This window comes from Capra hircus, chromosome 11 (assembly GCF_001704415.2).
Source record: "Capra hircus breed San Clemente chromosome 11, ASM170441v1, whole genome shotgun sequence".
NCBI classification, from domain to species: Eukaryota; Metazoa; Chordata; class Mammalia; order Artiodactyla; family Bovidae; genus Capra; species Capra hircus.
In genome coordinates, this window is record NC_030818.1 from 19,934,809 (window position 1) to 20,006,897 (window position 72,089).

Below are 72,089 nucleotides of genomic sequence, written 5' to 3' on the forward strand. Positions count from 1 at the left end.
CTTAGGGAGTGTCTGCCTTGGGGTATCTTATTTCCTTTCCTATTAAGGTGCTGTTGCTTTTATTTGTAATTTCTCATATCTCTTTTAAGGTTTGTGTTTTCCTGCACATTTTCTGCTTACTTAAATTGCTCTTTCTTTGTTGTCTCTGTTTCAAAAATCAACTTATGTCTCATAATATTGTGTACCCCTCGACTTCTTTTCAGGCTGGTAAACTGCCACCCTTTCTCTTTATCTCTGATCATCTGCCTGTTTTACTCTGCCGTTCTCTTTCTGCGTCTCGCTCTCCCTCTCCCCACGCACACACCATACCACAAATACGCACACACAACTGATGAACGTATTGCTTTAATGAATAGGCAGCATGTTTGCATAGAACTTGTCCCTTGCGTTAGGGACTATGAAATTCATGAAACAAAGAGCCCCATATCTGATACAGAAAATAGAGTCCGGGGTTACTTACTGTCATTCTCAGATTTGGCATCCAAACAATCAAGTCCTCGTATGCTGAGAATGCCAAGATGTCCAGCATGGCACAAGTGGAAATTCTTCTAGATGTCTGTTGCGTACTCCTGTTTGTGGTTAGAACTTAGCTCTTGTAAATCTTAACTTGCCTGTGGATCAAGTGTCCTGTGACTTGTGACAGCTGCAGTCTTAGATGAAATAATGCGATGTTATGTGTAATTCAATGGCTAGGGGTCTATATTGTCAGTATGGAAAACTACTTAACTAAAATCACATTTTTATATCATTTTAAAATATTTGGATAGCCTAAGATTCAGTCTTTGCTTTCTACCAGGAGGCCATATAGTCAATTTTTACATGTTATTCCTCTTGGTTACTGTGAATAATTTATGTTTTTATTCCTGACACAATTTGGCTGTTCTAAAAATAGCCAGTGCTGCTGATTAGGACATGAAATCAGTTACTGCTGACTTCCTGTCCTATTACGTGTTTGTGCAGCAGTAGGGTAGGGTATTTGAATGCATTTGCTTGAGCACATTTAGATAATGTATGGTAAAGGTGACAGGCCTTTTTTTCTTTTTTGCCAACTTATACATTAGCATCTCTTAAGAGGCAGCTTAAAATTTTCATAAAGCACTAACGCTGATTAAAAATGTTTGTTTAGGCTTGTTCAGGACTCTGAGTGCTTATAGACTCCAAATTACATTCTTGTGCTTCTTTAAACCAACAATATTTAAAAGCATGCTGTAATGGCTTTGTCTTGTTGGAGCAAATAATAATAAATTTCTATAGAGCTATATTTTTCTTATAGAATAATGAAAATGTATAAACATGTAAAACAATCCGTGGAAACATTTGCATGTGTATATATTGGTATTTTTAAATGTTTCCATCCTATTTAGTCTCTACAGCCTCCTTTGAATATGTTGAAAACATGCATTGTACTTTGTTTTCTTTTCTTTAAAAGTGCTTTTTCAGTATTTGTGGCATTTTTCCATTCCGTTAAGGCTCCTGAGAAGTCTTAACTTCTTGTGGACTTTATATCTTGTGGACTAAAAAAAAGAATTCTTCTGGTGAGCTTCAATTTTATTATCTGCTTTATACCCATTTATTCATTTAAAGGATCAAAACCTTTAAAAAAAAGCACACTACCAACAAAATGAAACAAAATACATTGGCAGAGGTCATACTGAAGACAAGTTGTTATGAATCTATTGCCGTCATAGAAGCAAGGAATAATGAGGATCTGAAGGTTAGCGGCAGTGGGAATGAAGAAAAGAGGCTGAACATGAGGAATGTCAAGGGGGTAGAAGTCTAGGGTTGCTGGAGGTGGGATGGAGTCAATTCCCAGGTTTCATCTCAGGCAGCTGGCTGGTGGTATCATTCGTTGGGAGAGGGGGAGGAGAATGAAAGCGTATTATTGGTGATGGTGAACTCCATTTGGAATAAAGTGAGTTGGAGGTTCCTGGAGGACCAACAAGTAGAGAGGAGCAGTCCTTGGTTGCACATTCAAGTAAGAAGCTAGGAGTTGAGTTTGGGTAGGGAACACAGATTTGGGAGTCATAAGCAGCTGGTAGTTAAAGCTCTACAACCAAACTGAGGGACCAAGAGAAAGACAAGGATGACCGCGCAGGTGTGCAGTAGGGACAAGGCACACAGAGGAAGAGGAACCAGGAAGGACCCAGAGTGGGGTGGTCAGAGGGAGAGGAGGGTGTGAGAGGCTAAGCAGTGCCCAGTGGAGTCAAAGCCTGCAGAGAAGGAAGGAAGGTGGGATAGGAGACGTCTGTGACTTTACGAACAGAATCTATTGGTGACGCTGTTGAATGCAGCTTTGGTGGCATGGTGGTAGGGGTAGAAACCAGGGGCTCAGCGAGGTCACAAGCTGGGGACATGGGTGTCAGTTACCCTTTGAAGGTCATGAATGGGTCACAGCTTCAAGGCTGGCTGTTTGGTTTCCAGTGGGAGAGACTTGAATAGATTCTCTGCCCCGTGTTCTCCAGGAGTCTGTGACACTGAAAGGACAGTTTTGGCCACCGATGGTTAGAAGCCATCTCAGTTGGGCTTCTCCTATTGGATGGAAGACTTTGCTGTTTACTTTCCCAACTCACCAGATGTCTCCCCAGCTTCCCAGGCTCCCCGTCCTGCGTGTGCTTCCTGTCCACTGTCACAGGCAAGGGGCTCGCCGTGCCCCTGCTGCTGCCGCCTCCCCATCACTGCCTCCACTGCCACCTGGCAGTCAGGCCTCACCTATGCCTTATTCTGTGTCCCCTTTAGACCCGTACTTGCTCCTCACCACTTGTGCCCATGGGTCTCAGGAGTCTGAGTCATAGGAAGAGCCTGGCATGGTCCCATAAGTAGCCAGGTGGTCAGTATGATGATAGGTACCCTGGAACAGGATTTTCCACACCCCAACTTTTGGGTTTTGAATGCATTACAAGGGTGCTGAGGTGTTGACCCTGGAGCAGCTGGGGTAGGCGGGGGCAAGGCTGCCTCAGTCTAGCAGCCCTCTCATTCCCCCAGGGTGTCCTTTGAAAGAAAGTGAAAGTGTTAGTTGCTCAGTTGTGTCCAACTCATTGAGAACCCATGGACTGTAGCACACCAGGCTCCTCCATCCATGGAATTCTCCAAGCAAGAATACTGGAATGCGTAGCCATTCCCTTCTCCAGGGGATCTTCCCGACCCAGGGATCAAACCTGGGTCTCCTGCATTGCAGGCAGATGCTTTACCTTTAAACGTCTCTGTTTCCTTTGTGAGTAATGATGTGGGAAGCTCTGCCCTGCAGGGCTCCCCCCCACCTCCCCCCAACCCCCCGCCCCCTGTCCCTGGAAGATACGCTTTCTTCCTATTGATAACTCAGAGTCCCTCTGCTGTCTGTCTTTTCTGCTTCCCTTTCCCTGCTCTCTGGAGACAGGGACAGTCTGGCCCCTGCCCACATCAAATGCTGTCTGGGGCTGGGAACAAGCCTCAAAACACACTTTAAATCCCTTCTTTCTCTCCATCTTCCCCAAGTCTGCCCACCGTGCACACCCTTGACCTGTACACCAGCAGCAATCAACCGTGAGTGACAGTGACCTTCCTGAAGGCAGTTGACTCCACCTCCACGGGCCAAGGCATCACACCAGTGTCTGATGAGACTGTGTTACCCCGTGGAAGCACATGGTGCATGAAAGTAGCTTTCTCCTGTGCTCGTGTAGGTACACTTCCTGAAACTGTTATGGGGGGCTAGACTTTGCTCCTGCTGATCTCCTGCCTGGAGTATTTTCCCCTCCCTCCTCACCACTGACTCAGTGTAAATCTTGCCTTATAGGGGAGACTGACAACCAGGGAGGTGGGGTCATCCGGGCTTTATTTCCTTGAAGAGCCTAACTCTTAAAAGGGGTCTTTTTGCCAACTACTTGGGCTGCCAGAACAAAATACCACACACTGGATGGCTTAAACCACAGAGATTTATTTTCTCAGAGTTCCGAGGGTGCCAATGATATTGGTTTCTCCTGAGGGTCTCTCTTAGATGCCACCTTCTTGCTATGTCCTCACAGAGCATTTTCCGGGGTGGGGAAGGGGGAGACAGGAAGAGTGAGAGGGAGGAGGAGGAAGAGAGAGGGAGAGTTTCCTTTCTCTTAAGTCCGCAAATCCTGTTGGGTTAGGGTCTACTTTACCACCTCACTTAACCTTAATTACCTCTTTAAAGGTGTCATCTCTAAATACAGTTACATCAGGGGTTAGAACTTCGGCATATAGATCTTGAAAAAAGTTAAAGTTAGTTGCTCAGTCATATTCAACTCTATGATCCCATGGGCTGTAGCCCGCCAGGCTCTTCTGTCCATGGAATTCTCCAGGCAGGAATACTGGAGTGTGTTGTCATTTCCTTCTCCAGGGTATCTTCACCACCCAGGGATTGACCCTAGGTCTCCCACAATGCAGGCCGATGCTTTACCTTCTGAGCCACCAAGTAAAGGTATGTAAACTTTGGGGGAACACAATCTAGTTCATAACATTCTATCTTTAACACATTCTATTTTTCTGCATTTTCTCCAGTGCTTGGAGTGTGCATTAGTTTCCTATGACTGCTTCAACAAATTACTACAAACTTGGTGGCTTAAACCAACATTAGTTTGTTCTCTAACAGACCAAAAGGCCAGAAGTCCAAAATCAGTATCACTGAGTCGAAGTCAAGCTGTCAGCGGGGCCTCACTCCCTGTGGAAGTTCTAAGGTGGACTCTGTTCCTTGTCTTCCAGTTTTTGGTACTTAAGAGCATTCCATGAATTGAGGCCACATCATACCAATCTCTGCCCCTGCAGTGCTCACTTTCTTTCCTCCTCTTCTGTGTATCAAATTTTCCTTTACTGCTCTCTCATGAGGACAATTAAGATTGCATTTAGGGACCCCCTGAATAAACCAAGAAAACAACCTATCTCAAGATCCTTAACTTACCCATATCTGTAAAGATCTGTATTCCAAATGTTACACTTTCAGGTTCCAGGGATTTGGACCTGCTACTTTTGGTGGGGGGCATTATTCGGTCTACTACAGGTATATAACTCAGACACTATCATTTGGGGGTTTTCCTGGTGGCTCAGAGGTGAAGAATCCTCCTTCCAATGCTGGAGACGTGGGTTCAGTCCCTGGGTTGGGAAGATCCCCTGGAGGAGGAGGAATTGGCAACCCACTCCAGGATTCTTGCCAGGAAGCTTCCATGGACTGGAGGAGCCTGGTGGGCTACACTCCGTGGGGTCGCAGAGTCGGACACGACTGAACACACACGTGCACTATCATTTAGTGTTTCAGTAACGCAGTCAACCTATGAAAGACTTAAAGATGTCTTTCTTGGGTGTGTGCAGGCAGGATCACACCCCTCCAAACCATCCTGCTGGACAGGTTTGTCCATCCAAAGGACAGCTGGCCCTGTCCTTTGCTGTGGTCTACTCCTAAGACCTGAAGGGTGGTCTGGAGGCTGAAAAGCTGAGAAGTCTCCCTGGAGAGGGAATGCTTGGGTGATTAAGGATGGGAAGAAAGGAGAGCATCTTCCATGGATTCCTATTTCACGGCTGATTAGAGGGGTGGGTATCTCACTCTTATAAGCCATGTCACTTGCAATAATTTTACTTCTAGTTAGAGCAATCTCCAGGCTGAGTCTTGGACAGTAAGACTCTACTTTCCCCCTTCTTATATAACAGAGTCTGTCCCTAATCTGTCTTCTGTGTCATGAGGCTCTTTTTCCCCTTAATGGATTACTTAAAGCACCTGATCAATTTTCAATTCGCTTATGAAGCCCAAGAGCTTCCCTGATAGCTCAGTTGGTAAACTATCTGCCTGCAATGCAGGAGACCCTGGTTCAATTCCTGGGTCAGGAAGATCCTCTGGAGAAGGGATAGGCTACCCAATCCAGTATTCTGACCTGGAGAATTTCATGGACTGTATGTATAGTCCCTGGGGTCGTATGAAGTCCAAAGAGGCAACTGTGTTGAAAATTAGCAATTTTAATTAATGGTGAAAGCACCTCTTTTTTGTTGTTGTTTAACAAAGAGGGTTACTGCAGAATGAATCTTCACAAACAGTGCTTTATTTGGTCTCAGGATCCATGGTCCACTATGAGGATGGGAGAACTTTATTGGATGCTAATCTAACATCTAAAATTATATTTGTCTGCTCTTCTTTCTTGCCATTTATGGTGAAAAATCTGAAGCCAGAGCACCATAAATGTTTTGCTTCTCATTTCTAGTCCCATCTCAATTTCATTTTCTTGCAATGAGAGGAGGGGGTTGGAAGATAATTAGCCATGTTCTTCTCCCACGTTTAACAACATCTCTGCTTACTGTGCTCTATGTTTCTGCTTACTCTGAAAAATTCAATATGTAACTTGAATGTTGTTTCAGGCTTTTCTAAGTTTTGTGTGTTTCTGGGGCATTACTAATGGTTTACCTTAAAATGCAGAAAAGACTGTTATGAAAGAGACTTTAGGATAAAAGCATAATCCCCTCTAGGAAACCACTTCACTAAAATGCCGTTGTTAAGGGGTGGGGTGGAAGAAGCAGAAGGAAGGTTAGACAGTGACTTAGAAATATCAACATTTGGTGTCAAGGCATTAATCCCTTTATACCTGGTGATCTGTAGGGTGAATGGAACCATGTTAATCATTGGGAGCTTTATATTAATGTTCTCTTGCACTGTCTAATTTGTATCAGTTCAGTGCGTGCATGCGTGCTTAGTCACTTCAGTTGTGTCCAACTCTCTGTGACCCCATGGACTGCAGCCCACCAGGCTCCTCAGTCCGTGGGATTTTCCAAGCAAGAGTACTGGAGTGGGTTGCCATTTCCTTCTCCACATCAATTCAGTATTAGATTTAATCGCATTGTTTGCATTTATTCTTTCGACACCAGGGACATGAGTCAACTATAACCTTTGTTACCTCTTCTGGTGAAGTTAACCCCATTGGTAATGGGTAAATCTTTTGGAAAAGACTGTCTCCCCACTCCCTCTTTTTTGGGGTGCCAGGCAAAATATTGCATTACATGAACTCACTCTTCATGTTCTTCCTGTTCTCGCTTATTCTGTTTCCCTTGACCCAGGCCAGTTGCTAGAGGCTATGCTCCTAGAATAGACTCCTGATAAGTGAGTTCACATCCTGCTGTTGGTGGCTTTAAGATGCTGATATTCCTGGGAGTGTTTTAAGGAGACTCCATGCCTGGCATAACACCTTATCTAAAGGAACGAATTTCCAGTGCTAGATTTTCTGGCCCTAGGGCAGTTACACAGAGAAGGCAATGGCACCCCACTCCGGTACTCCTGCCTGGAAAACCCCATGGATGGAGGAGCCTGGTGGGCTGCAGTCCATGGGGTCGCTAAGAGTCAGACACAATTGAGCGACTTCACTTTCACTTTTCACTTTCATGTATTGGAGAAGGAAATGGCAACCCACTCCAGTGTTCTTGCCTGGAGAATCCCAGGGACGGGGGAGCCTGGTGGGCTGCCGTCTATGGGGTCGCACAGAGTTGGACACGACGGAAGCGGCTTAGCAGCAGCAGCAGCAGGGCAGTTACACCGAGAGAAATTTTTTGAGCAGTTTTGTCTTTCTAGGGTCCCTCAAGTTTTGCCAATTTGACTGACAAATAAGACTGCTCATGGATATGGGGACAACATCCTTTGGGGATTTTAATACATACTTCTTGTGACTCCTATTAAAGATGGAATTTTCCATGGAAGCAGTACCTCAAGGGTCTCTTTGTTTAAGACAAATGTAATGAAAGGATCTTTCCACTTCTCACTGTGGATATTTGTGGTGTAAATGTCGGGGACTTCCTGCTGTGCTGAGATGACCCTTTTCCTTATGTATCTCCTGGGTAAGGGCTCATGCTAGGAGAGAATCTGGACTTTGCTGAGGGGTGCACGGCCCACAAGTCACCCCTGGGAAGATGCAGGTCCTGAGGCAGGAAACCAGAGTTTGGAAGTCTGGCCTTTGGTCTCTCTGGGCCTCAGTTCTGTGAAACTGGGCTTGCAGGGACTGGAGAGCACCTCAGTCAGGGACTGCTTGCCTCTCCTCCATTTAGTCGGTTTTTGTACTCAGCCTAGACTCTTTGCTGATATTTAGACTTACCTGTTTTCTGAGGCGCTTTCTCCTTTAACCCTGGGCTGTTCAATCAGAAGTTACAACTACGATCTGGGAAAATGAGCCGGAAAGGAGGCTAGAGTAAACTCTGGAGTGCTGCTGGTGGGATAGCTGCCCATGTGTTCAGTCCTGGTGCCCGCACATGAACTTGTTTCACATGGTGCTGTTTCAGGAGAAACGTAGCCCCTCACTGCTTTCATCACGATGACTTTTCCTTGATACCCAGTAGTCTGTCTGCCTTTAGGTTGCAGCACAGGCAGACTGGCAGGAATTTTCACAAGGTGGTGGCTTATTATACAGATTCCTAACCCTGGGATCCACCTGTTCAGCACTCTCAGATTCCAGAGTATTTTCTTAGTCCACAGGGAAAGCGTTCCCAGGCTTGGACCCAATCCTTTCAAGCCTGGAACTGAACACTTTTTAATTTTAAAAAATGTATATATTTTTGACTGTGCCGCACAGCATGTGGGATCTTAGTTTCTTGATCAAGAATTGAACCCTCGCCCCTTGCATTGAAAGTGCAAAGTTTTTAACCACTGGACTGCCAGAAAAGTCCCTGGAACTGAACATTTTCTACATCAATCCCTTTTCTGATCCATTTTGAGTAGAAACTCTGCTAGAATATAGTGGATCCTTTCATTTGCTCAAAATCTTCCTCCTTGAATATGTCCCTCCGCCTAAAAAAAAAATCTCACCCGTCCCTTGAGGCCCCATTTGGGTCCTGCTCTTCCATGGAGCCATCCCAGGTCTTTCCCTCCCCAGAACTCAAAGTGCTGTTTTCCCAGTGATTTGGCAACGAATCACACACATGCCCGATGACTTTCTCCAATAATCGCTTAATGGTGAGCATGATACCCATTTCATGTTTTCAGCATCACTAATTTTGATGTATGGCAGACATCTCAGTCTTCGTGATGAGTCTCTGAAATATTAACTCTATTCTGCATAGTGGTCTTGATTTGGGCAGATTTTTAAAACCTATCACCCGCTTCAATCTGCTTCCCACAAAGGAAATTTGGCTAACCTTCAAAGGATGAAAATTATTGACCTCCCTTAAAAGCCAATGGAAGTAAATTCTCTATCAGAGTATCTGAAGTAAAGATGGAAGATAATTAAAAGCAGCGCATTAGTTGTAAAACAGATCTCTCTGTGTTGTATATCACTACATAAAATAAGCATACTTCTCATTCTTCCACACAATTTCCTTTACAGCACTTTACCACAGAATAATGAATGACTCCTGACAACTCAAGTAAGAAATGCTTAGGCCTACTTTTTGATAAGCACTTGCTCTAAGAATAAGGTGAAAATTAAACATTCTCAGGAAGGGAAGTCTGGCTGGATAAGATGGTATGCCATCAGAATAAAGCATGTGACATTCCAGGTATCGTTAGATGAAACAAACATGTCTTAAAAACCTGCAAGGGAAACCCTCTTTTTTAGGGAATAAACATATTGCTTTCTCAGAACCAACACGCTGAATATGTACAAGTATAATTTTGAGTTGCATGATGTTATTGAGTCCCATACAGTCAAATGAACCAGAAGGCTAACCATCTGGGTCAGTCGTAGCTTTTCACTTGGTATCTGCAAACAAAAAACTTTATTTTGCTGATTCTGATGCAAAAATATGGGTGGAGACACAGGGCAACACCCAGTAACCCTATTTATATGACTGACTGACTTGTGTAAGAAAAAACAAGTTCAGTCACTGATATTAATCTGATAGACTCATTCTAAAGTCTGAGAATCCTCTTTATTAGGCCTGCTAAATTTGGGACTAGGTTGGGAACGTCCTTTCCAAGGGAGAAACTCTTATTAGAGAGAAAGCATCATGTTAACTTGTTCTGCTGTATTGATATATTTTGTAGTAAAATTGAGTCTCATTAAGTGCCACATTAAGAGGATCAGAACCATCATCTAGAGTACAATTTTCTTTTCTGTTTCAAAATATTTATCAAGTTAACTCATGGACTCATGAAATTCCTCCTTGCCATGATTTCAAGTGTTTTCATGGGGAGATGAGAAAAAATGGTAACTTTCAGTGACATAAAAAAGGAATAGACCATGACTCTGGGAACTCTTTTTTATGTTCAACCAGTTTAGTCTTTTGTTTGTAACTCTGACTCACTGAAATGTGATACTTAATGACTTTACATTTGTGAAGACCTAAGTACCTTGATATTTTATCTTTTTCAGCTGGTAATTTTCGGTACAAATAATCTCTCTGGTTTTTTGTTAGACCTACTCAAAGGGAAGAACCTTGACTGCTACAACACCAAGGGTCTCTAACCTGTACAAATTGCATTGTCTTTTTTTCTGGTTGTTGGGTCACCAGGGGCTCACATTCTGGATCTGCAAATAAGTGTATCTTGGTAAATTAGTGTAAAAGTGGCAGAACGGTCACTGGCTGAGAACATCAATTCAGCTCTCAGCAGGTGCAAGTAGGAAGAGCCTTTTTGCAGGAGAAAACTTCCACCAGCCCTGCACCTGCTCCCTAGAGACCAAACCGAGTATTAGAAGGGCTGCCACCGGCAAAATGACTCAACAATACGGTTCAAAAGCCGGATGTGGCTGTTTCCTTTCTTACAGGGGTATGTTTGTTGCCATCTCAATGGTATCTAACCTAATGGGAGGGACCATATGATAAAGGGCTCAGAGAAAGTCTGCTGCTGCTGCTAAGTCGCTTCAGTCGTGGCCGACTCTTTGCGACCCCATAGACGGCAGCCTACCAGGCTCCTCTGTCCCTGGGATTCTCCAGGCAAGAATACTGGAGTGGGCTGCCATTTCCTTCTCCAGAGAAAGTCTAGCGGGTACATTATTGCTTAGATTCTATACACAAACCCAACCCCCACAGAGCTGTCCTCTCTACCTGTCACAGAGGGAGCAGAGGAAATGCACAGATGTTCCTTGTCATTTCACCTAAGAGTTTAATCTGCAGATGAAGAGTAAAATGAGAATATGATCAGTAAAAAAATTAAGATGTGTTCAAAGAGTGTGCTTAAAAATGATGAGATATATTGGACTCTTGCTCAGGCATAAGATTTAGAAGAGGCTGGGAAGTCTCTGTGTGGAACTTGAACCATGAGTGCGTGTGGTCTAGCAGAAAAAGAACACTGGAAAATCGTGAGGTAGAAATACAGCAGGGAAATTAAGGCAAGAACTCCGTGCACGGGGGGAGCTTGTTGCCTCTTCTACTGTGTTTTACCTCTAACTCAAAGATTATTTCAGCTAACCAGATGACAGAATTGCAACAGTTTCAGACATGGTGAGAGAATCGCTGAAGGGTTTGGAAGCAGTAGTCATTTCAGGGATACATTTCAAGGAGAAATAGAAGTTTTTGTGAGCGAGTGTTTGTCTTGGAGGGGGAAAGGGTGGTTGACAAGGACAGGAATTGACGTGCACGTTTCCTGTTCCTGTTTCTTAACCAACATTCTCAGAGCATCTCTGTCTCTTTGGGGGCCAAGTGCTTTCTACCGCCCTCTTTTTGGCCTCCTTAATCTTGTCTGTATGGTACCCACAGCAAGGAGGCATCCATCTGGTAGGGACAGGGTTAGGCCTGCATGAGTTTACTGTGTTAAATTTAGGTTGGAGATTCACGGAAATGAGTTTTTTGAGAGGTTGGCATCAGTGTTGCCTGAAAAAAAAAAAAAAAAATCATCTCACATGTTCAGTTTTCCTAAAATTGAAGGGCCTTGTTTCTGGATAATAATCAAAATAATAATTACTGAGTGAGTGGAATACACCTCTTACCTCATTTAAAGTCTTGTGTACACTTTACAGAAGCAATTTTTTCTAGCCCTGGATGTCAGGAAAATATAACTCTTGTCTTATGTTTTTGTTTAGTACTATAACCAAGCAAGCTGATTTTAACATTTACTCTTTATTGTGTTGTATGAAGTACCTATGTAATGCAAGTATGTACTGCACTAAAATACCCATATTTCCAAAGAACATCAGGTGGTATAGCCCACAGTCTCTGCAGAAGCATTGTGAGTAACCTGTGCCTTTACACTTTACAATCCACTGTTGGCTGCTGTGAAAAGTATAATAGATGAAGAAAAAATAATAATAAAGCTAAGTATGAGTACACTTTTCCAAACATACACATACACAGCTTACAATGGAACCCAATGGAAAAAGTCAAATGACCACATTTGATGTAGTATCTATAAAATGTAGACTTTGCAATAAAAAGCCAAAGGCACATAAAAATATATTTTAACTTTAAAAATAACTTAGTTACAGTAATACTTCGCTTGTGTCTTACCAACATGTAGCTGACAGTCAAAATTTCGCAATATAGATATAACATATAGGGATATATAAGAGCTACAAGCAAATCCCCAAAACCCATAATGTTGTTCAAATGTGGAAACAAGAGAAAAGTTTTAACACTGAAGAATTTGCTACGGTGAGCCCAAACCATATAATATAGAAAAGAGTCTAGAAAAAAAGGCGTGGGTGTTAAATAAATTTTGACTTCCTCTTGCTCAGAAAATGCCAGAGTCCTGTAAAGGTCCTTAATGTGACTGGCACAGCCCTTCATAGCTAAGTAATGCCAGTCCTGGCCAAGCCAGATTTCTCACGTGTCTGGAAACAAAAAATGTGAGCTGCACTTCAGCATGGCCCACTGAAAATGGGTTCTGACTCACTTCCTGTCTTTTGCCAGGACAAGTTTTTTTTTTTTTTTTTCTTTATACTGTTTTTGCAAACAGGGTACACCAGGTAAAAAAATATTTTGTAGGAAGGTTATTTTAGAAAACCCATCCCATGACAGCAAGTAAAGTGAAGCTCTCCTCTTTGTGGTTAGCTTTCTTCCACTCTGTCTTTTGGTATCTTTTACACCAAAGGAAAAGGGCCCGGCGGTGTCCTATTACTTATTTTTATCCATGACATTCAGCACCTCATCCAGAAAGGAGGGCCCGAGATCAAGCTGCAGGGACAGGAGGGAACCCGTGAGGTCAGAGAGGGACTCCTCTGATTTAGTCTTTTCCTTGACGAGCTCGCACGGGGCGGGATGGTCAAACATGTCCTCCGCTGCCCAGTCGGGGTACTGTTCGGAGAGGCTGGAGGAGTGGCTGTCCCTCCCCTGGCTGGACTGTGATGCGGACCCGCTCGACCCCCACGAGACGTCCCCCTGGTGGACCTTCCCGTTCTCCAACATACTGCTTTTCTCTGGAACCTTCTCCTCCATGACCGGCTCACAGCTAAGCCGGGGCAGCTTTCCTGGCCCAAAGGACTCCTGCTTGGAACTGAATGTCACCGGGGACAACAAGGGCAACATGAGGGCTTGGGACCCTCCGATGGTCGGGAGAGAGATGGCGTTTTTGAGCACCGGTGAGGGTGTTTCTGTGAACATGGAGTCGGAGGTGCTGTTGGCCCGGAAGAACTCATTATGCCCCGGGAACTGGCCCATGTGTGCTTTCTCCTGGTTTCCGGGGAGAAGCTCATAGTTGCCTTGGAGAAAGGAAATATCTCCGAAGACGTCGTGCTGGCCCTCCTTGCCGATGTGGATGGTGTGGCGGAAGTCTCCGAGGGGCGGACTGATCATATCGGGAGACAAGATGTCCCTCAGTTTAAATTTCTTTCCTTTCTTGTTATTGGCAGCTTTCAGGTAGATTGGGGTTTTGGCTGGCATTTTGGAGTTTGAGAATGTCGATTTTGCAAAAGGGAAAGAGGGCCACTTTCTTCACGGATGTTCCAAGTTTCCCAATATCCTTTTGGATAGGTGCTGTCACATCATTTTTCTCAAATAGCTCCAGAAGTGGCTCTGAAACAGGGAAGCTAAGAGGCCTTCCTGGACGCAAGCAGGCCTTTCTGGAGAGCCACTCACATCCTCAACCTCTTCCACAGCAGGGAGAAACCTGGAAGAGAAACCAAAGCAGATTAAAACTGGCTGCCCCTTCAGGGGTCCCTTGGGCTTCCCTGGTGGCTCAGATAGGAAAGAATCTGCCGGCAATGCAGGAGACCTGGGTTCGATCCCTGGGTTGGGAAGGTCCTCTGGAGAAGGGAACAGCTACCCACTCCAGTATTGTTGCCTGAAGAATTCCATGGACAGAGGAGCCTGGTGGGCTACAGTCCATGGAGATCACAGTTGGATACAACTTAGTGACTAACACACGCAGGGCTCACATGGGCCTGACTTTTTCACAAGAGCCTGTAAATAATGGAGGACTTCAGTTCCCATATGAAGTCAAGCTTTATTATGTTTCCCTCCATTAAGTAGGATTAAAAACTTTAATCCTAACAAGGGTCCACTCATCTTAGTCTTACTTCAGGGTAAAAAAAGAAAAAATGGAGAGAAAGAGATTAAAAAACCCAAACATATGATATTAGCACTTTTAAAACATGGTAATGGACACAAATTTTCTGGATATTTTTAAGCTTTAAGTCCTTTTCCTCTAAGCTGTCAGCACATGACCAGAGTGACTGCAGCTCCTTAAACACAACTGAATTTAAGATATATTTTCTCTTGTGCTTTGATGTTCACACCAGCAAGGCTATTTTGTTTTTGATTGACTTTTATATATAAATAAAATCAATGCAATGCAATGAAGTCTCATAAGGAGCTGAAACTATCATTTACTAAGTGATAGTAATGCTAGTGTCTAAAAAAATCTCAGTGAAAATGCATTCTTACAGATGAGAAAACTGAGATTTGGGAGTCAACAAAACAAAACAAAACAGGCTTGCTCAGTAACATACAGTCATTATGGAAGTTGGAGCTGGAATCAACTTGGGGTAGACAGAATAGGGCTAGCAAAAATTTTAGGATTTGGAGGCATTCTGAAACAGAAGGAGAAGAACAAAACTGCTTCTTTTCAAAGAAAAAAGTGGGATCCTATATCACTCACAAGTGGTCTTCACTTGTGAGTACTTTTGAAACATTTGCTGATAAGCTTATATCCTTTCCCTATATTAGGCAAGGTTCCAAGTAGCCTCAGTGAGTTGTTGCCTAGCGTTGATGCCTTTGTATTAATAGGCGGAACCTGTGACTTGATTCCAAGCAAGGTATTGAGATATCACAACCCTGATTAGGTTACATTATAAAAGATACTATCTCAGCACACTGGAGGGAGACTCCCTTATTGGTTTTGAAAAAATAAGCCACTATACTGAGAGGGCATATGGAAGTGAATTCTGCCATTAACCCGAGAGAACCTGGAAATGGATCTTTCCCCAGCTGAGCCTTGAATTAGACCACAACTCCAGCCCCTAGTTTACAGCCTGATGTAACTATGCATCTAAGCCCTGTCTGCACTCCTGACCTGCAGACACTGGGAGACGATACACGGGTAGGACTGTAAGCCACCACGTTTATAATCTACTGCCACATGTGTAGGGAACTCACACACCCTCCCTGCCCATGCTGTATGGTACAGTTAGAAGTGATGGGCTGCAAGGTTTGGGGGCTCTCATCTTACAGATGAGAACCTCTTCATCTCTTGAAAAGAATCCTTCAAATCTTCAGTCACATCAGCTGACCTGGAGAAGCTAAAACCCTCCCCACTGTGGGAATTCCTGAAATGGCTCTGCTGTGACTTCTTCCACTGGGCTCTCTCCTTATCCACAGAGCAAATAAATAATCCTCCAAGGGTTGGGTTAGATGGTGGCTTGAGGGAAGCTACATTTGCTTTGTAGCAGCTGGAGGCCATCTGCATCTGTTCCATACCCCATATTTCTTTCCTTTCAGCACAAGTTTTAAATTCATCTGCCTGTGGCAGGTGGTGAGAACTGTGCTCCAGTACCCTCCGGGAAGTGGCAGGCACACAGGCCTGAGAAGGCAGGGAAGGATGAGCTGGAGAGAACCCCACCCCCACCCCTGCCTCCTGCCCCCCGCCCCTGGCATTGGGAGTGGGGAGGAGGCCGAGGTGGTATGAGGGTTTACACCAGAGCAGGCTACCCTGGAAGCTGCCAGAAAAGACCATACACTTTCTGGAGGAGCCTGGCAGGTCTGCCTTCCCACTTTAGATTCGGAAGGCATGGAGATACTATGTTATGAAAAGAGATGCTTGATACCAAGCAAGTAAATGGAGAACCCAGCACAGGAAGATATGTTTATGGGTCTGTCATTCTCATAGTTTCAACTCTAATTTGGGTCTTGTAATCATAAGTAAAGGGGAAGCCCTGGGTCTTTCTGCTAAAACATCAGAACACCCTTCCCCTCTAAGTGCACAGCAGCCCAAAGCCCCTGCCATCCTGGGAGGCTGGCACTGCCTCCCTGGGAGGCTAGCACTGCCTCCCTGCCCCTCTGGGCACAATGCAGTGACCACCTGCAGAAGCAGCAGGGGCACTGGGGCCGCAGAAGGTAGAGGGCAGCCCTGAACAACAGCTGCTCACTGGAGCTGTGTCCTCAGCAACACAGCCAGAGCAGCTGCCATGGAAAGATACAGTGTGTCCACCACAACTGCGGGGCAAGCGAGGGCTGGCTGCATGTGGTCAGCTGGGGGGGCAAGCGAGGGCGAGGGCTGGCTGCATGTGGTCAGCTGGTGGAGCCAGGATTATGCAAGGCCAGAACAGGCATAGCATTCATTTCAGATTCTTTAGAAAAATAAAAATATCATGAAGATTCAGCCAGCCTGCTTCTTGGTCACTCTGACTGGATCACTCACATTCACCCTTTACGTGTACAGTGACTGGGGATGTTGGGAGCAAACGTGAGAAAAGGTAAAGAGTACTCCTGCTGTACCTGCAAGGCTCAGGGAGGAACGCCCAGTCCTCAGTCCCTGCTTGGCTACGGCCATGGCCCTTCGGCAGAGGCTTACCTGGTCTGGTAGAAGCTGGATTTTATGTTAGTGGACTGCATGCAAAGATGGGAGAAAAGAACCAAAAAACACAGAAAAAAGTAAGAAAAGAGTTGGTGAGTAGAGGCTAGATAAGCTGCAGGCAGTAGCTTCTCCAGAGTGGGAAAAGAGAGGAGATACCTTAAAAGGCGCTTTTCTTTCTTTCTGCAAATATTTACATCAGTTTTACTGCATGACAGGGCTGGAGGCTTGTAGGACTTTGCAAAGAATAATTGGTACTGAATGTCTACTGTGTGCCAGGGTGAGGAGCTCCCCAATTCACTAAAAGTTTGGGTGAAAAAAAAGAAAGAAACTCGGTGCAAAAATGTCAGTTTTATAACTTTAGATGAGTTTATGTTTGTGATATGATGCTGGGGAAATATCTGAGTACTCAGACCCATCTGCCTGCTGTATCTGTTATCTTTCCTCTTCCAGCGCAGGGGCAACCATGCTTGATCCCAGGAGAGACCATCCAATATCAAGACTCTGTCCTGACCGCTTGCTCCCCTCCTTTCTCAATGTTCCTGGGCCCGTTGGCTTATCAGTCAATGGACAGCCATGCCTCAGGACGACTGCTCAGCATCTTCTCTGCACTCACTAAAGCAGGAAGCGACAAGGCAGTTCTTCATAGCAAACAAAGTATCTGGTCCTGGAGCGGGTGTGTGTGTGTCTCCTGGGAACCACCAACACTTCCTATGACAGGAAATGTTTGAGAGTGTCTCACTGTGTCAGGCACTGCTCCAGCCTTTGATGTGTTCTAGGTCACTGACAGGAACCCATGTTAACATCCCCATTTTACTGACAAAGCACTGAGGCACAGGTTGTGCCAGGTGGCATGGCTCCCAGGCACTAAGCCGAGTGGCTAGGCTTATTCCACTTAATTCCAGACATAGGGGCCTTGACACTTAAGGAGCACGCTCCCTGGGAATTCAGTCAGTGATTGAATTCTAAAAGATAAAGGGGGTGCTTTCCAAAACCTGTTTAAGATATAATAATGCCATAACACGCTGGGCTAATAAGAGTAGGGAAGCGCATACTGGTCCAGCCCTAGCGGAAGATGGTTATCTATGAAAACTACTTAACACATGCCTTCGACCCCAGAATTCCACTTACGTAGGTTTATCCAATTTATGTATATGGGAAATAAGGAAATAATATTATATACAAAGCTGTCACTCCAGCATACTTTATAGCAGCCAAGAGTTATAAACAACTGCAAATTTCCTGATGGTCCAGTGGTTAGGGCACAGAGCTTTCCCTGACGAAGGCCTGGGTTCAATTGCTGGTTGGGGAACAAAGACCCCACCAGCTACACTGTGTAGACAAAATTTTTAAAAAAGGGAAAAAAAAGAGTTGGAAACAACTTAATTGTCCACCTTTAGAGGATTGATTCTACAAGTTAAGTTACATCCATACAAATGAGTATTACATGGTCTACAAAAGGACAAAGCAGCTCCTGATATGTTGATATAGAAAGAACTTCAAAGATATGTGTCTTCAAAGTAAAAAAAGATTGGTGCCAAAGTGCACAAATAACATCTGTCCCGGCTTGTGAGTGCCCAAAGGGAGAGAAAGTAGGTGGAAGGGGATAAGGGTAGAAGAGAAACTTTTCACTGTATATCCTTTCATGATTTTGGATTTTTGAACCACACAAGTGAATGAGCTATTTAAAACAACAACAACAAAAAAGAAGTAGAGGGCTGTTTCGGGCTCAGACTGCACTTTCCTGCAGGGACAGTTTTATACACAGGTCCTGAAAAGTCTACCCAACCTATAAGTTATTGATCATAATGCAAACATGACTATGGGAAAATGGGCTCAGAAGCCAAAGTCTGCAGGGGAAATGCATGGATCCACAACGACCTCACCAGAAGGCTGAGCCTCCTCTTGTCAATGGCACAGAGCACTCCTTTCTGTGTTAAGTAGAGCTTCACTAAGAGGTGCCCCTAGTCCATATTTGCAGAATGGAAGAGGTATTAGAAGAGAAGGGTTTTCATCAGAAGGAAACGAGAAGAGGAAAGAGACCCGGACACTGGGGAAAGGGTGGGTGCAGGGTATCTACATGGACGGCAGTGTGGGAAGGTGGAGGTGCTGGGGCTCAGGGGTATAGCTCCTTGTCTTAAGAGGTGGTGGCCACACAGATGGACAGCTTCTTATAGAGGAATAACACAAAATCCTGTCCCTCCTCTCCACTTCTGAAAAGGAGACTTGGGCTCCAGGAGGTTGACCCACGTGGCAGCAGACAGAGCAAGGGATGAATCAGAGGGAGAGCCTCTGAGTCAGGGGGACACCCAAGAGGAGAAAGTGTGAGAAGAGGAGAGGAGAGGAAGAACTGAACCAGAAGGGCTCATAGGCCTGACTAGAGCTGGAAGGGGAGGCCTCCTGGGTGATCCATGAGCCAAATGAAAAGCATCAGAACTCTACCGCCATCACTAACTCTCCACACTCAGGGCTCTCCTGCTGGCCAGCTTTTCTGCACTGCTATCATTCCTCCACTCCCACTGTCTTTGAAAGAGGGAAAGGAAGGGAGGAAGGGATGAAGGACTAGAGAGAGAAAGGAAGGAAAGAAAGAAAATGAGAGAGAAACCAACCATCCTATGTGCAGACCTTTCTCAAAACTCTCCCCTTGACCCTGAAATCTGAACCCTCCAAGATCGCTAATCCCTTTCTCTGGGAGTTTTTGGATCAGTTTGCTCCTCTACCCCCACCCCCGCCCCGCTCTTCCCCAGATGACAACTTGACATAATATTCATCTGGGAAATTAGATTCCTCTGAAATCAAAGGTTCTAGCTCCTGGGCACTGGAGAGGATAGATATGCCAACGAAAGGTTTCAACTCTTCAGTCAGTTGCCTGTCACTCTCTGTCAAGGTTAGAGAGGGTGTCTGGCAGATGGGTGGGCATGGGTGGGCCTGGAGCCCAGCTGCAAGGGCACAGGTCCCCACTCTCAGGAATTTGTGAGAAGCTTAAGGGTTCCAAGACACAAAAGGACTCAAGAGGAAGTTGAAGAAACGGTTTTGATAAGAAAGGCAGAGTGTCAGGCGGTCATTCCGACACCAGGCTAGACAATTCCAGTTTCTCACATGGGACTGACTTAAGCATAGGTGACAGTGTTAATAAGAGAAATCAACACAGCAATAATAATTCTATGAAGAAAGAAAACTGAAGTGGCCCCCTTTTGCTTCACATCCTTATCTTTTTGGTAAAGAGAATGATGCTAAGAAGACTAAGACAGCAGGTGGGAGAAAAGCAAAGGGTTATGAAGAAGTAACACCCTGAAAAATCACTCCCTAGATGACCAGAGCTGGCAATACTGGCAAGTCACAGGGCTCTGAAAAGAACAAAGGGGTTGAGATTTTTTAAAAGTCCATTTATTTTAAGACAGGAATGTGTGGCTTGTCTGCTAATTGCTTTTAGATTAATTCTTAGGGGAGAGAGAGGGTAAAAAAAATGCTTGCATCCTGAACAATAGGTTGTTAATCTAAAACACAAATGCTTGAAACAGGGCAGGTGGGGGTGAGGGGTGTGTCTGTGTGTCTGTCCTGAGGGACCTGTGGGCCTTTTCCTTTCTTCGACTTGCGGGAAGTGAGTCTGTGCTGGGCTTCCCCTTTCTTGCTTGTTGTCACATCCGTGAAGGACCCCCCAGCTTCAGCTCACTTCTCGCTCTGTCTCAGTGTAGAATCAGCAGGCCCTTCCTCCCAGCTCCTAGATGCTGCACCGCTACAACCTCTTGGCCCCAAACAAAAATGCTCAGTTATTCCTCATTTGTGCCTGAATCCACAGTCCCAGGGAAGGATGCTAACTCAGCCAGGAACCCGCTCCCCCTTCCCCACCCACCACTGCCTTTGGGGTATTTCTCTCCGCTGCTAACACAGGGAAACACAAGGGAGAGAATGCCCTGGAAAAGTGTATTTCACCCTGGGCTCCACACTTGAAAGGGGTAAGGGTGACTTGGAACATGTTTCCACATGTTCCCAGGAGTCCAATCGGGAGACGACAGGACTCAGGACACGTGAGAAGGTAGAGTGGAGCAGCTTGAAGAAAACTCAAGTACAGAGGGGACAGGCATCCTTAGGGATCTGAAGGATTCATTGAACTGTAATGGAAAAGGGATTAACTTGTTATGAGAGGCCCTAGGGATACAAAGGCAGAAGCTAAAGGGAAACAGATTTTGGATCCTCTAAGGGAGAACCCAGGGTTCTGGAAAGATGGAATGGGTTGCCATGGTGGCAGGGGGCAGTGTACTGAGCACGTGCCAAGGCTTCACAGAAGCAGCCTTGGCTGGGAGCCTGCGATGTGCCCAGCGGGTGGGGTCTCGTCCCTGTTCATTCTGAGTCTCCTACAAGGGAAAACCATCGCTGCTCACTTCCTTATGGCCCCACTTCACACTAACCTATTAAAAAAAAGCACTCACAGACTTCCTGGAAGACTTTCCATTTGAAGATGGCGGTTATTACTAACATAGGGATGACAACCTCCTGTATCAGAAATACTAAAGTATCACTACAACGAGGGCCTCTGTAGGAGCGCTTCCCTGGACCAAAGTGAAGTCGCTCAGTCATGTCCGACTCTTTGTGACCCCGTGGACTGTAGCCCACCAGGCTCCTTCATCCATGGGATTCTCCAGGCAAGAATACTGGAGTGGGTTGCCATTTCCTTCTCCAGGGGATCTTCCCAACCCAGGGATCAAACCCAGGTCTCCGGCATTGCAGGCAGACACTTTAACATCTGAACCACAAGGGACCAAAGAATTTTAAAATTGGAGGAAAGAAAAAAGGATACTATTAGAGATTCAACATTGAACTTACATGAAAACCTAAGACAGAGGTAAATGTAACCGGAGAATACCCTGGTAAATGGCATCCTGGAGGGATGCTTTCCATATTTTTAGTCTGTTTTACTCCACCCACAAGAAGATAAGAAGATGCCATTTTTATTTTTAGATTCTTTTCCTCTCCCCATATTATCTGAACCTGAGGACATGGCTATATGCTGCAAGGCTATAAGATGCCATTAGCTCAGTTCCTTAGCCGCCTGGCTGTCATGCAAATGAACTTATAGCCAGACTGAGCAGACAGCATTTTATAGACCCACTCAGAAAGTCTATGCTACATCTCAACCCTCAATTATTTATAAATGGACTTCTCCTTTATGATTCAGCTACAGCTTGTATTTATTTTTCTTTTACAACTCCGATTATACAGAGACCCACAAATACCATATGGGAGACTCACCACTAATGTGCGTACACTCCTCACGTTTATAGGATCTAATTGTACTATATGAAAGGGTTTTTAGAAGCAAAATTGGGAGACAGAACATCCACCTAAAAGTACTGACCCTGCACTTTAGAAGAGAGGCCATTATGCCCTTTCTCCCTATTAAAATGAGTTATTGGGGAGGACTTGAGGCAGACCTGGATCCCCGGCAGTTATAACGAGAGAGGGGAAGGGTCTGGCTCATTTATCATGGCTAGTTTTACAGGGGACTCAGCCTCAGGGCTGGTCACAAGGACCAAGGCAGACGCTCTAGCTGGTGGATATGAAGCAAATGGAAAGATTCCCATCAGTTGCTTCCATGCTTCTAGAACGAATGGATCTGAGTTGGTTTGTGAAGCTGCAAGGACAAAATCAATACAGGTTGAGAACCTCACCCTTAAGTGTTCAGCAATGTTCAGCCAGGAACTGGCTCTGTAGACTCAGCTCAAGTTAAGTAACTAGTAAAGCTGCTCACCCAAAAACAAAACAAAACAAAACCCCAAACCACTAATATTAAAGTCAGCAATTACTCTATGAAAACTCCAGAAATAGGAATATCAAATGTTCCAAACAGGTTTGACAAGTGTCCAGAAATTCAGACTGTGATCATTTCACTCATACTACATAAGTCATGGTTCTCTTCATCCTGTCTTCATAGCAATCCTCTAAGTTAGGTCCCTTGACTACCTTGACTATTTCCCTAATGGGGTGAGGGGACAGATAGGGATTTCCATGCTACCCTCCCATCCTGCTAGGGCCCTTGACAATCATCCACAGTCACCAGAGGGACTGAAACTTGGCTTCTCTGCATCACACCAGCAGTGGGTATATTTGGAGCCTGGCAGTGGCCAGTGCATGCATACCCACTTCCACTGCAAACTCCTCTCTGTTATTTGTACATAAATATCTGTACACAAATATTTGTTGAATGCATGAATGAATATCCCTTTTGAGAAGGGTTAGAGCTTTTCTGTGAGCGTGAGCTGGGTCTTAATTCATTCCTTTTTCTCTCCCACAACACGTGGCACACAAGTAAAATAATGAAGAAATGTTATTTAAATCCCTAAGCCCTGCTAGGCCTTCCATGATGAGAGCTAGTTGCTTTGTGCTTAGGAACCACTCCCCCGTCCAAGTCTGCAAGAAAGTATAACATGTGAAATGCTGAGTCCTCTGAAGATTGTACACGTGAACAGCAATGGCTCAAGCGCATGCTGTGGGCCAGGCAGGTGAGTATTAGAACACACTTCTTAGGAACCAGGGTTAGATCAGACCTGTGTCTTAGGCCCATCACCCAAAATGTGGAGGAGCTAGGATTTCAGCCATGGCTGAACTCCGCAGTCTGTGCTTCTAACCGCCGCTGACTCGAAAACTAACGTGAGGACCTCCAAGGAAATGGGTTGAGAATGGGAATGGCTGTTCCAGGCCATCTGTCCTGCAGTCCAGCAGCACCAAGGGGAAATGATACACTATGATCTCAACATCAACAAGAGTCAGAGATAATAATCTGACCTTGTCATTAACTAACAATGAGTAAAATGGTCCCAGACACCAGCCTCCCCAACTCACTAGGGATCTTCACTCTTTTTGTCCTTGTCAAAGAGAATCTCAAATGGGATTTGACTTCATGTGAAAGAAACACCAAAATATTAAAATTTTGAGGTAATAAAAGCCCCCTGAGTCTCCAGGAGAAAAACAAATATCCTGTTCTGAGAAAAAAACATTAAGTGCCATTAATTTTTTTTCCCAGAGGAAACACGTGCATCATGGCTGTGTACCGGGGGGCCCTGTACACCCACAGGCTTTCATCGGGACAATGGTTCCCTTCCCTTGCTATTGACACTTCACTTCCCTCTTGACTTTCTGAAACCAAGAACCCTGTGTTTCTTACGTGAATTGTCCTCCCACCTCCTTACCATCAACCACTATTCATAACATCCTCCAAGACCCGCTTCAGTCACTTCCTTCCTGCAGGAATTCTCGAACTCACCTCACGCAATCTAGGCTCATTACTGCCTTACTTGGAGGTTTTCTCAGGGCTCCTAGAGAGCTGATATTTGCTTTCTTTCCTGTTCCCGGATTTTACGATTTTTTACCTGCTATCTCCTGGTAAGTAGTAAGTGCCATAATAAGGTAGGCAAAAGTGGTATTAAAAAAAAAGTGCTGCCATGATAACCATCTCCTCTTTATGTTGGATCACTTACAGAGCCTCCTCTTGGGCTGTGAACACAGGAGGCCCTTATAACTTATTGAATAAGCACTTTTAGTTTTCCCTATGGCCAGCCCTTGGATCAAGGGTCTGCAAATTATGACAGGTGAGTCAAATCCAGCCCTGTACCTGGTTTGTAAATAGAGCTTTATTGGAACAACACCAGTGCTCCTTCTTCTATGTATTATCTTCAGTTCAATTGAAGGTGATTCTGTGCCCCCCACCCCTGGACATTTGGCAGTATCTAGACATATTTGTAGAGGTGGTGGTGCTCCTGGCATTTTTGTGAACAGAAGTCAGAATCACTGTACAATGCACAGGACAGCCCCCATAACAAAACATTATCTGCCCCCAATTCTCTGTAGTGCTGAGGTTTGGAAACCCTGGAAGAGCTTTTTCCAATGACAAAGTCAGAGCTGAGTAGTGTGACAGACTCTATGTGTCTGATGCTTTATGGGAAAAGCTGGAACCCATGCCTTAGACGTTGGCATTTTCACAGGGTTGGACAGTGGTTATCCATCCCCCAACTCTGAACAGTCCCCTTGCAATCACACCCCTGTCCTCGGCTTCAACCACCACCTCTAATGCTAACTTCCAAATTGGAGTCTTCAGCCCACACATGCCTTAGTCTAGACCAGTGAAACTCAAAGTGGGTCTGTGCACCAGGGTCAGTCCATGATGAGATATGGAAAGAAACTGAAAGAGAGCTTGTAGAAACTTTCTCACATAATCAAGCATGCAGATCAGTAGATTTTTCTCACTGGTCAGACTCTGGGCATGTTTGAGAGGATGTATCATCAGGTTTGCACGGAAGCTGGGTATGGTGCAAGCAGCTACTCGATGTGGCTATCAGTGTACAATGGACTGGAAATTGAAATAAACAAAATGTTAAAAGTCACTGGTCCTTCACAGAAAGAAGCACTGGACTTTTCTCCTCTAGTCTTTCAGACTTGACTTTGCTTCCCTCAGGTACTTCCTGATGGAATATGCCATCTCTCCCTCTCTTGTTGGCCCTCAGCTTTCACCTCCTATACTTTTCCCTTTTGGTAAGCAGCAGGAAGTCACCAAGATCCAGAACCCAGTTGTCACCCAGGATTCCTCTCCATGCCTCATTCTCATCAAGTCTATTCTCTCACTTTGTCCATCCTCTTTACTTCTAGCCCTTGAGATCTCTCTCCTAAACAAGGGCACTGGCCTCCCTACCTGTCTCACTGTCATCAACCTCATCTCCTCCCACTTTATCTTTCAATATCTATCAGAATGAGGCATCCAGAATGCTCCCTTAACCTTGGGTGGCAAGCCTACCCTTAAAGCCTAGAGATAAGATAGCTGGAGAGGCCCACTTTTGCAAACTCACCCAACCCTGCAGCTACAAGTCCAGCCAGATCCCATGGTCCACACTATCTTGTTTATACCTCAACCTACCAGCTGTCATTGGGCTTCCCTCATAGCTCAGTTGGTAAAGAGTCTGCCTGCAATGCAGGACCCCCAGGTTCTATTCCTGGGTCGGGAAGATCCCCTGGAGAAAGGAAATGGCAACCCACTTCAGTATTCTTGCCTGGAGAATTCCACAGGCAGAGGAGCCTGACAGGCTACAGTCCATGGGCTCACAAGAAGAGTCGGACGTGACTTAGCAACTCAACTACCCCACCAGCTCTCGTACTATACTGCAGTTACTACTGTCTGCTCCACAAGGCGGCCTTCTCCTGGGGGGAGAACTATAATTCATAGCTGGTTCTGAACAAATGTTTGTTGAATGAACAAATGAGAAAGCTTGAGATTGTCCTGACTTCTTTCCTCTTTAACCCTACCTGTCTTACTGAAAATGCAAGCTGAGTCTTTCTGTGACTCCTACAAGAAAGAGAGAAAACCACGGAGCAAGGAGCTGTCATCTATTTTCTTGTGGCAAAGAGTTTCTTTCATTTCTCCTTTATCCATGCAGGGTAAGAATTTAACAGCTTATCAATGCAAGCCACAGTTAATTCTACAGGCTCATACAAGATCTTTGGGATTAAGGCAAAGAATATTTGTTGACATGATGTTTCAAAAGGAAATGACTTCCATCCACCACTACCATGTGCAAACAGAGAGACAGGCAAGACTCTAGAAAAATTTGACAATACATTTCCCAGGAATGCAGACTGACTAGTTACATTTAAGTCAATCTTACAGAATGAGGCCCAGGAGAAACAATGGGCTTGCATGCTGACTTCTCCTTTCAAAATGAAATGGATTAAAGGGGAACTTGGATTTTTTAAAAGACCTTGCTCCTTGGAAGAAAAGTTATGACCAACCTAGACAGCATATTAAAAAGCAGAGACATTACTTTGCCAATGAAGGTCCGTCTAGTCCAAGCTATGGTTTTTCCAGTAATCATGTATGGATGTGAGAGCTGGACCATAAAGAAAGCTGAGCACTGAAGAATTGATGCTTTTGAACTGTGGTGTTGGAGAAGACTCTTGAGAAGAGTCCCTTGGACTGCAAGGAGATCCAACCAGTCCATCCTAAAGGAAATCAACCCTCAATATTCATTGAAAGGACTGATGCTGAAACTGAAACTCCAATACTTTGGCTACCTGATGCAAAGAACTGACTCAACGGAAAAGACCTGATGCTGGAAAAGACTGAAGGTGGGAGGAGAAGGGGATGACAGAGGATGAGATGGTTAGATGGCATCACCAACTCAATGGGCATGTGTTTGAGTAGACTCCGGGAGTTGGTGATGGACAGGGAGGCGTGGCGGGCTGCCATCCATGGGGTCGCAGAGTCGGACACAACTAAGCCACTGAACTGAACTGGATTTTTTAGCCCAGTATATGTAGGGGAACCTGTGAGAAGCTCTAATGCATATTCTATAGAAAAGGATTGTTTTGAATATTAAGGTGTCACTAGCACAGATCATGTACTTAAAAAAAATATCATTAAATGAATGAACACATGGGCAAGCAAAATGGTAGAAAGAACTCTCGCTGCTATTCTAGGCCTTAGGGGTGGAAAGAAACTTTGAGCTAAAGCTATAGGATTCTTATAAAATGCCAGACCATACAGGGGCCAGTTACCTGCTGTGTAAATGGGGATAGTCACCCCAAACCCATCTATCTCTCGTGATTATAAGAGCTAAGTATGAGAATCTTTTTAATTAACAATCTTCATAGAGTGTTATGTAAGCACAAAGCATCTTCATCTCTAATGAAAAACCAGAACATCTACTGAAATGCAATATGAAGGAGGGGAACCATTCTAATTGCCCAAATAATCAGTCCATTTTCTCCTTAAATGTTGTCTGCAGCAGTCACCAATGTATGATTGCAGATGGGGCTAAAATAGTTTGTGTCTGCCCTGTGCACAAGCTCCACAATTGGAAAGGATTCTTATTTCAAGCGTTGTTGTTGTTGTTGAGTTGCTAAGGTGTGTCCAGCTCTTTGCAACCCCATGGACTGCAGCATAACAGGCTTCCCTGTCCTTCACCATCTCGTGGGGTTTGCTCAAACTCATGTCCACTGAGTCAGTGATGCCATCCAGCCATCTCATCCTCTGTCATCCCCTTCTCCTCTTGCCCTCAATCTTTCCCAGCATCAGGATATTTTCCATTGTGTTGGCTTGTCCCATGAGGTGGCCACAGTACTGGAGCTTCAGCTTCAGCATCAGTCTTTCCAATGAGTATTCAGGGTTGATTTCCTTTAGGATTGATTGGTTGGATCTCCTTGCAGTCCAAGTGACTCTCAAGAATTTTCTATAGCACCACAATTTGAAAGCATCAATTCTTCAGTGCTCAGCCTTCTTTAAGGTCCAACTCTCACAACCATACATGACTACTGGAAAAACCATAGTTTGACTAGATAGAGCTTTGTGGGCAAAGTGATATCTCTGCTTTTCAATACACTGCCTAGGCTTGTCATCACTTTTCTTCCAAGGAACAAGTTGTCTTTTAATTTCAGCTTAATAGAGAGTAATTCTGTCAACAGGACAGGAAGCGAACTTCTTTGCATATACATGTATCCTTTATCTCCATGTGCAATTCTTCCAGCCTTGAGAACAAGTGGGATTCCTTTAAGTTAGGAAAATTACTGCCACTTATTGGTCAGATAAGGAAAAATTTAAGGGTATAAAGTTATTTTCTTTAAATATTTGGTGAGCTATCAGGTGAGAGGAAACCAGTACCATCCCTTGAAAAGAATTAGGTGTGTGATTAGGGTTCAAGGAGAGGGCAGGTGGGGCTGGATAGGAGGAAGTCTAACCAACTTGAGTTAATCAGCTTGAAGAATGAGAGAGGCCCATCAGGAGAAGTTTTCCAGCTGAGTCTGAGACTGGTAGCAATTCCAGAGGGGAGGGAGAAGGAGAGCATTCCTGCACTGAGAGAGGAGTTAGCGGAGATACCTATGAGTCTCATTTCAAGCAGCAGCCCCTGGTATGTGCGTGTAGACTTCATATATACACAGATAGGTGTTAGAATCATAGATCTGTGTTTGAAGTTTATTTATACTTAATAAAGAAAATGAATGTTAGAGTTCTGTGATTCTGTATGTTTGCAGAAACATCTAGCTTCTAGGGAATTTTAAGAAAAACATGTTTGTTTGTTTTTTTTTAATGAAGTTAAGACTATCCTTAGAATTAAAATATTTTTTACTAGCTTGTAGCATTTTCATAATCTTTTCTCCTCTTTCCTTACATTAAGTTAAGGGTACAAGGCAAGCCAGTGCCTTTCTGTGCAAGCCTCAGCTTGCACATCTGTGGAGTGGAGCTAGTGAGAGACAAACACATAAAATGCTTGACAAAGTCCTGTGAAGCAATGAACTTACAATCACTGGGAGATATAGTTATTGTTATTATCCCAAAACCTAGAGCTGCATAAGGAACAAGACGAGCTGAAAGATCACCATCAGAATTTTTTCCCAACTTTACTCGGGACCTGTCTACCCAAACTGATTGTTTTAAATAATGTGAAACCCGAAATGGTCTGGTTTCAAGTATAGTCATCCCCCAGTATCTGTCCAGTGTTAGTTTTAGGACATCTCATGGATACCAAAATCCAGATGTTCAAGCCTCTTATGTAAAATGGCATAGTATTTGCATCTAACCTGTGCACAGCCTCCCCATACCCTTTAAGTCATCTTTAGATACTTATCATGCCCAACACAATGTCAGTAGTTGCTAGCACATGGCAAATTCAGGTTTGCTTTTGGAACTTTTATTTCCCCCCAAAAGTTTTTGATCTGTGGTTGGTTGAGTCCATGGATGCAGAACCTACAGATACAGAGAGCCAACTGTCTTAATTCCTCATTCTGAGAAAAAAACTGGAATCGGGAAGACATCACTGCTCTATGCTTCCCTTGTGGCTCATCTGGTAAAGAATCTGCCTGCAATGCAGGAGACCTGGGTTTGATCCCTGGATTGGGATGATCCCCTGGAGAAGGGAAAGGCTACCCACTCCAATATTCTGGCCTGGAGAATTCCATGGACTTTATAGTCCATGGGGTCGCAAAGAGTTGGACACGACTGAGCAACTTTCCCTTTGACTGCTCCATTCCCCATCTTGCCCCTGAGACAGAGAGCTCAGTGGGCTGGCAGCGGGGGTCTACCTGCCCTGTCAGTTAAGCCCACAGCTTAAGGGCTTCTTTAAGAGGAATACAGAACAAAATCCACTCATGAATGTAACTTCTACTAAACTTATATATGGCCAAAAATCAACCCTCATTTGGAAGACATTTCACTCTGAAGTCATCAGAGGGCAGGAAAAGAGTTTCCAGTTTGGCGCTATGCCGTGCACAGCAGGACATGTGGCTTGAGCTGATTCATTCAGCGAGCAGCAGGCCTTGGAGAGAGCCTTCCACTTGCCTCATCCAGTTCCTGGCTAGTGACTCACCTTCTGAAACATTCATTCAACAACAAACATCTACTGAGGACCTACTGAGTGCCAGGCAGTACCCCAGAAACTGAGGCTACAGTGACGATGTGCTCACAGAGAGGACATCCCAGAGTGGAGATAGATGATCGGTAAGCACACCAATGATGAATGGCTGATGTAGGCATGGCTGAGCAGTCTAGGTGGGCACAACCCTCATCCTTCCACCCCTGGGGCTGCCCGGCCTGTGCTCTGAGTGGACACATGGTACCGAGCTACCGCAATCATACCCGGGCACGAGAAAGCTTCCATGCAGGTTGCAACGGCCCGGCCAAGAAGACTTTGAGGAAGTTCTGGTGGTGGCCTGAATTTCAAAGTACCTTGGATGGGCTAGAGGTGCTTCCTTGGAATTTGAACATTTCGTAGCCTAGGAAGAAATTATTTTACCATGGTCAGACTTAAGGTGGGTAACTGAAAAGGATTTCTGGCTTGGCAACCTCTAAGAGAAAATAACATGAGTAGGACTAGATTCTTCCTTTTTTCATTAACTCCTAGTATAAAAAAGATGAGTGCCAAGCTGAACTAGGTTCAGTCCCTACTTTTATGAAGCCAATATTCTAGGTGGTCACAAGGATCAATAAATGAAAATTTAAACATATTAAGCATTAAAATAGGAAAAGGTGTAAGACACTATGGAAAATGCCTAAGATACAAGGGGGGGGAAAACAGCAATAGGATCACAGCTGTTTAGAGCCAGGAGAGCGCTTGGAGAATTTCAATGGCTTCCTCTACATCCCTTCCCTTCTACATCTTCACAGACATCACTCACCCAGAGATGGGCAAGGATCTGCCTTGCGACACAGCTGGCCAGTCAGGGCTTAGAACCTCATCTGCTGTGCTAAAGACCAATGGTATGTGTCTTTTTAAAAAGTTTAAAAAATAAGTATATAAAAAAGGGAAAGAATTCACATATATTCTGAAATGGCAAAGCCACATTTCACCAAAAAATGTCTTTGCTTGTTTAAAAAGTTGTGTGTAGCATAAATGATTATAATGGTTTTGAACAGAAAAGCTCTTTTTCAACTAAACACACAGTCATCTATCACTGGCATGATGTGTCTACAAATATGACCTTCAGGTTGTCATCAGAATGTGACGGATTCCCAAATGTGTAAGCTGTCTAAATAGAGGCCTGACTTTGAAGTTCTCTGCCTTCCACGCTGGCTCAGGCTGCTCTGCACTGGGTCTGTTTTTCAACACAGGGTTTTACATGATTAGTATAATAGTAAGATTGCTATGCTCATAGATGTCACTAATCCTGGCTCACTGGATTTTAGAAGCTAGAGATGATCTGAAATGCTCCAGTACCAAATGTCTCATCTTAGAGCTGAGAATAAGACCCTGAAAGGTCACAGTTCCACTTGGGTCAGAGGTATGATCAGAATCTATGCTTTCTGATCTCCAATCCCTCTGTTATTGTCTCCATTTAATTCTGCATGAGTCTTATCAAATAGCAGAATGGCATCTTCTAGAGTGTTCCGGTGGCTCTGTTCCTGTACCCCTGAACAGGCTGGAGGGCAGGTTGCAGCGTGTGGCTTCTGCCTCTGGCTTCATGGTTCCCAGAATGTTTCCTGTTAGACTAGTTCTGCCAGCTGCTCTCTGGGCAAAATGATTTGATAGATACCTCCTCCCTGTGGAGATTCACTGCACACAGTGACATTAAATGCTCTGAAAAGTCCTGCACAGAGGGACCTCTATCAGACTGGCTTCCCAAAGAACCACTTTTTGATCCTATTCATGTCTCAGAGTTCACGTGATGTAGTATTGTATAGTAACCCACTCTAGTATTCTTGCCCGGAGAATTCCATGGACTGAGGAGCCTGCCAGGTTACAGTCCATGGGGTCGCAAAGAGTCAGACACAACTGAGCGATCAACACTTTCACTTTTTCTTTTTTCAGTGCTGAATGAGCTAACTGCAGGTGTGTGACCTCTGTGACAGTTTAGCGAAGAATCAAAGGCTAGAAGGTTAATGATGACTTTCTCAAATGTACAAATAAAACTCAAATCACTGAAAATCCAGGTTTTTAAAAATTTTTAATTTGAGATTCTAGGATTCTATTAATTCATGACTTGATCAAGCAAATACTAATTTGAACTCACCAGCCCTTAAACTCACTACTCATCTGTTCTCTTGGTTATTCAGAAATAGCAGACTTTTTAATATCAACATGATTTGTATCATAACACTGTATGCTTTGATTTAAAAAAATTGCTCCTCCACCAGAGGTACTGTCAAACTCCATCCTCACCATGAGACTGGTGAAACTTGGCACTCAAGAAGTGCATCAAGGCCAGAGAAGGCATTTTTTTTTCCTAAAGGAAAGAACATGCTTGTCTGCTGCTGTAGAGGCATCAGTATTTGGCTACTGATATTATTTATTCTGGTCTGTGGGATCCATTTTGATTTGTAACCCTGAAAGGATGGGGCAGAAGATGGGAAGAAAATGGAGGCAGACAGCCCTAAGGCTACTGCCCTTGGTTTTGAGACAACCAGGATTATTTCAAGCCAAGACATCCTCTCCAGAACCCCTACTTCAGTCTGAGCAGCCTCCCAGCTAATCACAAACCCACAGTATCAGAGGCATCGGAGGCCAGGCAGTCTCCTTGGGTTATCCGGGGCACCTCTCTAGGTTTCAAAGGCCTCCTTGCTCTATCTTTCACACCAGAAGCTTATCTGGCAGAGTCTGGGTCATGTGCAGAACTTAGAACTGGAATGAGGCCCGACTTCCTCTAAGAACAGAGCCTTCCTACCCACCTTACTGGTAGCTCCTGCCTTTTGCTTTAGCTCCCCTTAGACCAACATCATTATGAAATGTGTATTAAATGTCCATTGAGTGCCAGGGACTGAGGGGTCAGGCACCATGGCTGTGCTCACTAGTCTCAAGGAGGTGACCGTCCAGCTCACTTACTGGACCCCGCAATCCCTGACCCTCCAGAACTTTAACAAGCATGTTTGCCGCACACTAAACTCCAGTTCATGTTTGGGTCCCAAAATTCCTAGTAAAACTCTTTGTAAACTAAACCGCTCAGGTTACTGCTAGTAGTAGTTTGAAGCTGGATCCACTGCAGGTGACTATTGACTATACAATGAGATTCAACCGTCTCCAATAAATAAAGCGATTCAGGGACTTCCTTGGTGGTCCAGTGGCTCAGGCTTCTAATGCAGGGGGCCTGAGTTTGATCCTTGGTCAGGTAACTAGATGCTACATGCAGAGAGGATGATCACACGTGCCACAATTAAGATCCAGTGCAGCCAATTAAATAAATAAAAATATTTTTAAAAATAATAAAAATATGATGATTCATATGGTGTTCCCAAAGGCTGGCAATCACCGTCATCTTTCTTGGGGCAGTGGTACAGTGTGCTGCAAAGTGAGTTCTCTGCCAGAGGCTAAAAAACCCTTATAACAGAGTCAGATTTAACACTTCTCTGGCCTTTCTCTGGTGGTGAGGGTGAGGTATTCATTTAGGGCAAGGTTGAACAGGTCTGAGTTCAAACCTGATTCTGCTCCTTACTCAGTGGTGTGACCTTGGAAAAGTTACCAAACCTTTCTGAATCTGTGTTTTCATCTGGAAAATAACAGTATTATCCACCTCAAAGAGCAGTTGTGAATATTAAATGAGACCAGTATTAAGCACCTAGGGAAACAATAAAAGCAGTAATGAAAGCATCAACTTTTTATTGTGTCTACTCTGCACCTGGCATACTCTGAGTGCTACTTAACTTACCTAATTCTCAGAGTAGTACTATCTGCATTTTGCAATCAATAAACTGAGGTATACCAGCTAAGTCCCAGGGCCAAGATATGAACCCAGACAGCCTGCCTCAGAGGCTCTTAACCTCAAAGTTTTTTCTCCCATCTCCTTAAGCAGGAGATGCTGATCTTTGTGGAAAATTAGCCATTTATTTATGCACATACTGTGTCGCTAAATTGCATAAACCTGTTTAGGTATGTTCCTTATTGTGTAATTTGGGCTTCCCTTGTGCCTCAACTGGTAAAGAATCTGCCTGCAATGCGAGAGACCTGGGTTTGATCCCTGGCTTGGGAAGCTACCCTGGAGAAGCGAACGGCTACACACTCCAGTATTCTGGCCTAGAGAATTCCATGGACTGTATAGTCCATGGGGTCGGAAAGAGTCTGACATGACTGCATGACTTTCACTTATTATGTAATTTGGGGCAAGTTATAGAAGACATCTGTCCTCAGTTGCCACAGCTGTAAAATGGGGATAGTAACAGTGCTTTCCTCATAGGTTATTAGAAATAAATGAGTTAATCAAGGTAAAAGGATAAGAACAGGGCTTGGCACTCTGGCAGGCTCCATGTAGGAAGTAGCTTTAACATATAAATTCACTGACAGTGTGATACATTAGAATTCTTTGGCTTTGGAGCTTGGTAGAGATTTTGAGGCTGGCTCCATCTAGTAGTTTCAAATGACTATACTGCCCTTGCTCTCTGGCAAACATACTGGATTTAAAAAACAAGTTTAAGTTCTTAATCCATCAATGAATAAACAGGTCAGCAGGATTCTGATTAGAAAGAAATTAGGCCAGGCCTAAACAAAATCAGACTGAAAGCAAAAATTGTAATAATATTAAAAAAAAAAAATCAGAGCAGTCTTCCTGGAGTTTTTTCAGGTTATAAACTGAAGTCCACCCACTGGATAAATGTTATGGCTACTGGGCAAAGAGCTCGTGAAAAATTTATGGCCTGGGAAAAAAAATCTCTGGGTGATGTAGGTTAAAACAACTTTATTCCCAATACTGTTGAATATCATGAATTTTAGAAAGGAAAAAGGGCAGCTTTTGAGAACATGTTGGACATAAAACACCAACTTTAAAGCAAAAGCTGGAGAGCAGATAGGACAAACCAGCTCATATGAATAGTTCTGCGATGATTTTTATGGCGTTACATTTATTCATCTTGCACCACGTTTAAATTTACAATAAAAGCAAAAAAAAGTGCAACACTCATTACTCTAGCTGTCTTTACATGTTCCATTGAGATACAAAATAGGATTTCACTAGATTTTAAGGGAATAGGGAGCTCATCTTATTTCATGTCTGTAGCTGCTGCTGCCACAGCACCATGTTCCAATCATGAAATTCATAACGTAAATCTCTTGCAGATGATAACCACTGGAAAACAGAAATGGCCATGGATCCAGAAAGGCTTCCAAATCCCTCCCCCCCAAAGTTCCTATGTGTGAGCTCAGAGGCTGGTGCTGAGTGTTTTATTCAATGAGTGAGGCCTGTTGGGAAACCTACATGCTTTAGGAGACTTAATGAAGAAATTGGAACCCTTCCTTGGTTCTCTATTAGTCTTTATTACTTATTTCACATTTGACAATACCAAACACTTCACAACTGCCCTAATTTATCTCAGAGTGTTTACATCTAATCTGAAAACATACCTGTGTAGCTTATTCTTAATTGTCAACATGAGCTCTTACAAATTTCAGCGGGTATCAAAAAGAGGATCTCTGGAACTGTCCAGAAAAGAAGTTGCATTTCCTGCTCCTTAGATGAAAGATCTTTCCGAGGTTAGAAGACTACAGGAGTCTTTTAAATTGACTTTAGGAATACCCCTGGGGCATCCTCAGGCCTCCACCGTGAGCCTTTGTCTCCCAGTGCTTCCCAAGGAAGTCCCCAAGAAAGGCTTTGCTATTCAAATTGGGACATCTGCTGCTCTCCAGATTCGTGTTCTTTTTTTGAAAGGCAGCACCCCCAAGAAACTCTAGGATATTATGAAGCCTAAGAGTGGGGGGTTGGGGAGGAAATCTTTGTCTCCCTAACATTCACCAGTTCCCTCCCCTTAGCCAGCACCTCCCTCGCCACCGCCGCCTACACCCTCAGCACGCCTCAGCAGCGACTCCCCCAAATACACCAGCTCTGGAAAAGATTCACGTTGCTATACCCTCCTGACATTCCTATTCCCGCCCTCATTTTAATTCACTCACTTTTTTTTTTTTTTTAAACAAAATGTAATTACTTGACTGTCAGCCTGGGCTGCACTCTGGGGCTTTTACTCCTTTCAACACAGCTGCGCTCCTGGCTTTGATGCTGCGGTCCACGCAGCTTGCCCCAGCCACAGCCTGGCTCTCTGTAATGTAACATTCAAGTGCATATTTATTTTTAAACTGACCTCTCGGGCTGTACAGTATAAAGGTCCTGCCAAAAAATATGCTACTCTCTATTTATAAGATGAAACACATGCCTCCCGAAGTCGAGAGGGGGATGGAGGATAATAATTCATTACGAAAAAATGACTGGCCAGATCCATTCGTCCTCACGTGTCTGATACTTGCCTGTGTCAAGACAGTTTCAAGGAGAAAGGGGGAAAAAATCTTGAAAACACTTCAGTTGTTCAGAAACCACCGTAAAAAAAAAACCAAACTGCCAGATCTGCATGTTAGCGCCTCAGCCACAACGCCCCTCAAGTGTAGAGCGGGCACCAAACGGGTATTGCCACGGCAGATCTGAGCCGTGCGCCCTTGTGCGGCCCTGATGCCAATCCACTGTGGGAGGGGAGCGGCAGCCATGTGCGGCTTGTTCTCAGACGGAAAAATGCAATACGCGCCCCGAATGGCTGTCAATAGCTCGGAGGGTGCAGTGCAGCCGCGCAGCCTCACCCTGAAAAGTGGTAGGCACAAAAGGTGAACCTCTGCGTCCCGGTCGTGCCGCGTGTATCATCCCCCCCCCCCTCCCAGTTTGCTTTGTGCCCCCTCCGGTCCTTTGGACACCAGCTGAAAGGTGATGCCCTAGGTAATCCCCGCTCCCTGTGCTTTACCAAACCTAGCAGCCACGCACGCCGGAAGCCGCCACGGCCGCCGGTGAGACAGACTCACAGACGCACAGAGAAGCAGCCGTGGGCAGGCAGCAACTCACCAGCGGCGCCAAGGATCCCAGCCGCTGACCCAGGGACCAGGCGCCCGCAACCGACACCTCCCGAGGGCGCACGCAGTCCCTGCCCGCCACGCGCAGATCCAGACCGGTCGGCCGGCTCGGCGCCCGCTCACAGCATTATCCGCTCCGAGATGGCGTGAAGGCGCCCAGGGCCGGGGTCTCTAGGCTCGCCCCCAGTTCGGGCCCCACGGCTGCGCTCCCCGCCCTGTCGGGCAACAGTCGGAAGGAAGGTGCGAGCTACACTGAGCGTGCAGCCGCTGGACTCCCGGACTGAACCTGCGAAGGGCGGGGAGGCGCGGGGCGGGGCCGGCAGCGCGCGGGGCGGGCCAGGGCGGGCCGGCGGGCGCGCCGCAGGGCGCGGGCTGCCGGCCGACCCACCCAGCCAGGGTACCTGCGCCCCGGCCCGGAGCGGGCGGACTGGGTTCACCCGCTGCGGGGCCTGCGGGCCCCCGGAGGACAATGGGCGTTCATTGTTACGGCCCCAGCGCCACCCCCAGGGATGTGGCTTCTCTGCGAGAGGCTGCGTTCAGCTCCCTCCGCACAAAGAAAGGACTCTGGACGCTCGGTTCAAAGAGGGACCTGGAATGCAAGTTCCAGGTGCCCCTAAACAAAGGGACTCATCCCGCACCCTAGACACCTGTACTAAACCTCGTGCGCCCACCTCTTTCCGTCCCAACTACCCGATCTAACCCGGCAAGGCTCCGGCGCGGCGGGCGGGGACTCTGGCGGAGGAGAAGCCACTTGACCGCGCCGTCCCCGTCGGGCCGCGGGCCCCCGGGCCACTCGACGCCCGGGTTTGGGAGGAGGGTCGTGTTCTGTCAGTTTCCAGCCTGATCCCCTTGGAGCTGCCGCCAAAACCCGGAGAGTGGATTTGGCAATTGGAGACGCCAGGGGCTGCTGGCTGAGCAGGGGCACACGAACTGCCGACGCTGCAGGTTTTTCCAGTCCAGGGGGAGGCGTTTCCTCTCCCGCGGGGACCCTAAAAGAGATCTGCCCAAAGCTGGGGCAAGCGAGTGGCAGCTGCCAGGGACAAGCGACTGGGCGCTAGCGGCGTGGCGGCGGCCCAGGAGCGTAAAATTCCGCCCTGGGCGGCACCTGCGCCCTCCAGTCATTCCGGCCACAGCCGCTGCGCGCCCCGCCCCTCCGCCGGGAGGCCGAAAGTGGACCGGGTTAATTAATTTTCTTAATCCGTCTCCTTCTCTTCCTACTCCAGCAGTCAGCCTGGGGAATGAGTAGGCGACAGGAAAGGGCGGTGTTTTCCGGCTGTAAGGCCCCAGCCCGCATGTTCTGCCTGGGGAGGGGACTGGAACCCAGGAGAGCCTGGCACTCTGGGCCTGGCCCCGGCCCCCGGGGCTCTCAAACTGAATGGAAATCCTGGCACAGAGCGCGATCCTCCAGGGGACCTTGACTTTCCAGTGTGGTATCAGCCTCAGGTCATCACCGCAAGGTCCCTGGGTCTGTCTGAACCTTAGAGGATGCACGTTAAGCTTTACTTGGTAAACCTCGACTGAAGTTAAGGTGAAGTGAAACGGAACAGACGCAACTATTCTGGAAAGCAAAATACTTGGGTGGAGTGTTAAAAGCCTCAAAGAAAATAACAGTTGGCAGGTCAAATGGCCATGAAGTTGGAAGTCAAATACAAAACTCAGCTGAAGTGATGTTAGAAATCTGACAAGCCAAATAGTCCACGAAGATAAGAGACACAGCATCGCTTCCTTTCTTCAAACGACAACTGCTTCGAAGTTTCCTTTGGCAGATACCTGAATTTTGCTCCAGATTCTTGAGAGTTTTACTAGGCGTTCATATTTCAAACTATATGTTCCCTTTGGCACCAACGTATATATTTTATGTATGAATTTATTGAAGAATATTAAATGTTACTGGCCTACTTAGATAAAGGTATTTTATAAATATTTATGCATAGCTCTCATTGCACATGGTATTTTTATAAGTACAAATAATATGTATATATTTATTAAATACCACATGAAAAATTCCTTTTGCACACACATTCTTTACACATGTCTTGTGTGTAAACTTTTTTTTTTCATTTTGCTCTGTTGTTAGAGTCTGTTAATAACAATTTATTTCCACATGACTAAGTAACTTCCTTTATATCTTGGGCAAATATAGAGTGGCAAGTTTTTTGAGGTAGCAATTTTATTCCCAAGCCCCATTTTCCCTTTACTACACTGTTCTTCAACTCCTAGAGACTTTCCCTCTCTATCCTTTCTTCATGAGACTTCACTTCTGGGCTCTAAACCATTAATCCCAAACCTACCCCTCCAGGGGCCTAGTGGTGCTGATTTGATTTATCCTGGCTTCTTTGACATTCCACATTATTTATTTGCGTTGAACATCTTGGTACTGAACATCTCCAGTGAGGGAGAATGCCCTTGTATAGTGGATTATCCTTCCAAGCTAGGCATTTCCTGTACTATGATGGTTTTTAGGTTTGATGGATGTTTGTTTCAATATGGAAGAGAGGCGAAAACTGCTTTAGGAAGATTTTAAGGGTTTGAAGATTCTGCTTTGGGTTACAGAAAAGTTTAGCAGCTTGAAAAATAGGTGGTTACCTTAGAAAACTAACTGAGACTAAGCAAGAGGACATAGAGAAGATATTTTGATCAGGTTCATTTAATGCACTTGTATCTATAGAGAAAGCCTCTGGTAGGCCCAACGGGGAGCTATTTTTCTATTAGTCCCTGCCATGGGAGAAGAACTAAGAAGTGTCAGCAGAAACCTCCCATCTGTTTAGGGAGCAGAGAGCAACAAGCCACTGTATGCAAACAAGTGCAGACTCAAATATTCTAGTCCGTTGCCATTAAGTGTAATCCTGGGACCAGCAGCACCAAGCCTCACTCTGGAGCTGCTGAGTTGGAGTCTTCATTTTAACGAAAGGTAGATAGTTTATGTGCACATTTGGTGTGTGAGAAGCACTGGCCAAAGGTGTGGATCTCAGTCTTTTAAATCACAGACTCATTTAAAAATCTCCTGTGACTTATGAACACTTATGAAAACATGAAGGGAGAATTACACAAACTCTTTTGCATTCAATTTCAGGGTTCCCCCGAATGCTAATCTGTTACTGATGTGGAAGTCCTAAGTAAAACCTCCAGTCATAGTGTCAGAGGGGCTGCTGAGTGTCAACCAGAAGAGTTAGGGGAGGATTCTTTGAGGAGGCAGAGCTTAAGTAAGTTTTGAAACATGACAGAGACTGACCAGGGAGAGGAGTCAATAAGGACATTTCAGGTGGGAGAAATGCCTGGGTAAATCGGTCCAGAAGAGAAAAACAACAGACACGCATTTCTACACAGAGTAAGGGGAAGCTCAGTGAGGAGACTGTAGTTTGACAGCAGGGTTTCCTTGCAATTCATTTTCACTGTCTGGACCTCCAAGAAAATGAAACTGGACTGTGGGTTCAGTGGCCCTTCCACTTGTGGGGGGCAACTAGGAACCCTCTGACATGTGGTTCTGTTAATATGTAAGACCTCATTTCCAATGCTTGGTTCTCCCTCTTGGTGGACGTTGGCCACATGGCCCCCAGGCTTTTCCAGGAACTCCACCATGCCTGGGGCACTCCATCTGCCTGGGTACTTCTTCCTCAGGTAACCGAAAGGGTCCTTTAAAGTCTTTATTCAAATGAGACTTCAGCAGAGACTCTGTCCCTCTAGAATAGCAGCCTCACCCACCTTCCCTTTCCTTGCTCAAACCAGGAAGAATTTCATTACTTGACATTACATTATATTTATTTATAGATTCATTTACAGCCTTTTTTCTCTAATGTATTCTCTTTGTTTGCTATTGTAGCTTACATACCTAAAATGGGGCCTGGCACATAGTTCAGTTCAGTTCAGTCGCTCAGTTGTGTCCGACTCTTTGCGACCCCATGAATTGCAGCAAGCCACGCCTCACTGTCTATCACCCAACTCCTAGAGTTCACCCAAATTCATGTCCATCGAGTCAGTGATGCCATCCAGCCATCTCATACTCTGTCATCCCCTTCTCCTCCTGCCCCCAATCCCTCCCAGCATCAGGGTCTTTTCCAGTCAGTCACCTCTTCGCATGAGGTGGCCAAAGTATTGGAGTTTCAGCTTCAACATCAGTCCTTCCAGTGAACACCCAGGACTGATCTCCTTCAGAATGGACTGGTTGGATCTCCTGGCAGTCCAAGGGACTCTCAAGAGTCTTCTCCAACACCACAGTTCAAAAGCATCAATTCTTCGGCATTCAGCTTTCTTCACAGTCCAACTCTCACATCCATACATGACTACTGGAAAAACCATAGCCTTGACTAGACGGCCTTTGGTTGGCAAAGTAATGTCTCTGCTTTTCAACATGCTATCTAGGTTGGTCATAACTTTCCTTCCAAGGTTTAAGCATCTTTTCATTTCATGGCTTAATCACCATCAGCAGTGATTTTGGAGCCCAGAAAAATAAAGTCTGACACTGTTTCCACTGTTTTCCCATCTATTTGCCATGAAGTGATGGGACCAGATGCCATGATCTTCATTTTCTGAATGTTGAGCTTGAAGCCAACTTTCTCACTCTCCTCTTTCACTTTCATCAAGACGCTTTTGAGTTCCTCTTCACTTTCTGCCATAAGGGTGGTGTCATCTGCATATCTGAGGTTATTGATATTTCTCCTGGTGATCTTGATTCCAGCTTGTGCTTCTTCCAGTCCAGCGTTTCTCATGATGTACTCTGCATAGAAGTTAAATAAGCAGGGTGACAATATACAGCCTTGACATAGTCCTTTTCCTATTTGGAACCAGTCTATTGTTCCATGTCCAGTTCTAACTGTTGCTTCCTTACCTGCATATAGGTTTCTCAAGAGGCAGATCAGGTGGTCTGGTATTCCCATCTCATTCAGGATTTTCCACAGTTTATTGTGGTCCACACAGTCAAAGGCTTTGGTATAGTCAATAAAGCAGAAATAGATGTTTTTCTGGAACTCTCTTGCTTTTTCCATGATCCAGCGGATGTTGGCAATTTGATCTCTGGGTACTCAATAAATATATATTGAATAAGTGACCCCTTGACTACAACCAGTGAAGAATGTAACAGCCGTGTTCACAAACTCCATAGCTCCACAAATAATAATGTCTGAAACATTCCTGAAATATACCACACATATGCTGAGACTGGTTTCAACTACTTTTCTTTAGTCTAGCTGAACAAGAAATACTAAACACATGGAACATTTTAAGTCCTGAAATTCAAACATTTAAAAGCAAGGCTTACAAAAAATGTCTTTATAGTCCATGTATAATGCATAACTATTTCTCTTGTAGCAAAGCTGAAACATGCTGGTGTGTACTCAGCTGGGGTTTCCCTCCAAAATGCCGCATTCAGACTGAATTCATATGTACTGTATGTTCTCGATTATCCCAAGTTTGATTTAAGGAAAAATGTAAGAGAAACTGAAAGTTTAGAACATTTTGAACAAGTATGTCCTTATACTTGGAGGATTCCTCTCCTTGCTACCCAAATAGAATTGCACCAGTCCTGGAAATAAAGTTAATCTGTGCTAATGAATTTGACTGAACAGCTGCCAAAAATTAAGGAATTTTCTAACCAGTGATTTCCCTGTAAATAAAGAACGTCAGGTCACATCTTGGTTAGGAGATTTCAGTTTCACCTAATCAAATGCAGCAGGAAATGGTATATATGAGACAGTGTGAGCATGCAGACTACAGTCCTAGCATACAGCTCTGAGCAGGTTAGACAGTGAACCACCAAATCCTAGGACTCTTGGCATTTGAATTAGCTTTTGAACTCAGGCAGCACCAATTTTATCTTTGGATAAGACCTTCAAATATAGATGCATACTCGGTTTTGATTGTTGATTGGAAACCAGTGACTAATAAATAGCATTACCTAACGCTGCAGATGGTGATTAAGCCATGGCATTAAAAGATGCTTACTCCTTGGAAGGAAAGTTATGACCAACCTAGACAGCATATTAAAAAGCAGAGATATTACTTTGCCAACAAAAGGCCGTCTAGTCAAGGCTATGGTTTTCCCAGTAGTCATGTATGGATGTGAGAGTTGGACTGTGAGGAAAGCTGAGTGCCAAAGAATTGATGCTTTTGAACTGTGGTGTTGGAGAAGACTCTTGAGAGTCCCTTGGACTGCAAGGAGATCCAATCCGTCCATCCTAAAGGAAATCAATACTGAAAATTCATTGGAAGGACTGATGCTGAAGCTGAACCTCTAATGCTCTGGCTACCTCACGTGAAGAGTTGACTCACTGGAAAGAACCTGATGCTGGGAAGGATTGGGGGCAGGAGGAGAAGGGGACGACCGAGGATGAGATGGCTGGATGGCATCACCGACTCGATGCACATGAATTTGGGTGAACTCTGAGAGCTGGTGATGGACAGGGAGGCCTGGCATGCTGCGATTCATGGGGTTGCAAAGAGTTGGACATGACTGAGTGACTGAACTGAACTGAACTGAATACTTAAATGGTCTTCCAGCCTTCAAAAAAGAATAAGAAAAACACTTTGACATTCATCTCTTTTCTTTCTCATCTTAGGTTGTTTGTCCATGTTGGGTAGGTGAGGCCCTTAGGACTGATTTACGCTTTGTCTCTTTCCAGAAGACATTCAAGGCAACTTAAAAGGCTTCTGTGTGTGATGAGGAGTCATTCCTATTATGTTCTTTGTGATAGATTCTTTCTCTGAATAGCTGTATGTCTCCCTCCCTAGATTCTGTCAAATCTTTGCTTAAATCTTAGCTCCCCAGAGGCCTTCAACATGTCCTATATATATATCGGCCTTCCATCTCCAAACATTCTGCATCTGCAGATTCAACTAACTATGGATTGAAAATATTCTGCTTCCCTGCATGCATGTGTGCTAAATCACTTCAGTCATGTCCGACTCTTTGTGACCCTAAGGACTGGTAGCCCATCAGGCTCCTCTGTCCATGGGATTCTCCAGGCAAGAATACTGGAGTGGGTTGCCGTGCCCTCCTCTAGGGGACCTTTCTGACCCAAGGATCAAACCTGTGTCTCCTGAATTGCAGGGGGATTCTTTACCACTGAGCCACCAGGGAAGTCCATTCTACTGTCCTAGAGAGTTCCAATAAGTGAAACTTTAATTTTTCATAAACTGACAACTATTTACATAGCATTTATGTTTTCTTAGGTATTACCAGTAATCTATAGATGATTTAAAGCATACAGGAGGATGTGTATTGGTTATATACAAATAATATGCCACTTTATATAAAGAACTTGAGCATCCTGTGATTTGGGGATATTCAGGGAGAACTGAAACTAATACCTAGGATTGACTGTATAAAATATCACTAATGGCCCTTTCTCTTTACCCCTCTTGACTCATAGCACTTACCATTCAACATATTGTATATTTCTTGATTATCCCTTCTACCCAACCTCACTAGAATATAAGCTCCATGAGGGTGAAAACTTTGCTTGTTTTATTCACTGCTGCACCCCAACGATTTGATCAGTGTTTGCCACATAATAGGGACTTAATAAATATTTGTTGACTGAATAAATGCATACCTTCTCAAAACTTAGTACAAATACCTGGCACATGATAAGTATTTGTTGAATAAAACAATGCTTTATTGAATGAACTAGAGAAAGGTGTGTGATTCATTCAAGGTCATGCAGACAGTGATAACTTGGCTTGTATAGATTTCAGGGAGGCCTGGCGTGCTACAGACCATGGGATTGCAAAGAGTTGGATACAACTTAGCAACTGAACAACAACAACATAGATTTCAATCCCTGCTAGTTCTTTCTCTGGTGTCTCTTCATTTGAATACCGGGTAGCTCATCCAAACTGTTGTATTGTCAGAGTTTCTTTTTCCATCCAATTTGGTACCTGCCAAATGAATATTGTATGGCTATGATAATGATTATAAAGTGAATAGAAAGTAACATTTTGTGTGTTAATGTTTCTGGCTAGTAAGAAAATGAAAAAAGAGCGAGGAAGAGAGAGGTCTTCAATGATGCCTCCATTTCTCCTGCTTCCCTACATACAGTCAGGAACTTATGTGGGAGGACAGGTACCCATATACCTCTCCCCAGCACAGGCACTAAACATACTCCTGCCCTCCAGGGACTTGACGTCCTCACCGTCCCTGTCTTTCTTCTATCACCTTCCTTATTTTACAGTGTCACAAGTCCTGTGCATAAAGGCAGACCAACTTCTAGAGTTTTATTGCAGGTCACTGAATTTGGACTCCCACACAGAAAACCAGGAAATCTGCCGTGGGGGACACCCAGGACTCTCCTTGCTTACTTCACAGAGGACATTCCATCAGGACATTTGAAAACCACAGCTGACAATAACCTCTTTTAGGACCCCGAGGTCACTGAGGCTCAAGCTCAGGGCCGTTTGCCACGCCTCACTCTGCTGATGGACTGGACTCGTTAGCACATCTCTCCCACCTGCTGTGGTGGATGCTCTGAAGCCCAGTCATTAGAGTTTGTCCTCAACCCTCTACAAACATTGTTCCTTGAAGAGGATGATAATAGATAGATGCAGCCTTGAGAGTGCTTTGAGCTGCCTGACTGCCGACTGAACTGGAGCAGGAGGAAAGGAGAGCCTTTTCACACATTCGACAGGAGTTTATCGGGGGTCCAGCCTGTGCCAAGGAACTGGGCCAATAACGCTGGCGCTGCTCTCAGGCTGACCTATATTTCCTTCATCTTTCCAAACCTGCCTGAGTGAACATGAAAACTGTTATAAAGGCCTTCACTTTAACCTTCCTGGGACATCTAGATGCCCTTGACTGGGGTCCAGTCATTTGTCTGGCAGAAGTACATGTTATGCAAATTAGGCACCCACGTGAGAGTCAACACATGGTGCCCCTATGCTTTGTAGCTAATCCCAGAAATGCTGAGAGACTTACGCAAGCGAACACTGGATGCTGAGCTTTCTCAAAGGTAGCCGTCACCTTTGTGGTGATGGTTTAGTCACTAAGCTGTGTCCAGCTCTCCCGGTCCCATGGACTTACCCTGCCAGGCTCCTCTGTCCATGGGATTTCCCAGGCAAGAATACTGGAGTGGGTGCCATTTCTTTCTCCAGGGGATCTGCCCTACCCAGGGGTTGAACCTGGGTCTCCTGCATTGGCAGGCAGATTCTTTACCCCTGAGCCACCAGGGAAGCCCAATCTCTGTTCCTAGAGTGGTCTAAGCCTTCCTTTTTGGTTTGTAAAGTCCTAGTTTAAATTGTTTCTAATTGTGAACCTGTCTAGAAAGCAAAGATGAGAGTTGTGAGCGTCGTTTCATTATGTTGTAACTCTCAGGACCTGCTGCATAAGACTGCTTGTTAGGGAATATGACCTTACATGCAACATACATACAAGTTATGCAACTTGTTTGTGTTGAACACAAGAGTGTAGGTCTCTGTGACAGGTACAAAGAAGAATATGCCCCCTACACTCATTACCCTCCAGGGTTCTTGGCTTCCTTAATCAATAGAAATTGATCAGAGGCCACACAAGAAATTCAGGCAAGGCTTTATTGGGGTGAGAACAAACAGTGGGTTCCCTTGTTTGCTTGCTTCTCTTGGAGGCGGGGGAGGTGGGAAGTTGTTCCTATGTTGGGGGAGGGCAGTAGCTCGTTCAGGAGTCCTGCCAGAAGGTGGCCTAGGTGGTTTACCCACCTCTTAGGTGGTGGTGTGTGTAGGGGGCATGTGCTTTGGGTTCTTCAGAAGCGGCAGTTGGGTGTTTTGGTCTCTTTGTATCTTTTGTCCAAAATTTGCTGCAACTGCACGGTTATTTTTGGTCCCATAAAGTTTCTTTGTATTTTGTCGCTTCAGGTGCTGCGGGCATATTTTGCCTCTAGGTGCAAAGCATTGCAGCACTGCAACAAAGGGTCCTCCGCCCCAGCCCTGGCTCACAATTTAGTTTAAAATTTTGTAGAGGTGATAAAGCAAGTACAAAAGTAACTATAATACAAGACAATATATGATAAATGTCATCAACTCTATGATATTTTCCAAACGCCAAATAGGCTTGTGGAAAATTCTGAAAGAGATGGGAATACCAGACCACCTGACCTGCCTCTTGAGAAACCTATATGCAGGTGAGGAAGCAACAGTTAGAACTGGACATGGAACAACAGACTGGTTCCAAATAGGAAAAGGAGTACCTCAAGGCTGTATATTGTCACCCTGCTTATTTAACTTATATGCAGAGTACATCCGGAGAAGGCGATGGTATCCCACTCCAGTACTCTTGCCTGGAAAATCCCATGGATGGAGGAGCCTGGTAGGTTGCAGTCCATGGAGTCGCTAAGAGTCGGACACGACTGAGTGACTTCACTTTCACTTTTCACTTTCATGCATTGGAGAAGGAAATGGCAACCCACTCCAGTGTTCTTGCCTGGAGAATCCTGGGGATGGGGGAGCCTGGGGGGCTGCCGTCTATGGGGTCACACAGAGTCAGACATGGCTGAAGCAACTTAGCAGCTTAGCAGCAGAGTACATCATGAGAAACACTGGGCTGGAAGAAGCGCAGATGGAATCAAGATTGCCAGGAGAAATATCAATAACCTCAGATATGCAGATGACACCACCCTTATGGCAGAAAGTGAAGAGGAACTCAAAAGCCTCTTGATGAAAGTGAAAGAGGAGAGTGAAAAAGTTGGCTTAAAGTTCAGCATTCAAAAAACAAAGATCATGGCATCTGGTCCCATCATTTCATGGGAAATAGACGGGGAAACAGTGGAAACAGTGTCAGACTTTATTTTTCTGGGCTCCAAAATCACTGCAGATGGTGACTGCAGCCATGAAATTAAAAGACACTTAATCCTTGGAAGGAAAGTTATGACCAACCTAGATAGCGTATTAAAAAGTAAAGATACTACTTTGCCAACAAAGGTCCATCTAGTCAAGGCTATGGTTTTTCCAGGAGTCATGTATGGATGTGAGAGTTGGACTGTGAAGAAAGCTGAGTGCCAAAGAATTGATGCTTTTGAACTGTGGTGTTGGAGAAGACTCTTGAGAGTCCCTTGGACTGCAAGGAGATCCAATCAGTCCATCCTAAAGGAAATCAATACTGAAAATTCATTGGAAGGACTGATGCTGAAGCTGAAACTCCAATACTTTGGCCACCGCATGTGAAGAGTTGACTCATTGGAAAAGATTCTGATGTTGGGAGGGATTAGGGGCAGGAGGAAAAGGGGACGACAGAGGATGAGATGGCTGGATGGCATCACTGACTCAATGCACATGAGTTTGGGTGAGCTACGGGAGTTGGTGATGGACAGGGAGGCCTGGCGTGCTGTGATTCATGGGTTTGCAAAGAGTCAGACACGACTGAGCAACTGAACTGAACTGAACTGATTTTGCTATGTTATCCAACAATGTGATAATATGTATTTAAACTGAGATCATCTGGATTATCTGGGTGAACAGTCAGTAATACTGCTATTTCACTCTATGTTAGTGGTTTTAAAGTTCTTTCCTTTTTAAATAGAATTGTAAGAAGGACCTTGGCATATGTCATAGGCAAAAGTGTACTTGTTCTGGTTGAGCTACAGTGAGCAGTCCCTCCCCTCTCAGTCCTCTACCGTTTCACTAAAGAGTTACTTGAAACTCCCTCCTGGCTCTTACGGGCTCCAAGAAACACAGTGGAAACTATGGAGAGACGGAAACTATGGAGAGACGGAAACTATGGAGAGATGATGAGTAAGAAGTAAGAGACTGCTTCCGGTTGGACTGATCAGGTGGCCTGCTGGAGGCGGCAGCATTTGAAGTCGGTCTACGTACAAAGTGATCATTAGACTTTGCATTGTATAGTACTGGGTCATGTGGTCTGGGTGCATCTACCCTGGGCATATATCTTCATGACTTGTGAAACAGCCTTCATAGACAGTGTGAGGGATGATCCCACACTTGATCCCTTCATGGTCATGTGCACTCTGCCCCTCCAAAAAATTACTGAGTTTCATGGTGGTGAAGGATCTGAAGTTCATTTCAGGCCTCCTCTGACTTTTTCCTTGCTCTTCCTCCTTTTCCTCTGAGGAAACTTTATGCTGTTCCTTTGTCATCTCAGGGGCCCAGCTTATCTGGGTATTTGTCCTTTGCCAGCAGCAACACTTACAATGGAATCTAATATTTATTTCTTTAGCATTGGACCCCAGAAGCAGATACACAGTTCAAGGCAATAATGATGAAACTACCACCCTCAGGAAATGCTGTGCTTTCTTTCAGGGAAGGAAGGCTTGGGAGGAAGGACCCACTCAGGAGCTGTAGAACCAGTGATCTAGAACCCTAGTCCTTTTGCAAAGCTAATTATGACTAATTGAAGTTTTATTGCACCTTGGAGTATAGTTGGACTTCCCTGGTAGCTGCTTAGCAGTAAAGAATCTCCCAGAGATACAAGAGACATAGGAGACTCAGGTTCAGTCCCTGGGTCAGGAAGATCCCGTGGAGGAGGGCATGCAACCCACTCCAGCATTCTTGCCTGGAGAATCCCATGGACAGTAGAGCTTGGTGGGCTACAGTGCATAGCGTCGCAAAGAGTCAGACATGACTGAAGTGATATAGCATGCATGCACGCACGCACACATGCATGGAGTAGAGTTAACCTTGCTTGGGAGGTGGGTTGCCTACTCCAAGCTTCATGTTGTCTTGCAATATCCAAATGTTAGGATTTGGAAGAATGACCAAATCTCAGACACCATTCTCTTCCTTAATTGCTTTGTTATCTCTTGTCAGGCTAAGGCCCTGGTTAGCTTTAAGACAGGCCTGGGTTCAGGGAACCTTTGTTGCAGGGCTGCCCTGATTGTACCTTGACATACCTCTCCTTGAGGAACAAAATACAAGGAAGCTGTCGGGGACTAAAAATAACTGCGTGCAGGTAAGATGGGGCAAATTCTGGACCCAAAAGATACAAAGAGACCAAAAAACCCAACTGCCACTTTTGAGGAGCCAGGAGAAAAACAGAGCAAAAGCAGCTACTGAGCATGCCCTCTGCACTCAACACCTTACCAGGGGGTGGGCAACACACCTAAGCTGTCCTTCTGCCCAGCCCCTGGACACATCCCTGTCTTCCCCTCTTATAAGGAACAAGCTTGCCCCCCCTTGGGGAGTGAGCAAGCAAGGGAACCTGTTGTCTGTTTTCATTGCCCCCTCCTGGAGCAGAGGCCTCCATAAAACCTTGCCTGAATTTCTTTTCTGGCCTCTAGTCAATTTCTATGGATTGGGGAAGGCCAAGAACCCTGGCGGGTAGCTATAAAGGGAAGCAGGGTTTCCGCAGAAAGATGGAAGTCATACCCAGACTTACAGGTTTGTGAGAACTGTACAGAAAATTCAGTTTGATTAAAAAAAATATACTTGTTGAAATTTTTTAAAGCAGTCTTAGGTTCACAGCAAAACTGAGAAGAAAGTACATAGAGTTTCCATATACCATCTGCCCCCCAATACATACAGCCTCCCCCACTATCAAGGTCCTGCAGCAGAGCAGTATATTTGTTAGACTCAGTGAATCTACATTGACACATCATTATCAGCAGTCTACAGTGTGCATTCTTGATAAGTATATTCTGTGGGTATGGACAAGCATGATGACCTGAATCCACTATTATAGTATCATACACAGTAGTTTCACTGCCTTAAAAATCATCTGTGGTTCACCTATTCATCCCTCTCTTCTCCCTTTTTCCTGGCAACCAGTGATCTTTTTGCTGTCTCCATAGTTTCAGAACGTTCTATAGTTGGAATGCTAGCCTTTTCAGATTGGCTTCTTTCACTTTGTAATGTAAAGTTTTCTCCATGGCTTGATAGCGCATGTACTTTTAGCACTAAATAATACTGCATTGTCTGGATATACCACAGTTTATCCATTCGCCTACTGAATATACGTTGAGTTTTTACTCTGATTAAAGCATTAAGCTATATTCAATTAGAGTATATAATAACATAAGACATACATCATTCTGTTGTTCAACAGCTAGTTTACAGCCAATTTCAAGTCTTTTGTTAAGGGCTGGACTAGAGCAAAGTTGTTACAAGGAAAGAGAGCCTCCAGTTGGTTAAATTCCAGGCTTCTCAAAGAGAAAACACGTGAGGAGGAACTAGAAGAATGGGTAGGATTCCAAAGTTGTTATGGACTGAATTGTGCCCCCATATGTTGATGTCCTAACTCCCAAATCTCAGAATGTGACAGTATTTTGAGATGGGTCCTTCAAAGAGGTCATTAGGTTAAGTGAGATATCATATAGCTGGACCCTAATCTAATATGACTGCTGCTGCTGCTGCTGCTAAGTCGCTTCAGTCATGTCCAACTCTGCATGACCCCATAGATGTCAGCCCACCAGGCTCCCCCGTCCCTGGGATTCTCCAGGCAAGAACACTGGAGTGGGTTGCCATTTCCTTCTCCAATGCATGAAAGTGAGAAGTGAAAGCGAAGTTGCTCAGTTGTGTCCAACTCTTAGCGACCGCATGGACTGCAGGCTCCTCCGTCCATGGGATTTTCTAGGCAAGAGTACTGGAGTGGGGTGCCATTGCCTTCTCCATCCAATATGACTGGTGTCCTTCAAAGAGGAAAAGACAGGGACCACACACAGAACAAAGGCCCTCTGAAGACACAGTAGGACAGCAACCATCTGCCGAACAGGGAGAGAGGCCTTGGGAGAAAGCAACCCTGTCTGCATCTTGATCTTGGACTTCTAGCCTCTAAGATGTAAGAAAACAGCTGCATGGTTTTTTAAGCCACCCAAGCTAGGGTGTTTTCTTATAGCAGCGCCAACAAACTAATACAAACGTGAAGACAGGAAGGAGGTTAATTCGACAGTGAGAATGGTGTGAGAGAGGAGCAAAGGGGAACCTGGCCGAGTTCAAGAACATGATGGACCCAAGGTTGGTTGGCTGTTGGGAGCTATGTTACCAGGCTGCGGTTGACCCTGGGGTAGCCAGCAACAGGGCATGAAGGTGCCAAGGTGGGATGGGCCCTGAGATTTCCCTTGCAAGTTCAGCTAGCAGGGTGACAGTGCCTTAGTCATAGCAAGGGTTTGTTTTCCACAGTGTCTTTAAAATGCATTGGCTTGCTTCTTTTTACCCTTGGTTTCAGCACACAATGGTTTTAATATGCTGAATCTGCAATACTAAAAAGCATGTTTTGACAGAGAAACACTAGCTAAGATGATTCTGAGATGTTTCTCGTCGTTGGGTGAGCACCTGGCCTTTCCTGGCATTCTTCCTCAAAGCAATCTCTAAGCAACTCTCTAAACAGTGCTACAGACATGTCTGATTGATTCAAAGAACGTCAGAATTTTATGAGACCTTAGAAGTCACTAGTTCTGCCCTTCTGTTTTATAGTAGAGGAAATGGAAGCCTAGAAAAAGTTGGAGATTTTCTCAGAATCATCCACTCAGTGGCAAAGGCTTCTAAGTCCAGAAAAGTTGCTGTTGTTGCTATTATTATTATTACTTTTTGCTAAATAATTTTTATTTTATCTGGACAAAGAGGCCCATCCTGCAAGGATCAGGATGGGAGAGAGCTATGAATTATGTCTTTGGGGGGATCCATGGCGTCAAGATGAAAATTGTGTGCTTTGGAGTCGGATACCTGGGTTCAAACACCAGCTCTTCATTAGCTGGCCATGTGACTCAGGGGCTACTGCTTAAGTTCTCTAATACTTAGAGCTTTATCTATAAGAACAGTGGTGGAAGGGGAAGTTAGTATAGAAGTCATTGTGAATGTGGGAATCAAGATTAAGTGAGACAGTTCTTATGAATGTGACTGACATTATCAAACCTCAAAAAAAAAAAAAAGTATAAACCTCAAAAGGAAAGAATTCTCAAAGTGCTTTTCCTGCCTCCAATGGTAGATAGTCTTGTTTGTCTCTGTGTCACCAGGACTTGGCACCATCCCTGTCACAGACACCATGTGCAAAAAAGTGTGTTGAATGAATGAAGTATCAGCAGTGACCCAGGAGGAACAATAGCCCATACAGCTGGGAAAAGAAAAACAGAGGATAATAAATGGATAACGAAGATCTGTAAATATTTAGAGTCTCAGGCAAGCAGAAAGATTTGAGAAATGGTGTGTGTATGTGATAGTTGCTAAGTTGTGTCCAACTCTTTGTGACCCCATAGAGTGTATGGCTCGCCAGGCTCTTCTGTCCATGGAATTCTCCAGACAAGTATATACTAGAGTGGGTAACCCTTCCCTTCTCCAGGGAATCTTCCCCACCCAGGGATCGAACCTGTGTCTTCTGCATTGGCAGGCAGACTCTTTACCATCTGAGCCACCAGGGAAGCTCCTTTGAGAAATGGTAAGTAGGAGTAAAAGGAAAGGAAGAATCCCTCACCTCCAGAGGGTTTGCATGGGACCACACAACAGGTACACTTGATATGACCTGCAAAGCATGAAGTTCAAAACAGGCGCAGAGGAGCCATCAATAGAAGAAGCAGCCTCATCTTACTAGGATTTGAAGGAGAGGTTGCCCCAAGAATCTGGAGCGACTAAGCAGATTCTTAGCTTGCTTAGACCTCAGGAATTAAGGAGCTCAAGGGGGAAAAGACTGAAGACAGTCTCAGGCAACACCAATGAAAACAGACCCAGCAATAAAGACTTTGCAAGGTAGAGTGTATTAAGTAGGTTTTTTTATTCTGATGCTTTGACATCTTGGGGCTATGTGGATGCTGGAAGGGGCTGTCCCTCCCAGGTTAGCTAATTCCCAGAGCCAGCAAACAACTTGCATGAGAACGTGACTTTTATATGCATACCAACCAATCTGAAGGCCAACCTCAGCCTCCCCTTTTATATCAGGCTCACCAAGGGCTCTCAGTGCGGAACCCATCATCCCCTGCCCCAATCACCTGATCAGATATGACAAGAGACCTGCAACCCTCAACCCAGGGCCCACTGAAATTATTCAAACTAGCTGATCCTAAACCTGCTGACCCTGTCTTAGTTTATCTTTCCCATAGAAACCATGATATAGTCTTTACTCATGTTTTCCCCTGGTTCCTCTCCTATTGAGCCCTGGTGCTTCCCCATGGGGTCTGCATGGTGTGCCATAGCTCCTATTTCTAGGGGTCTGTGCATATAAAATTATCATGACAGCTTTTTTCCCCATGTCTGCATGTCTTACCATAGCCAGTTAAAACAAATTTACAGACCCCATGGACTGTAGCCCACCAGGCTTCTCTGTCCATGGAATTCTCCAGGCAAGAATACTAGAGTGGATTGCCATTTCCTTCTCCAGGGGATCTTCCCAACCCAGGGATCAAACCCAGGTCTCCCTCATTGAAGGCAGATTCTTCATTATCTGCACCACCACGGAAACCCTGGTGAACAGCATGAAGGGTGAACATCAATGCAAATTAAAAAATCATTTAGGAGGTTGTAAGATCCCAGGATGGAATGCAAAATATGGCAAAAGAATCTAATTGTATTATAAATGCATGAAATATTGCACTGAAAGGGGTGGGGGGAAAGTGCTGACCTAAGTAGCTTTAGAAATTTGTTGAATGTGTAAAGTTAAAGGCAGAATGATTGTACACAAGTGCTTTGGTTTACATCATTTTCCATGAGGTTATGGGTTAGCAATCATATAAGTACTCTACAGTGCACTAGAATCAAGCAATTAAGTTGTGGCTGGCTGAGGCTGTGATGCATGTTTCTTGCTGCATGGGACAGGATCTAGACAAGCATGGGGAGAAGGCTAGGATGATCCATATGGTACTGGGTTAGAGTTGGAGACAACAATATGAACCCATATGTAGCTTATTAGATATAAACTATTTATAGATATATGTGTATATACATGTGTTGCTATACACACACATATATTCTTTGTAAGCTGAGAGGACCTAGCAATGGCAACACCCCCAGTAACTCCCAGGATACACAGAGTATGGTCTCTAATACCATCTCCCACAAAAAGAACTATGGCTCCATGAAGAAATCCCTGACTCTAGGGCAGGAGATATACAAGATGAGCCTGGAGCTTCTTGCAGTCCCAGAAAGTAAGGAAGAGCTTAAGAGAACAAAACAATGACTGGAATTTTTTAAGGTATGCAAGAACCAACTGATAGAACTCTGGATGGCCAAAGTGGGAATGATGTGAGGAATGAAATAATGTTGGGTTATAATGCTAAGCATAAAATAAATGTTGGGTTAAAACCCAAAGCATAAAATAAAATAAATCCATGAATCCATACTGATATAAATAAATGATTGAATAAATAAATAAATAAAGGGCACTAGATAAAACTCCCCTGCAGATGGATTCCAAATAATTTATGTAAATATTTCTCTATCAAAGAGTAGAGTATAATTCCTCAGTCTTTAATTGTGGGCTGCATATAGCTGCTGCTGCCGCTAAGTCACTTTAGTCGTGTCAGACTCTGTGCGACCCCATAGATGTCAGCCCACCAGGCTCCCCTGTCCCTGGAATTCTCCAGGCAAGAACACTGGAGTGGGTTGCCATTTCCTTCTCCAATGCATGAAAGTGAAAAGTGAAAGTGAAGTCACTCAGTCGTGTCCAACTCTTAGTGACCCCATGGACCGCAGCCTACTAGGCTCATCCATGGGATTTTCCAGGCAAGAGTACTGAAGTGCGGTGCCATTGCCTTCTTCGGCTGCATATAGGGATTTCCTTTAAAAGAATACAATATAAAAAGGTGACGGAAAAGTAACTTGACAGCGGAGAAACCTGACAAACACAACCTCAACCAGGTGATCAAAGTCAACATCAGCTGTCATCAGTTCAGTTCAGTTCAGTTGCTCAGTCGTGTCCGACTCTCTGTGACCTCATGAATCACAGCACGCCAGGCCTCCCTGTCCATCACCAACTCCCGGAGTTCACTCAGACTCACATGCATCGAGTCAGTGATGCCATCCAGCCATCTCATCCTCGGTCGTTCCCTTCTCCTCCTGCCCTCAATCCCTCCCAGTATCAGAGTCTTTTCCAATGAGTCAACTCTTTGCATGAGGTGGCCAAAGTACTGGAGTTTTAGCTTCAGAATCATTCCTTCCAAAGAATACCCAGGGCTGATCTTCTTCAGAATGGACTGGTTGGACCTCCTTGCAGTCCAAGGGACTCTCAAGAGTCTTCTCCAACACCACAGTTCAAAAGCATCAATTCTTCGGTGCTCAGCCTTATTCACAGTCCAAATCTCACATCCATACATGACTATTGGAAAAACCATAGCCTCGACTAGACGGACCTTTGTTGGCAAAGTAATCTCTCTGCTTTTCAATATGCTATCTAAGTTGGTCATAACTTTTCTTCCAAGGAGTAAGTGTGTTTTAATTAGATCATGCTAATATGCAGTCTTGAAATAATTTGATGAGAATGGCATTTTATCTCAGTGATCTTCCTCGCAAAAACTCATAGCCACAGTCTAATCATGAGAAAAACATCAGACAGTTCCTAATTGAGGGACATTCTACAAAATGCTTGACCACTTCCCCCCAAAACCGTCAAATTCTTTAAAACAAAGCCTTAGAAACTCACAATGAAGAAGAGCCTTGAGACATGACAATTACATGTAATATGCCATACTGAATGGGATCCTGGAACAGAGAAAGAATATTAGGTAAAAAGTGAAGAAATGTGAATAAAATATTTTGTTCAGACTTTAGTTAAAAATAATGTATCAATATTGGTTCACAAACTGTCACAGATGTACCCTATTAATATAAAATGGTAATAACAGGGAAATGGTATACGGGGACTTGATCATCGGTGTATTTGTCTGTAAGTCTACAACTATTTTAAAATTAAAAAAGTTGTTTTAAAAAAGTACTGAGAAGAGGATCTGGGCTTAATTATTTTGTTTGTCTGGCTTTTGTTTCTTTAACTCTTTCCTTTATAGTTTAGAGCTTGGAAATTTAACCTTTTAAATAATAAATTTTGATTCATCATGAATAAAGAGCTTTCTTGCAGAAAATTAGAAGTAGATAATTAAGCCAGCAAAATAAAAGGATGCAAAAGTATAGCACACTATCTTTTTTTCTATATTGATAATCAGGATTGATGATTGACTATTGATTTGCATTACTGAAATGCAACTATGAAAGTCCCATGACAAACATAAATTTTAAATTTAGTTATAGTCTATACTGATATATACATTCAGTATCCAAAATACTGCTGGCTCTGGATATGGATTAGGAAATGAATGACTTGAGAGAAACCTGATGAACTCTTAAGTATCAGTAAATAAGTGAGTGGATATTTTGAAATTTTGATGAGAAATTCTTTCTCACTTTTGCCCTGCGCTGGCAAGTGTATGTCTTTGGAATCCTCTGGAAATGATATAGACTCTGTGGCCACCATCCCTGAGAGGACGGGCATCTCTGAAGTCTTCACTTCACACTGATTTTTACGGCCACAACTGTTTTGAGAAAGTGCAGGAAGACACAGAAAGTAGCCTCTCTGCACAGCAAGTTGTTAAAGGACTTTCTCTTGGTTTAGATACTGATCCTGGCACCATCTCTACTTTCTCCCCAGATCCAATCTGTCACTGAGTCAGAAAGATTGGACCACCTTTTGTGGTTTCTCATAGCCATCAGAATAAAATATAAAGTGCTCAGCTGGCTAAAAATAACTTCTGCTGCACCCTGGCTCTTGCCTACTTCTTCAAGCTCATCTTTTAAATCCTCCTCAGTTTCCAAACAAACTGAGTGATTTGTGGTATTCAAAGCCACCACATTCTCCCACCGCTCTGTATGTGCAGCGCTGCCTCTTCTTTCTAGAATATCCTTTCCAGCTCCACCTGACTAGCACCTCCGGGTCTTCTGTCAAATGCTCTGGGGTCCTGTTGGCTGGGCCACTGTCCCTCTTCTGTGTTTTTATAGCTTCTTGCACACGACTCTGCCCCATTTCCTAACTTCTGGAATGTACCCCACACCTCCTTCATGTTCTGTTACTCATCCTTCAAGACTCTCCTTTGGTAGAATATCTCCCTTTAGTCAGAGTTCATCTTCCCCTGCTCCGGTGAGTCATTAAGACTTTTTCCTCTATCATAGCACTGAGTTGCATCTGACTCATGTTAATTGTTGGCATATTTTGCCTGCTTTTTCACCTCATTGCCAACCTTTTCAGGCAGCTTATCTTCACCTTTTATTTTAGCACAATGCCTGGCACAACACCTGTTGATTAAGGTAGTTGTCCTTCTGTGGTTACTATGGCCTCTGGGCAACAACTCAAAGCTTCCCCACTTGGCCCCATTTCTGGACAGGCTATGCCAGTCTGTATATGACTCAATGAGCTTCAAACAACAAGGAAAAGGAACTCACAGCATATTTACTTCTCCTCTCTAGATACCTGTTCTGCAATCATGACCAAACAGAAGGAATAAAGTCAGACCAGAATCTGAAACTGAAAAGCCCTGTCAATTACACATTGTTTCCTGCTGGAGCAAGCAGAGCGGCCTCGGCTGCACATTCCTGGGACATGAATAATATCAGCTGTGATTACACTTCAGTATCTCATCCATCAGCAGCCTGTGAACATTGAATATAGCCTAATTAGGAAATGTGAAGGTCCCTTTGCTGGGGATGAGAGCCGAAGAAACACATGTCCACATGCCTCTCCCCGTGGTGGGAACTCCTGAGGCTCACAAAGGGGTTTGCAGGGCTGTAGGGCAGAACTCGGGCTTTTCAGGTGGCACTAGTGGTAAAGAACCTGTCTGCCAATGCAGGAGATGTAAGAGATCCAGGTTCGATTTGGGTCGGGAAGATCCCCTGGAGGAGGGCATGGCCACCCACTCCAGTATTCTTGCCTGGAGAATCCCATGGACAGAGGAGCCTGGTGGGCTACAGTGCATGGGATTGCATAGAGTTGGACACGACTGAAGCCATTGAGCATGCGCCGTGCCCACAGGGCAGACCTTGCCCATCTAGACCCCACGCTTCACACTATCGCCAGTAAGCCGAGATCACAACACCTTGGACTGCACCCTATATTATACTACTCCTTAAATGCATTGCAAGGGAGATATAGCAGGACTGATACATCAGGCACGTCCACATGGATGTTAAAGTATTTACTAAGTGATTAACTCACTTTGCCTAACACATTTTTTGTTTAGACCTTTTGCCTGGCTTCAATCAGGAACGCTGAATTTTGTCAACAAGTGGCTTCTCGTCTTTTACTGAATTTTTCTAAGCTTGTCTTTTCCTACACAGCTCTTAAAATGCATTCAGAGGGCTGCATTCTATCTTCCAAAGTGAAGAGAGCACAGGACTAAGGATGTCTGCAGGCTTAATTTTTAATAAGAGGAATGAGACACTGTCCTTAAAGTTCCTGTGCAGGAGAGAAAAAGTACAGGCTCTTCTTTGTACAAAAGGCTCCTATGTCTGAATCCTCATCTCCTGTTCATGGACTTTAACTTGAAAGTGGCTCAGTCATGTTTGATTCTTTGTGACCCCATGGACTATAGAGTCTATGGAATTCTCCAGGCCAGAATACTGGAGTGGGTAGCCTTTCCCTTCTTTAGGGGATCTTCTCAACCTAGGGATCGAACCCAGGTCTCCTGCACTGCAGGCGGATTCTTTACCAGCTGAGCCACAAGGAAAGCCCAAGAATACTGGAGTAGGTAGCCTATCCCTTCTCCAGGGGATCTTCCCAACCCAGGAATTGAACTGGGGTCTCCTGCATTGCAGACGGATTCTTTACCAACTGAGCTATGAGGGAAGCCATTTTAACTTGAGGCGTTCATTATTCAATACTTTGGCCACTTGATGCAAAGAGCTGACTCATTGGAAAAGATCCTGATGCTGGGAAAGATTGAGGGCAGGAGGAGAAGGGGACGACAGAGGATGAGATGGTTGGATGGCATCATTGACTCAATGGACATGACTTTGCGCAAACTGTGATAGATAGTGAAGGACGTGGAAGCCTGGTGTGCTGCAGTTCACGGGATTGCAAAGAGTCAGACACAACTTAGCAACTAATTAACAACAGATTCATTATGTAGTCCTTGGTCTACGTACTTTTCTGACACTTGTTGAGCATCAGCTGTGGTGCCAATCTGCCTTACCCCCATGGTGCTCTGGCACCCAGCAATTACAGAGTAACTGACAGGAGCAAAGAAGAGGCCTGCGGTCACACGGCAGTGAGAGGAACTCACCTGCTCCAATGCCCCGAAACCAAGCACACCAAGTCCCAGCCCACTGAACTAACTGAATTAAAGTCAAGTTTAATCCTACTGGAAGATGTTTCTTGTCAAACCGCCCTATGCCCCCTCAATGTACATTGCTATAGGCTAAGTTACCAATGGTTGCTCAAACTCCTGCCACTGCGGCAGTTTCCTCCAACTACTACTTGGGGCCCCTGGATCAGAGACCCTCAATGTGAGGGTTAGGGGGAATATGTTGCCTCACAAATTTAGAGATGACACCACTTTCCCTAGGCAACGTCATTCTTCTAAAAGAAAAGGAGGGAACGAGAAGAAACAGATAGGAAGGCTAAGGGTCTCCAAATGGAAAATAGCCTGCAAGTACCAGATATTTTTTTATCTCTCTCTTAAGCAGCAGGAGGAAATAAACTACAAGGGTCAGATTTTTGGCTTTCCTGATAGCTCAATTGATCAAGATCCCCTCTGCAGTGCAGGAGACCCTGGTTTGATTTCTGGGTTGGGAAAATCCCTTGGAGAAGGGATAGGTACCCACCCCAGAATTCTTGGGCTTCTCTAATGGCTCAGCTGGTAAAGAATCTGCCTGCAATGTGGGAGACCTGGGTTCAATCCCCGGGTTGGAAAGATCCCCTGGAGAAGGGAAAGGTTACCCATTCCACTATTCTTGCCTGGAGAATTCCATGGACTGTATAGTCCATGGGGTCACAAAGAGTCGGACACGACTGAGCGACTTGAAATGTTAAAAAAAAAATTCTCTCCCTGATAATGTGTAACCTTAGTGTCATGCTACAAGATTTTTTTGCTGCTGGGCATGGCATCTCAGGGATGACCACTAGAATCCTTTGTCTTGAGTTCTGGTGAAGCCATTCTACAGTTTCATCATAGTCTGCCACCTGTTTCCAAGCATCGGTTGCCCCACTCATTGCATAGAACTGGGCTTCCCTTAGATTCACATTCTGTCTATCTGCCTATAATTTTAAATGCTTGCTTGGTTCTCTTCCCAAGGGAGTGAAACTGGCTTTGATAAAGCCCTCAGTGGAATCCTAGGATGGTGAATACCACCCACTCAGTCTTGTTCACCAGATTTTGAACCCAAGTGAGGACATCCTGCTTCTTCTGCCTTCTAACTTGGTGTTTGTCTGCCTTATGTTTGGGCATTGCTTCATTCCCTTGGTTGCTATGCTCTACTTGTTTGTTTGAATTTCTGTGGTCACCCTAGACCCTACTTGTCCCAGCAGTTCCACCCCTGCTCACAACTAGTCCCGATGCCATGCCTTACGGAATAGCCATGACATTTGATAGCGTAAACAGTATTGTTACTTCTGTTGCTTTACTCTTAAGGAAACTAGGCTCAGAAGGATTAAGTGACTTGGCCAATTAGGTATCTAATACACAGTAGAGTCAGGCCTTGATCTAGGTTACTTGTCTCCAAATAGTTGGCTCTTTGCTCAAATCTGTGCTTTCGGCTCTAAAAATCTTAAGGTTTTAAAAACCTTAAGGTTTTAAAAATTAGATGCAATTAAAAGGTAAAAATATACAGAAATAAATGTTTTACTGTTATTGTCATCAACAAGTGGGCTTCCTCCAGGGTGCAGCAATGCATTTCTTCTGGGTCCTTGAAACAGAAAAGCTGTGGCTTCCTGCATTAGATGAAGCTTGCACGTGGATGGCAAACTACAACAAATGTCTGCCGATGCCAGGTGTGGAACATTCATGCTTCAAAAGTTCATTTGTGGTTATTTAGAATGGAGGCCTCATTTTCACAAACGAGTAATGTTATAAATGGTGGTTAGATTCTTGAGTTATCTCACAAGGCTGTTTAATTAACAATCATTAGAGTACATTTCTAGTTTCTCAGGTGGCTGAAGTAATGCATATATTATGCCACTGCAACATAATCATCAAGTTCTTGATCAATAAAGGAGTGTTTATTTTGAGCCCTGAGAACTGTCTCCGGACAGCAGTAGTGAATCTGTCACTATAGGTTCTAGAGTATGTAGGAGTTGTTGGAAAATTTCCCATATTTTAATAGCTGAGAGAGCTGGTTTGTCAGATGAGAAGTGAGAGGGTATTCTCGTGAGAGGTCAGGTGGCTTGAAAAAATGTGCAGATGTGGAGTACAAAAAGGGAAGGAAAAGAGAAATCCCAGGAACAAAAAATGATGTGAGCAGAGGAGGTGGAAGAAATCAGTTATCTGAGGATGGGAAGTAAAATCTGACAAGGAAATGGGAACTAATAAAGGGGTTTAGAGAATGTGGATTTAGAAGGTTAGAGATTTATAATGTGAGAAACAGAAGATGACTTTGGCAGGAGATTTTGAATGGCTTTTGAGGGAACCACTTCAATTTTAGAGAAATGTAATAAAGAAAAGCTATGGGCTTCCCTGGTGGCTCAGACAGTAAAGAATCTGCCTGCAATGCAGGAGGCTGGGGTTCAGTCCCTGGCTTGGGAAGATCCCCTGACTGAGCGACTAACATACACTAACAAAAAAGTTATACTGATAAAAGCTTGTGTGAAAGTGAAAGTCACTTTGTGATCTCATGGACTGTAGCTGGCCAGGACCCTCTGTCCATGGAATTCTCCAGGCAAGAATACTGGAATGGGTTGACATTCACTTCTCCAGGGGATTTTCCCGATCCAGAGATTGAACCTGGGTCTCCCATAAGTAACTTCGCTCTAACTAGGAGTAACCAGTAGGCTAACAGATTAGCTACAAATTCTCACTGATGGGGGATAATGTACAACCCAGGGAAGACAGGAGATCTGAGGACTAATGAGAAAGAGCTTTGCAGGGAAGGTACATTTACTCCATCCTAGTAAAATCAGGAAAAAAGCAATCCTGCAGAGAAAAAAATAGGTGGCTTTGTGGAATATCTACATCCATGTTAGTCTTTGCCCTATTTCAGTGTAGCTGACTCTCCACATCTGTGAGTTCTTCCTCCGCAGAGTCAACTAAACATGGATCAAAAATACTTTAGAAAAAATTTTTCATAAAGCTCCAAAAAGCAAAATTTGTTTGCTGCCCTGGCACCTACTGATATAACATTTACATTGTATTAGGTATCACAAGTAATCTAGAGATGATATGACGTATACACGAAGATGTCTGTATCTTATATGCAAATACTATACGATTTTATATAAAGGACTTCAGCATCTGTGGAGTTTGGTCTCCTCAGGGGGTCCTGGAACCAATCCCTCAGGGATACCAAGGAACAATGTCCTAGAATGGGAGGAAATCTTGGCTAGGATAGGATTTGATCCAAGGTAAGGATGGGGCTTCCCTGGTGGTGCAGTGGTTAGGAATCCAGTGCAGGAGATGAGAGTTCAATCCTTGAGTCAGGAAGATCCTCTGGAGAACATAGCAACCCACTCCAGTATTCTTGCCTGGAAAATCTGTGACTGAAGTAGCTAGCAAGCTACATGAGGTCACAAAGAGTCAGACATGACTTCGCAACTAAACAACAACAAAGAGAGCTACAGAGTAGCAATTAAGTTGATGGCACTATTCTCAAAGCTGCTGTCATGGTCTCTTAGGTTGGTTGGTTGGTTGGTTGGTTGGTTTACAAAGTGAAAAGCCTAGATAAGGTCTGGGGACAGGAGACTGAGAAAGGGGGATTCATATCTTTGTTAACAGGATGAAAATGCTATCTCCTTAGTGACCTGGGGCAAGCTTTGCAGATCTTGTTGCCTTGAGGGAAGTGTTTCTTTTCTTAAAAAGGAATTTTGATTACACTTGTTCTGGGAAGGATGAGCATGTACATTGTTTGGCTGAAAGTCCAAAGTGTTGTTCCAAATTGAACAACTCAGCCTTTGCAGAGAGATCTCACTTGAGCTATGGGTTTCCTGAATTGGAAGTGGAGGATCATATTTTAGAATAAGATTAATCTCCTAAAGTAGAGGGATAAAGCTTCCTAGAGGGAGGGAAAATTTTGCAACATGGTGGATTTAAGAATGTTCTTTTCCTGTTGCTGAGGATGGACAGGGAAGCAAGGCTGGGAACCAGTTGACCCAATGAGAGAATTTATGTGAAGAATTTAACTTGATCTTTACTTTTTCTCATACATTCTGGAAACAGTGATGTTTAGGATCTTAAAAATTTTTTTTTAATTGGACTATAGTTGATTTACAATGTTGTGTTAGTTTCTGTTCACAGCCAAGTGAATCAGTTGTAGGGTTATTTTTAGTATTAAAATTATTATCATCTCCATCTCCCAACCCTCAGTCAAGTACAAAGCTTGTGTTGTTGATGGAATGGGGTAAATTAAAGATGTGACAGTAGAGGGGTGTGTAACCTTCTGTTGAGGTCAGTGTCCAGCATCCCCTCTAGGAGGGGACAGAGTGCCTGGGAATCTAAGTGGAGAACTGGCAGTGAGTAGCCAGAGGGGCATCTGGGAGAGGCAAGCCACAGTGCTGGACCACTTCAAAAGCAGATGAGAATTGGAGTGATGTGTAACAGAAGTGTCCACTGAGGTTACACAAATCAAAGAAAGGAGGCTTTCTACCTGCCCCTCCATTAAGATGTTGGAAGAGCAGATTTCTCAGGACTGGAGGTCGTTGAGTACGTGTGTATATACGCATGTGTTAGTCACTCAATGGTGTCTGACTCTTTGTGACCCCATGGACTGTAGCCCACCATACTCTGCTGTTGTCCATGGCATTTCCCAGGCAAGAATACTGAAGTGGGTTGCCATTTCCTTCTCCAGGGGATCCTCCCAACTGAGGGATCGAACCCGGGTCTCCTACATTGCAGGCAGATTCTTTATCATCTGAGCATCATGTGTGGCTTTCTCAGAAATGCTATACCTGTATCCTAAAAAGGATTGAAGGTGAAAGGAGAGGGTGGGAACCAGGAGGAGTCCATCAGAGGAATCCTATAGATACCAACGGGAAGCCCAGTTGGGAAATCTTTCCACCTCATCAGTTACTATGACGAAGTAGAAAAATATGGACACTACTATTGTGTTTTGCTTTCTATTAATTGTTAAAATAATCTTGTGGTGAGAGTGTTGGCAAGACAAACACCTGTTCTTTATTTCTTTACTAGGCAAGTTGGAGTTATTGGCAGAATGTTCCAGCAAAAGCAGAATTCCCTGAAACTAATTATCTAGAGAATGTGTGAATGGACTTGCTGTAGTAGGTGTTACACTTAGATGAGGAATTTTTCAGTAGTTGTGGTCTCAAAGGATCTATTTTTGAGAGGGGATAGCTGCAAAAGTAAGAGTTAACCACTTTGGGTGTGAGGAGAGGAAGCAGAGCCTGAGATAGTGTTGTCACTGCAAAATTAGAACAAGTCTTTGGCAATGCTTCCAACTGTATCATATATTTAGGCAGGAGATTTGGTAAGAGGAAAGATGGGGAATTTGGCATCAACTGCATTGCATTTGAAATGTTGTTTTAAATTTCTGTTGCATTTTGCTCCATCTATTCCTCTAACCTTAAAAAATGAGGTAATTTTTCTTCATATATGACTCCTACTCTATCAAAACCTTCTCTTCTTGTTGGGGAGGGGAACTGAACCCTAATCCAGTCCTATACACCCCATGTCTAGGATGATGGATGAATCATTGCTTTGGGAGCTTTTCCTCATCTCTAGCACCAACTAATACCACTGTTTAAGTGGCTTTTATCTCATGCCCCTTGTTTAACCCCACATCTCTATTTGTCTGCAGGACAATGTTATTTGAATATCTTTGCACATTATATTTAGCTTATTAAATAAACTCAGATAATTCTCTTCTAGTTGCCACCTTTCAAAGGTTTTTTTCATTACTGTCAAGGGAACTGTTTGGATTTTCCTGGTGTCCTAAATAAAAACTTAGGGCCTTTTTTCTTCAATATTTGTTTATTTGGCTGCACCCAGTCTAGTTGCAGAATGTGGGATCCGGACAGTTCCTTGACCCAGGAGCAAACGCAGGCGCCCTGAAGTGGGAGCACAGAGTCTTAGCCCCTGGACCACCAGGGAAGGCCCAGCTTAGGGCCTTTTTTGCATCCAATCCCTTATTAATTTTGTTAGATCCTTTTCATGTAAAGTCCTACAGTTTTACTCCTATTCAGGCCTTTGATATCCCTAATTAGACTTTAACAAAAACCTTGATTGCTTTTATGTTTTCTGTCTCTGCTTTATGTTTTACAGCTTACAGTAAGCCACTAGCTGAATCTTCTTCAAACATGATTTTCCAATTTTATCCGCATACCTCTGGCTTCAGTTCATGTGTTCATTCATTCAGATTCCACTCCAACCCCCCTCCCCCATATTGTTTACCTACTTGATGCCAGCATAGTTACTTGGAAATAAAGAGCATATTTCTGTAACACAAGTTAGCTGATATAAGAGTGGTAAGTAGAAGAACGATATCAGAATAACACAGAAGTCATGTTGGTTTATGTGACATTAACATTTTGTGCCACTAAGTAATAACATTTACTCATATTTTGTGCCACTGAATATTGGTACTGAACACTTCCAGCACACGGCACAGTAAGAGCTGAATGCAGCGAGCCAGTATGGCGCCCAGCGCCCAGTCACTGCATTTGCTCTTCCCATATTTGGCTGCATGCTCTGACTCGGAAGGGTTTTTCTTGGAAGGATTTCATATTGGAAGAGTTCTTGATCCTTGTGTATTTTTTTAACATGCAATTGTATAAATAATACATGGCTTGTACCATTTTCCTAGTTAGCCCCAGTGGTAATAGCCTACAAAAACTGTAACACACTGTCTCAGCTGGAATATTGCTGCTGATAGAATGAATATACAGAGCTTTTCCGTCACCACAAGGATCCCTCATGGGGCCCTTTTATAGCCACACCTACTTCATTCCCCCACTGCCTTAATCCCTGTGAACACTAATCTGTTGTTTATTTCTGTAATTTTGTTATTACCAGACTGTTAAGGTGGATGCGTATAGTATGCAGTCTTTAGGAATTAGCTTTTTTCACACAGCATAATTTTCTGGATATTCATCCAAGTTGTGTGTGTGTGATGCTAGTTCATTCCTTTAATTCCTGAGTAGTATTCCACAGTATGGATATACCACAGTTTGCTTAACCAGTCAGCTGAAAGGCATCTGGGTTGCTTCCAGTTTTTAAGTATTATGAATGAAGCTCTATAGACATTTGTATACAGGATTTTGTGTGAAAATAACTCAATTTCTCTGGGATAAATATCTAGGCTTGCAATTACTGGCTTATATGAGAGTTGCATGACTTTTTTTAGCTGTCAAATTGTTTTCTGAAGTGATTGTTCCAATTTACATTCCCAACAGTGATCTAGTTTTTCTGCATCCTTGCTGACATTTGGTGGTGTGATATTTTTTGTTTTAGTTATTCTGAAAGGTGTCCATTGGTATCTCATTATGGTTTCAATTTGAATTTCCCTAATGTCTAATGCTGGATGAAGCACAAGCTGGAATCAAGATTGCTGGGAGAAATATCAATAACCTCAGATATGGAGAATCCCAGGGATGGGGGAGCCTGGTGGTCTGCCGTCTATGGAGTCGCACAGAGTCAGACACGACTAAAGCAACTTAGCAGCAGCAGCAGATATGCAGATGACACTACCCTTATGGCAGAAAGTGAAAAGAACTAAAGAGCCTCTTGATGAAAGTGAAAGAGGAGAGTGAAAAATCTGGCTTTAAACTCAACATTCAAAAAACTAAGATCATAGCATCTGGTTCCATCACTTCATAGCAAATAGATTGGGAAACAGTGGCAGACTTTATTTTTTTGTGCTCCAAAATTACTGTAGATGGTGACTGCAGCCATGAAATTAAAAGACGCTTACTCCTTGGAAGGAAAGTTATGACCACCCTAGACAGCATATTAAAAAGCAGAGACATTACTTTGCCAACGAAGGTCCGTCTATTCAAAGCTATGGTTTTTCCAGTAGTCATGTATGGATGTGAGAGTTGGGCTATGAAGAAAGCTGAGCACCAAAGAACTGATGCCTTTGAACTGTGGTGTTGGAGAAGACTCTTGAGAGTCCCTTGGACTGCAAGGAGATCCAACTAGTCCATCCTAAAGAAGATCAGTCCTGGGTGTTCACTGGAAGGACTGATGTTGAAACTGAAGCTCCAATACTTTGGCTACCTGATGCAAAGAACTGAATCACTGGAAAAGCCCCTGATGCTGGGAAAGATTGAGGGTAGGAGGAGAAGGGGATGACAGAGGATGAGATGGCTGGATGGCATCACCAACTCAGTGGACATGAGTTTGGGTAAACTCCGGGAGTTGGTGATGGACAGGGAGGGCTGGCGTGCTGCAGTCCATGGGGTTGCAAAGAGTTGGACACAACTGAGTGACTGAACTGAGCTGAACTGAATTGAATGTCTGATGATATTGAATATCTTTTCATCTGCTTATTTGTCATTTGAATGTCTTCAGTGAAAATATTTTTCACATCTTTTGCCATTTTTTTTTTCCTCCTGATCCGTAGTTTTGTAGTTTTTTCATCTCTCAACAGTGTTTTGTAAAGAGAACATTTTAAATTTTGACGGAGCTCTATTATTCAATTTCTTGTTTGGGGGATTGCATTTTGGAGTCATGTATGATAACTGTTTTCCTATCCCTAGATCCTGGAGATTTTCTATGTTTTTTTAAATAGAAGTTTTATAGTTTTACATTTGCATTTAGGCCTGTGATCCATCTTGAGTTAATTTTTGTATAAAGTGTGAAGTTTATGTCATAGTTTCATTTTTTGGCCAATGTATAGAGTTTCATTTTTTTGCTAAGTGTTCCAGCGCCATTTGTTGAAAAGACTATTCTTTCTTCATTGACTTTTTTTTACACTTTCATAAAAAGCAATTGGGCATATTTGTGCAAGTCTGTTTCTGAGTTCTCTGTTGGGTTCTATTGATCTGTATGTCTGCCCCTTTAGCAACACCACACAGCCTTGGTTACTGTGGCTATGATTACTTAGCTTACAATTAGACTTATTTCTCCTATTTTTTTTCTTTTTCAAGAATGTGTTAGCTATTCTAGTTGCTTTAACTTTGAATATAAATTTTAGAATAATCTTAAGTATATATACAAAAAAAACTTGCTGGAATTTTGATAGAAATTGTGTTAAACCTGTATATCAGCCTGGGAAGAATTGGCATCTGTACTGCATGAGACTTCCAATTCATGAACAGAGCATATCTTTCCATTTATTTAGATCTTGTTTGATTCTTTTCATTTAGCAGTTTTCAGCATACAATTGCTGTGCATGTTTTGTTATATTTATAGACCAAAGCTTTTCACTCTTTTGAACAATTGTAAGTAGCATTGAATTTTTAATTTCTCTCTTTTGAGGTTTTTTCTTTCCTGGTCCTTTGGCTCAAAAGGGTAGGCTTTTGTTTGAGATTTTTTTTTGTTTGTATGCACTCACTGGCATTTCTGGGACTACTGGCTTCTTCATCTCCATGTCTGGGATATATGAAGTAAACAGAAAACCTAGGGAACTCACTTCTATGTCATTCCTTGGGTCACAATTTCCCTAGCTGTTCCCATAATAACGTTTTGTTTTTGTGCATAATTTTGGTAGACCTCGGGTTTTTCAGCTATGTATTTGTTGCATCACAGCAGAAATTACTGTATTTTAAACCTGAATGCTGCCCTTTAAAAACTTACAGTTTCGTGGATTCTAAATGCCTCCCATATCTTACCTGCTGCTACTGCTGCTGCTGCTGAGTCGCTACAGTTGTGTCCAACCCTGTGCGACCCCATAAACAGCAGCCCACCAGGCTCCCCCATCCCTGGGATTCTCCGGGCAAGAACACTGGAGTGGGTTGCCATTTCCTTCTCCAATCTATGAAAGTGAGAAGTGAAAATGAAGTTGTTCAGCCGTGTCCGACTCATCCCTACCAGGCTCCTCCATCCATGGGATCTTCCAGGCGAGATATTACATATTAAATTAAGAGACACAAAGGAAAATTTTTTGGCTGCCAAATTTCTCCACCATCTGCCTGTAGTTGAGACTTAAAGCTTCACTATTTCATTGCATTCCAGTGGACTCTGTTCTTTCTTTCAACAAAATATAATTACTATCATGTCCCAGAAGGATTCAAACACAAAGCTGGCACTGAGAATTAATAAAATATTATATGAATTAATTATTAGACCTTTTCCTGACACTTTGCTGCAAGCAGGGCATTTTTGACAGAAGGAGGCTGGAAAGATAGGTACAGAGTGTAAGGAGATGGGACTGGTCCAGGTAACTGATGTGAAGGAGGCTTATAGATTGCCTACATTCAAGCCTGACCCCTCTGCCTATTACCATGTGATGTTGGGCAAATTATTTAATCTTCTCATTAAGTAGCTTAATCTCCTCATCCATCAAATGGGGATAAAAAGAGAATCCATCTGTTTTAGTTTTCTATAACTGCTGTAACAAATTACCACATTTGGCTTTAAAACAAAAAAGTGTTCTCTCGCAGTTCTGGAGATCAGAGGTCTGAAATCAAGGTGTCAGAAAGGCTATGCTTCCTCCAGAGGCTCTTGAGATTCCACATTTACTTCTTCCAGCTCCTGGTGGCCGATAGCATTTTTTGACTTGTGATTACACATTCCAGCCTCTCTGCCTTGGTCTTCCCATGGCTTTCTCCTTGCTTCTGTCCTTTCTTCTGTCTGTCCATTGGATAGAGGGACCACCCAGATGACCCAGGATAATCTCATCTTGCGATCCTTCATTTAATTATGTCTGTGAAGATCCTTTTTCCAAATAAGTTCACATTCACAGTATTCAGGGACATATATTGGGGAGGGGGGGCACCATTCAACCTTCTATACCATCTCAGGGTTTTCTGTGAATAAGAGCATTCCTGTAAACATTTACTGTGATGTCTGGCATAATAGTAAGTTGTGAAGGTCAGATTGGATTATGATTGTGATGATTATTAGACAGCAGGAGGACACAGGGTGTCTGAAGTTGGGTGGATATGAGGAAATGAAATAAATAGGATGATGTTTCAGTTATTTATTGCTGAGTAACAATAAGCCCAAAACTTAATTGCTTAGCACAACAGCAGTTTATTTCTCACAACCTTGTTGGTAGCCTACACTTGCTGGTGGTTCTTCTGATCTAGCTGGTATAGCTAAGGTCAGTTAGCAACTTCATTCATCTGGAGGTTGGACAGTCCTTCCAAGATGATGTTTTGTTTTCCAGATCTCTCTCCATGTGAACTTCCTTCCTTCAATGATGAAGACAGAGTTTCTTTATGACATGGTTCTGAGAAGGAATAAAAAAAACAAAAACAGGAGCATCCAGGCCTCTGGTGGAAGTAGCCCAGTGTCACTTCCATCAGATTCTGTTGGTCAAAGCAGGTGACAAGGCTATTCTGGATTTCAAAGGATAGGGGAATAGTCTTTGCTTCATAATAAGAGAAATAGCCATTTCCACTGTCACCCCAGGGAAAGAAGGGAGGAAGGAATTGATTTGGAGACTCCCTGCACAATTGGCTCTAAAGATTGATTTCAGCTTCATAGACTTATTTTCTGCAGGACTAGCATGTTGAGCATCAATTCCTGCATCCTAGTTGAGATACCATAGTTCCATCAAGGAAATGGCGTTGCTGTTTTCTCAATAGGCCTTTTATCTTCTTGCTTTTGCTCATGTCATTCATTTAATCTGAAACAGTATTTTTTAAAGCCATTCATATTCACTGAGTCTTTATATTGAAGACAAACCTTACTTTCTACAGCTGGTTCTCATTAAATTCACCTAGTTCTAATATTTTTTCTCTCCAAGTTCTCTAGACATGTAGTTATTTAGTTTATGTTTTATTAATTTACATTTGGTGAAAGGTTTTTTAAAATTGTATATTGTCAAATATTGCAGATGTGTTTAGTTAGATCAGATGGTAAATTCATGGGAACCTGGGCTTATCATACTTTTGCTTC

General features: G+C 44.0%; 1 protein-coding gene across 3 annotated transcripts; it reads right to left on the reverse strand.

The window, feature by feature from the left end:
- CDC42EP3 (CDC42 effector protein 3) lies at positions 11,931 to 38,941 on the reverse strand. Of its 3 annotated transcripts, none has more exons than XM_018055131.1 (2): positions 37,106 to 37,404; positions 11,931 to 13,933 (listed from the first exon to the last, which is right to left on the reverse strand). In XM_018055131.1, the coding sequence occupies exon 2, from the start codon at positions 13,705 to 13,707 to the stop codon at positions 12,943 to 12,945; it is 765 nt and encodes a 254-aa protein (XP_017910620.1). In that variant the 5' UTR covers positions 13,708 to 13,933; positions 37,106 to 37,404; the 3' UTR covers positions 11,931 to 12,942. The 3 variants fall into 3 exon arrangements, 2 of the variants coding, with proteins under 2 accessions (XP_017910620.1, XP_005686556.2); XM_005686499.3 differs by lacking the exon at positions 37,106 to 37,404 and adding an exon at positions 30,447 to 30,465; XR_001918780.1 differs by lacking the exon at positions 37,106 to 37,404 and adding an exon at positions 37,785 to 38,941 and having other exon boundaries at positions 13,841 to 13,933.

Coding starts and splice junctions, on each gene's coding strand:
- CDC42EP3 (XM_018055131.1), bottom strand. CDS start 13,707: ATGCCAGCCAAAACCCCAATCTACCTGAAAGCTGCCAATAACAAGAAA.